The 72,089-nt window shown below is 39.9% G+C and overlaps 2 protein-coding genes across 3 annotated transcripts; one reads left to right on the top strand and one right to left on the bottom strand.

Moving 5' to 3' along the window:
- Window positions 1–5,871: 5,871 nt before the first annotated feature.
- Window positions 5,872–10,263, top strand: pcdh20 (protocadherin 20). The gene is made up of 2 exons (XM_071513056.1): window positions 5,872–6,004; window positions 6,370–10,263. The coding sequence occupies exons 1-2, from the start codon at window positions 5,957–5,959 to the stop codon at window positions 8,989–8,991; spliced, it is 2,670 nt and encodes an 889-aa protein (XP_071369157.1). The 5' UTR covers window positions 5,872–5,956; the 3' UTR covers window positions 8,992–10,263.
- Window positions 10,264–36,148: 25,885 nt separating this feature from the next.
- tdrd3 (tudor domain containing 3) lies at window positions 36,149–58,824 on the bottom strand. Of its 2 annotated transcripts, XM_071513053.1 has the most exons (14): window positions 58,644–58,824; window positions 57,490–57,574; window positions 54,703–54,768; window positions 53,319–53,479; window positions 51,290–51,431; window positions 51,049–51,120; window positions 47,021–47,170; window positions 45,828–45,980; window positions 43,221–43,398; window positions 42,034–42,159; window positions 40,235–41,256; window positions 39,860–39,985; window positions 38,496–38,635; window positions 36,149–36,392 (listed from the first exon to the last, which is right to left on the bottom strand). In XM_071513053.1, exons 1-13 carry the CDS (start codon window positions 58,679–58,681, stop codon window positions 38,519–38,521), a joined length of 2,436 nt encoding a protein of 811 aa, XP_071369154.1. In that variant the 5' UTR covers window positions 58,682–58,824; the 3' UTR covers window positions 36,149–36,392; window positions 38,496–38,518. The 2 variants fall into 2 exon arrangements, with proteins under 2 accessions (XP_071369154.1, XP_071369155.1); XM_071513054.1 differs by lacking the exon at window positions 38,496–38,635.
- Between the last annotated feature and the right edge of the window lie 13,265 nt (window positions 58,825–72,089).

The following is a 72,089-nucleotide window of genomic DNA, read 5'->3' as shown; positions in this document are numbered from 1 at the left end:
TCAATAATTATGCTCCATTAATGTAGGGTCAATAGATATTAGCCTATTAATACCACATTTTCACTAATATACAGAAAATACAGGAAAAGCCAAGTGTGAACCTGAAGGGTTGCTTGCCAGTAATGGCCAAGGTATGGTGGTATATGAAGTTGCTAAGAGATTATTTTCCATCAGCAAGTCCTACCCTTCTAGAACCTGCATTTATATACCATAATTGATGTACTCAAAAATCTCAAATTGAGGCTTTAAGAGAGTCACCCTGTTAGCAAGCAGAAACAAGAATCTGGGGTGGGCCAATCGATAGAAACTTCATTACTGGGAAGCCTAGCTGGTAATCTCCTTGGCTGCAGCTGTGAGGGGCATACATTCTACCTCAGCACCTGTTCTCAACGATGTATCCAGCATCCGCCACAAAGGCACACTCACACCACACACAGGTTTAAGGCGCTGCACTATCTGACCATCTCTCTGTCTGTCTGCCTTTTCAATACAAGCTCTCAAGGTTTTTGTATTATTTTATACTCTCTCCCTATCTATCTATCTATCTATATATCTATCTATCTATCTATCTATGAGCCTTCTCACACCCATGCCTCATGCATCTTCAGCATTTCACAAGATAGAGAGGGAGAGAGCAGAGGGGAGAAAACAGTGGAAGAGAAGGACAGCAGAGGAAGTTTGGGGAACAAGAGGAGTAGTTGAATATTTTTTTCAGTTAATACAAATAGACCTTTTGGCTTCAGAAATGGTGATGTATAACTCAACCAGACTCAACCAGAAACATGCAAGCAACATGCAAGCAACTATTTGGGGTTCAGACCCATAATTTGACAAACACTGATGCTTATGTGTTAGTGGAACAGGAACATTAATCAGCTTTTTTTTCAGTTCAACCAGTAGATGGCAGTGACAGAGCAAGAACAACCATGGTTTAGTTTGCACATTAAGTAATTATAAAGCATCACATACGTCACTCTGACACTAAAAAAAAGTTCAGCAAATCTCTACAAAGATGTAGAAAGTTGCTGTCCCAGTAATCTACAGCGCATTTGCTAAAAGATAGACCTAATCAGAAATCTGCTCTTCTTTGCCCCTACATGGTGGGAAATGCTGAAGCCAGTCTTACCATTTCCTCTTGAGACTGAGCGTTGCAGCTGCAGTGTGGCTGATGCACACTAGAGTGCACAGGGCTGGAAAATGATGTTCCAGGAGAGAACAGAATAAATAGAGCGGTTAGGTTATTGTCTTATACCCTCTTACATTGTCTATATGCCAATCTTGGTGCCAAAAGTCACTACTAGGACCTTGTCAAGAGAGAATATCTATATGCTAATAGTCCCTATTGCCCAAGACCATCTGGGTATTGCAGGGTATGGCACAGCCGTAAGGCATCTGCTGTCTGTATTCTGACTGGTAAAATACATAAGGACTGAATGGGATTTCTGCCCTGTTGAATAGAGTAATTGAATTGGGATTGCTGTGGCCCTCTATTAAACTAAAATTTTCTGAAACAAGGTGAACATATTTGTTGTGGTCAAAACAAGGTGGCATATTTGTTATATGTTGCTGATTGGTCCTGAGGGAGACTTGTGGGGATAACATGTTTGCTGTTGCTGTTGCTGTTTGTATAGAATTGATGTTGTTTTTAAGAAGTCTCTTTGTTTTGAAAGCTGCTCCTGGCACAGATTGGCAATGTGAAACCAATTGCCTAGAAGGATTAGTTTTTTATGAAAGAAAAATAAATAAATAAATAAAATATAAAAAATATATGTGTATATATCTATATATATATATAAATATATACTTTTTTTTCCATAAAAAACTGATCCTTCTAGGCAATTGGTTTATATATATATATATATATATACATATATACAGTATATATATATATATATATGTACAGTATATCTGCATGTATTGTGTCTCATATTCAAAAGCACTTAAATGGCAACTTGACCTGGATGAATAACTAAAATGAAAGACTTCTGTAAACATCTGAATCTGAATCATCCTGATACGTCATATCAAAGCTTCCTTAGACTGTTAAAGCAGATTCCCAAGTAATGCCACTGTTGTTAATGACTTGACAGTCTCTTTTCCCCCCTTTTTCAAGCCCATGTTTCCTGACACTATATTTTTGTGTGGTCATATCCATCTTATTTAACAGCCACGGAGCTCCCTCCCAGCTATCAACTTAGCTTAGCAGCACTTTGATTAAAAGGAGGACCAAGGTTAACAGGACATCTGTTGGCAAATCTGGGCAGAGATTACTCAGTCTCATCTCACACAGACTCAGTGCAGCAAATGATGTAATTAAGACCAAAGTAATACTGCATCTTGGCTTTATTCAACCTTTGTATTACTTTTTTTTTTTGGTGATAGTATGCCACACAAATACACATGCTACCACATATGAAAATTCACACAAAACAAGCAAATACGCAAAGTTGAGTTGATAGCATGCAGTGAATATTACACTCAATAATACTATATGTTGTAGGGCATGACATGTTTATCTTATTATTCTGAAGATTCTGATGTCAAAAAAGTAAATTATGTTACTGAGTTGGAATAATCCAAATTATGTTACTAATTACACTTAGCAGGCAATTAGTCCAAATATTACAGAGAATATAAAATATAGAAAAAAAAATTAAAAAACATGACATTTTTCAACTGCCATTGTTTGCCATTTTATTTTTTTCCTAAACTGCTGTGTTTTTTTTTGCGGTCAGAGAACATCAGTTTTACTAAAGTTTTCCCAGTCCACTAGCCTGTTGCTCATGATTTTCAGAGGAGGCAAGTCAAAATTGACCAAGCACCAGAATGAATGCTAAAGGAGATAGGGCTCTTGGTATCAGCTTGACAGCCACAAGGCATCACTGGCCTTGGCATTTCAAAAGTTTTCACATAAAGCCTCCAGTTTAGAAGACAAAGAAATAGTAGTAGGAAAAAGCAGTAGGTGTAGTAATGGTAGTTGTAGTACAAGTATTCAGGTTAGGCCTGAAGCCTGGAAGAATAAGTAGAAACAGCTGTATTAGTAGTAGTAGTCAAATATTCAGTCAGACTTCTACTCAATTGTTAGTACTGTTACTATACCTGACCTTCCTGGGATATTAATGGGAGGATTTATAAATAATATATATATATATATTTTTTTAAAGATTTATTTTAGGCATTTCTATGCTTTATTGACATAGATAGTGTGAGAGAGAGACAGGAAGGTATGGGAGAGAGAGAGGACATGCAGCAAATGACCGTGGGCCAGATTCGAACCCGGGTTCTACTCAGTGAGCCACCGGGGGCCCATAAATAATATCTTAAAGAAAAATTCCACCCTCAGATACTCTTACACTGCTGGATATCATCAATCTGTGATGTTCAATGCAGGGGTTTTCAGGAGTTATTTTGTGATGAAGAGTTGTTTGTTGTTCCTTTACCTTTTTCTTGTATCCAATTGCTGAAAAATCGCCAAACTTATCCTTGAAACCATATGGCTAAGGCAGTGTGTCCACTAGGGAACTCCTCTTATTTTTTTGTTGATTACAATAGAACAGATGTGCTACTGATAGAAGGGGCTGCTGACTTTGTTTTAAGTGGTCTATGTGGTAGATACTGAAATTTAAAAGAATTTCAGCTTCAGAAGAAGAATGCCATGGCACAAATGGGTTTTCACTAGTCGAATTGCAACTGCAGGAGACAATTTGTGTTTGGTCAATGTCTTTGCAGTTTACACATATCAAGTTCACACAGAGGTGGAATTGAGGAGCAAAACCAAAAGTAATCCTTTTATCAGAGGAGATGAAGGTACAGATTTTTCCTTGGGAAATTCAGTGTGGAAAAATCTGTGGCCCCTTTACACCTGGCAATAATGTGTCCCATGTCTTGATTGTGTCTAGACTCTATAAAGGTAAACAGCAGTAACTATTTTTTGTGTTGGCAAAGGTCAAACCTCATGACAAAAACAAAATCACAAATTAGACCCATAGGTGCTCCAAAAACAATATATATTATCCACTTCTGTGCGATGGAGTAAGGAAGTTCCGAAAAATATTTTCCATCTGCCTGCCATACTGCCTGGTATTGTTGGGTGATGATGTGTGGAAGGTGTATTGTTGGTTCTCCTTGTGATGTACAGTTTTGTGGAAAAGAATTTCCCCCCGGGGACAATAAACTAACTAACTAACTAACTAACTAACTAACTAACTAACTATCTACTAGTCAAATCCTTCAAGAACATATGTGGATATACTAAAAATTTATATGGATGAATTATAGATGGTATCTTAAAAAACTGCATTGTGTAGTTTAATGTGCATACTGCTAAAGATATAAACATTTATATAAAATCCAACATGTATAACATGGCCATAGAGCAGAACTATATTAAAGTTTGTGTAGAATTCTTTAAAGTTGCCCATTTGTAGGTGTCAGAGAGCAGCTCAGTTTCATGAGTAATCACATTTTGGCAACAGGGCTATTTCTGCTGAGCCATTTATAGTACATTCTCTGGGCTGACTCCCCTCGCCAGATGATCAACAGCCAAACACCTCAAAATCTCCACACCTCGGGGCAGCTCTAAAAATGGCTCTGATTTCCCTGATCTATTCCTTTCCCACACTCCAAAGACTACCAACCTATTGTGCCAACAAATATGTTAACAGAAAGCTTGACAAACTCTTTCAAACTGTATTTGTTTCATATTAATGTACCAGAATTTGACTGAAATCTCAATATTTTCACCAAACAATGAAGGACATGAAGGGGATGCGTGACACTGTCAATTGCCAGCCGTGGTACTGTCTAAGCACCAGACCCATATGATGCTGGAGCAATGACAGCAAAGCAAAGATCTAACTCAAACGAGACTTACAGACAGAGAAAATGAGTGTGTGTGACTGTCTCAATCCTCCTTTTTCCAGAGAACTTCAATCATACAATCTCTCTGAGCAGTATGCTTCCAATCCCAGCAAACAGCTGGCTCAGCATTTAGAACACATGGGGATTAGAGGGTTGATTTAGTTAAAGGCCCAATCCAGAATCGGACCGTAGCATCACTTACCGTGCCAAGATCAGCTCACAACTGGCTTTGTTCATGGTCATTTCATTGGATTGAAAATAATTTTTCGCTCTCATTTTTGCAGGGTTAATCATGCACAAATGATTTTTTAAAGCTGTATGATTGCTTATGTTTGCAATGTTTGTAAAGTGATGAGCGATGAAGGCTTGTATATTCAGTTAATATGTGTGCTTTAACTTGCAAAGAGGTAATATTCCTATCTATCTATCTATCTATCTATATCTATCTATCGATCTGTCTATCTATCTATCTATCTATCTGTCTATCTATCGATCTGTCTGTCTATCTATCTATCTATCTATCTATCTATCTATCTATCTATCTATCTGCAATTCTTTGTATACTTTCATGTCATAATGCTGTCATTACTGTTGCTGTAATTTATTCTGAACCCTGTTTTTAACTAATACAGGATTACAGTAATCTGTAGGCTGTAGATATTTTACCTCTCTATGCTTATCTCTCATCTCCTTATTTTAAGCTCACTTTGTGTTGCCAGAACTACACTGATCTTATGCCCTTGACTCTGCTGGAGGAAAACAAGCTGTGCATTGTTGCTTGTGACCGCAGCATACTATTAACAGCCAGCAGCATGGGTGTGTAGAGAAAGTGTATAGGTGTATGCCTATGGGTAAGCTGCAAACTAAAACTGATTTCCCAGTAGCCATCAGCTCTCATTGGCTAGCATGAGGGACTGATTTGCATATGGTGGGAGTGTCCTGAGCCAACACTGGGATGAATGGCTTGTTCAAGTCAGATAGCAATAAGGCAAAGCACTCAGCAGAGGTCTACGCTGCTCAACACTCAAAATGCCTGGGCTACTTACAATGTCACTCTTCTTGCTATAGGTACAAAGTGTTGGACAAGGACATAAAAATGCTCAACAACAAAACCCTCAGCCTTATAAAAAGAGGAGGAATATGGGTAAGTTTTATTGTAATTCTGGTTTAATAGATATGTAGATATGTAATAGATATTTAATATATATGTTAAAAAAAAAAGTGCAAAGAGCTTTTACATGGGTGTCTAAGGAGCATAGTAACTGCTATTATAAAACTAACTAGGAACATCAGTACTATTGTGTTAGATGTTCAATTGTCCTGTTATTATTATACAGTGTTTGAGATTTAAGTATTATATCAATTAACAATAGTCATAGGTTTGTCTTTCTTTAGATTAATGTTTATCACATCAGAAATATTTCATTTTTAAAGCTTCATTCCATTGTTGAACACTATTCTGCAACTCCTTTATTAAACTGTATTATCTTTAATTATCCTATATTACAGGGTTTGTGCATCCTCTTGCTTTACACCAGCCCTTTCTCCTGTTTTGCAAATTTCAGCCAAGCAAAAGAGCTCCTCTATAAGATAAAGGAAGGATTACCGAGGGGGACCTTCATAGGGGCCATTGGAGTAGACTTAAATTTGGATTTCACTGTTGATCCCCCCTTTTTATTCAGTCTGCCACAAAAGAAGGTCAGTGAACAGTATGTGAACCTAAATAATACCACGGGGGAGCTTTATACATCTGCTACAGAGATTGACAGGGAGACCCTCTGCCCTGATATCTCGGAGGGACAAGGATGTGTCCTCTCGCTGGATGTGTTTGTGTTGCCTCAGCAGTACTTTCAGCTTGTCAAAGTTAAGATTTCTATTGAGGATGTGAACGACAACAGGCCGAGGTTCCCTGTGGAGGAAATTTGTGTGTCTGTCCCAGAAAACGCACCAATCAATGCTCGTTATGCAGTGGAGCAGTCAGCAGTTGACCCAGACCTAGGTCCTCATGGAGTGCAGACCTACTGGCTGGTTAACGACTTTGGCAAGTTCACGCTGGATGTGGAGGAGAATGAGGGAGGTGAGCTGACTCCCTTTCTCATTGTGACAGAAGCGCTGGACAGAGAGACACAGGCTGAGTACATAACAGATATTATTGCAGAGGATGGAGGGACCCCTCCTCTTCTTGGCATGGCTACTTTAAAAATAGTTATCACAGATGTGAACGATAACTGCCCCCAGTTCACAGAGTCACAAATTAATGTCACTCTGTATGGGAATACCACCAAAGGGGCACATTTGGCACGACTGCATGCTTTTGACCCTGACCTCGGCGCTAATGCCCAGATCAGCTATGCTTACAGTGAACGTGTGCCAAGGGACACCAGGAGCTTGTTCCATTTGGACAGAATCACAGGAGTGATCAAGCTAGCAGGGAAAATAGACATTGGCACAACCAAGTTCTACAAACTCACTGCCCTGGCCAATGGCCCCGGCTGTATACCTGCCGTTGCCACTGTTACTTTCCGTATCATCAAAGTTGTTACAGGCCCCCCTGCTGTCATACCACGGTACATTGCAGCAGAAAAAGATGGAGTCGTGACAATGAAGGAGTCTGAGCCAGCGTTTTCTCCAATTGCTTTTTTTACTATCAAAAACACCGACATGAACCAAAGGGTGGACTGTCATTTGGAGGGGTTTGGCCCATTCAGGCTAGCCCCCTACAAGCTGTTCAAGAATGAGTACCTACTGGAGACCACTGAGCCCTTGGACTATGAGAAGAAACAAGAGTATGAGTTAATAGTGGTTGCCAAGAACACCCGAGGACTCGTCATCAAGACCTTCCTCAAGGTGCAGGTGTTGGATGAGAATGATAATGCACCAGTGTTTCAGCACTCTCTGGTGGAAATATCTGTGGAGGAGAACAATCCCCCAAATACCTTCCTAACCCAACTCCAAGCCACAGACCAGGACACTGAAAGCCGTGGGGAAGTCATCTACCTCCTGGGAGGTGACGCCCCTGGCATCTTTGTTGTGGACCGTGTGACAGGTGTCCTGACTGTGGCCACATCACTGGACCGTGAGGAGAAAGAGACATATCGATTCATAGTGAGGGCAGTGGACCAGGGAACGCCCAGGAAGGAGTCAATAGCTACTGTGGTGGTGACAGTGCAAGACCGCAATGACAACAGTCCGCGCTTCATCAATAAGGACTTTACTTTTTTTGTGCCAGAGAACTTCCCGGGGTACGGTGAGATTGGGGTCCTCTCTGTGACAGATGCCGATGCTGGGGAAAACGGCTGGGTGGCACTTTCTATCCTCAACGGCAGTGATATCTTCATGATAGACACAGGCCGCGGCGCGCTAAGGGCCAAGACGCCACTGGACCGCGAGCAGCAGGGGACATACCAGCTGTGGATTGAGGCAGTCGACGGTGGCAAGCCTGCACTCTCCTGCGTTACCATGGTGACCGTGCTGCTATTGGATGTTAATGACAACCCGCCGATTGTTCTGTTCCCCCAGTCCAATCAGTCCTACATGCTAGTACTACCCAGTACACTACCAGGAACATCGATAACAGAAGTGTACGCTGTGGATAAGGATACAGGCATGAATGCTGTAATCGCCTATAGCATCATTAAGAGGAAAGGTGGCGAGCCAGGTTCGTTTGCCATTGACCCAGAAACAGGGAATATCACGTTAAAGAGGGAGCTCAGCAATCGGGGCCTCTACAGCCTTCTGGTGAAGGTCAGTGATCATGGTCAGCCAGAACCCCTTCACTCAACGGTCATGGTTAACTTCTTTGTCAATGAAACAGTTAGCAACGAGAGCTACATCCAGAGTCTGCTGACCAGAGAGGCTGACATTGAGGTAGAGGAGAGGCCCTGGTACATTGGCCAGCTGACAGAGAGGCCTGAGAGGTATGAGCTGTTCCCCTGCCAGCCTGTCCTCATTGCTCTCTCAGTCATCTGTCTGGGGCTGTTCGTCATAGTTATTACACTGACATCTTACATGTGCTGTAAGAGGCTTAAAAAGCCCAGAAAGAAAAGACTGGAGGTTGAGATACCTTTAAAAATTAATAGTGACTCAATGCAGGTTGTGGACAGAAAGCTCAGGCAGATCTCAAACATCTGACACTCAATGCCCCACACATCCTCGCACCACCACTGTTTACATGAATGTTTACATTGCTCACTGTGATGAGTATAGTTCTTACATGAAGTTGCTCTTTTTGCCTTGGTAATATGATTGTTATTATTGTGGTAATGCAATATACTGTAATTAGGTTTAAATGTCAATATGTCAGCAGTAGGATTTTCTTTCATTTAAATGGGCACATAGCATCATTTATTATTCTACCTTTCTAATACCAACAGTATGACCAAAAATAAACCAAGGTAAGGTGTAAATTGAGTATTGGCATTGCAGTAATAACAGCCTTATTACATAGTGATGAGAGCAACTCAATGAGGATGGCTCAATCTGAAGTCCTGTGTAAATATTGTACGAAATGTTTTATAACTTTATATAAAATCTTAACCTTGGCATGATAAGGAAAAAAGTTTAAGGCACAACCAATGTTTCCTTGACAAGTTTACAACATTTATTTGATCTTACATGATTGGATCACAAAATGATATCTGTCTACACTACCTAGTCACAACTAGGAATAGCATAGAAAATGAATTAAATTGTTGGATGCATCTGGGATCCAAACGTTTTACATCAGGTATATGTAAAGGAACTATGTATGTGCATGTCATGGAGGTTGTTTTTTGGTTTTTGTTTTTTGGCTCAACAAAATACAATTCTACCAATTTTAATTTTCACCATTTTTCATGAAGTAACTGCCACAAATTGCAAAATCTGTTGGTTCAGCAAAGGCCCTCAAGCATTCTTAGTTCATTTAATAGTGTGACTTCAATGATGAAGTTCATATATTCGGCAGTGGAAAGCCAGTTGAGAACCACTGTTCAGTTTCAATGTCCTAATCCTGTTATATTTGGAAAGCTTACTGTGTCAATGTAGATCTAAATCCAAAGTTAAACCCTACACTCCAGTTCTATTGGCAGTTCTGTTGTATATACTAACGCACTATGCACAAATACCCATTCAAAGCATTCTCTATGATGTTTGAGAGCCATGGTAGATGCCCTGCTGTCTGTGTAGGCTTACAGTACCGTAACCATATGATGATGTATGTAAAACCTTTCGATGCCATCCCAGTATAGCCAGGAGTCACACATTTTCATCATATTGAATCTCTAGAATTTTGTGTCCAAATTTTCTTCATTGTCTTGAGACTTGAGACACAAAACTGCTTCAAGTTACATCACCCTCCTTTATACAAACATGCAATGCTCAATGTGTCTGTGAAAAAAAATGCGAATTGTTTGTGAAAGAAAATCACCAATAATTATTAAAAGTGCTTTATTTTTATAACACGTTGGATTCTCACTGTAATGATATCACCATGTACATATTTTTAAATGTGTTCATAACTTTGCATGCATATTTGATCACATAACAGAATTAGAAAGAGAATGTCATCAAAAAAACAAAAAAGGAAAAGCAAATGTGACCATCATCAATAATATATGGATAATTCTATTCCTGGTCAGATTCAGATAAATCTAAATTGTATTTTGAAATTCACCTTTTGATTCAGAGGCTAGACAGAAAGATGGGCAGACAGACAGACAGACAGACTGAGGGGCTTCTCAGATCAAATAAAACCACCTTATCAAGTTGAAAGCTTTGAAGATCAAAAGCCTGCATTGCTGTTATCATCACCTGCGTAGACCAGGGCTGGTGAGGTAACACCCCGAGTCACACCTAGAACGAAAAAAAGCTGTGCCGACTTGTAGATCAAACTGCTCCTGTCAAGACCATTTCCCTAACCGCTAAACTATATCAGATCTACTTAGTCTATGCAAAGTTTCTCACCTTTCTTGAGTGGTATTGGCTATGACTGTAGCACTGGTGTTGTTGAAAGTGATGCTATTTCACAACTTTGTGAAATATCACATGAAACTGCCTTTGATGCTCTCTCCTCTCTTTTTTTATGCTTTCTCCTTTCCCTGATGAACACTTAGTGCTGTCTGGTTGACAAAGCTGTTGTTTTTACGCTCTGTAATAGCATGTAATACGGTAGCCTCCATGTTTGTGAGTGAAAGTTGTTGAGACAGAAATGCTCCAGGACTGTATGTGTAATCATGTTAACCATGCACACTCCCTACTCAGGAACTCCCTATTGTATTGTATGTCCTTTCTTTCTTCATCAAAAACCAGTCTGGGTTCGGCCAACAAAACAGGAATCTGTGCTGAGAAAACAATTTCTTTAAGGAGCTCTTTAAGTCATCATTAGTATTTCAGGACTGCTGCATGTCACGTAAACACAGATTCCCTCAGGGGAAGAAACAGCTCAGTGTAACCCTCAGTAGTCAACTCTGCTGGTATCTGTGCATACTGCAAATAGGTTTAGATAATCCATATACAGTGTTTTACAAGTCTGGCAACAATACCTTAGATAATAACTATGAATAATGTCTGTCAAATAACTAAGAATTTATCATAATTTATGATAGAAATTTCATTTGCCGTATGCCACAGGACTATAACTGGCTAGTGTTGCTGAAATATGATGACTAGCACTAATTACTTAAAGGAACAGTCAGCCAAACAGAATGATTACACATCTTGGTCAGGTTCAAACACCAAACAGCCCACAGGACCTGTAAGCATTCTTAGACCTGTGTGTGTGTGTGTGTGTGTGTGTGTGCATGTGCACCTGTTTGTGCACCTGTGTGTGCACCTGTGTGTTTCTGTGTATTTAACAGATGCTTTCACTAAGCAGGGTGATAAACAGAATCAAGGAAGTTCAGTAAGCCAGTGCAGCCTCCTGTGTTGTGTTACAGTGGGTTTTTTATTCTTTATATCTTCTTTGACTTTGCTTTTATTTATGATCTTATTACAAATCAAGATAACGATTTGAGGTGTCATGGGATTTGGTAGAAGAGTCTATTTAATCAACAAATACTTTCCAACATTGTGCTCCTGCAGCAGCTTAATTCAGTTATACAAATGATCAATTTGGATTTAGTATTAATCAAATATCAATGCATATTTGTGAATACTGTTGTGATGCTTTCAGTGTGCTTATAATTTTCCATATATATACACTGCCCATCAGGTGTGGGGACACCTTACCTTTTTTTTAAAGTTCTCAAACTAACTCTAGTTAGTCTTTGATGGGGTTAAGGTATATATGCATATTAAAAATTAAATTAAAAATGTCTTGGACAACATAACAAATTAGAATTGTTGCAGAAAGTAGCACACAATTATTCAGATATGTTATTCAGATTTTTCTGGTAATTGCCAGGTAAACACATTATGAGTTTAAAATGAGCACTAATCATTCCAAAATGTTAATGTAGCATCTTTGACAATTCCATTCTATTAAAAAATCTCAACTTTCCTGCTCTAGTTCTATGGGAATAGCTTCAAATGATGCACCTCTGGCAAGTCCTATGTCATGATCCGACCTTACCATTTATCAAACACAATCACTTTCCTTTAAGAATCAATATTGCCCTGGGTCTGGGTGATGCATTGCATATTTGCCACTATTGTACAACAAATCAATCAGCTGCCCAGGCAATGGTTACTTGCTGCCAACTGGCATAGAACTTAAGATGACTTCTGAACACCTCTACATTAGTTTTTACACTGAGTAAACAATTACAGCATATGATTAATTACAGCAATAACTGTATAATTGTGTCAGCTTTCTCGTTCACCCACCCCAGCTGTTTCAATCAGACGCTTTCCCTCAGCTACAATGAGCTATATGCAGCAGTTATTGAGACAGTAAACACACAACAGTAACACAAGCCCTTCAGGTATATTATGGCGTAATCCCAGCTGTTATGATGATGGAGTATGCTTCTTTGTGCAATAACAAACAGTGGTTCTGGTTAATAAATGGTAAGGTTTGATCATGACATCGCATTTCTTCTGCACAGGGTGCAGATAATATTGTTTAAACAATATGATATGTAATTCTAAATGCAAAAGTGACATTTCAGACAAATGGTATACGATGGGTGCATTTGTTAGTTGTTGTTAACGTCATTCCTTTTTATTTTGTTGGTTACAAAATTCAGTGGTCACAATTACAGCTACATTTTTATACAGTTTACTTTGATATACATTGGTTGACCATGAAAACCAACACACTTTCAATTTGTTAATTAAAATATATTAAAATCTTAGAGATAGGCGATGCAACTCTCTGGATTTTACTGCTCAACACGAACTTAAATCTGTTGGTTACATCACAAGCTCTAGCAACTTGCTTTGTACAGTCAAGCATTGAGGTCAAGATCCTGTTATACCAAACTGTTAGGTGATCTACACATTCTGCTATGCAACATAGTCCTAAAGATGGCTTTTAACCCTAACTTTGGACCTTTAGCTGTTTAATTTAGATAAGTCTGTCTCTGACTCATTACATGAATCCCCATTTGAGTTTTCCATACCACAAGCAGCTGGAAAGGGGGTCACCGAGACCGAGACACACCACAGCTTTTCCACATGACTGATCACCTCCCAGTAATCCTGGGCTAGTTGTAATTATGCTAGTCTGACTGTCCTGTATCTTCAACCCAGGGCAGAATGGAGAATGTACAAGTCACTTAGCACAAATCAGGTTGTATCTATGCCCTTTGAACTCCTGGTGACCCCTGGGGTTAGTGTTCTGTACTCCATGCACAAATCATTGTCATTATCCTTAACAGGAGGTGTTCCTTCTCAGACATTGATAGGGATTACATTCATATCCCAAGAGTAGATGAGACACATCATCAAACCATTAGGAGATCATACATAGAGATGCATGCATTCACTGTTAATCAAGTAAAACTGGCTTCCAAATCAATTTTTGCAAGTAGCTTGTAGACTTTTTTCTTTTTTAGCAGAATAAACACATACAGATAGACAATGCATCCAGTTCAACCGTTGCCCCTCCCACCTCTCTCTCTCTCTCTCTCTCTCTCTCTCTCTCTCGCTCTCCAGGAAAGTCTATCTGAAATTACATTAAATTCTTAATGGTGTAGACAGCAAGTAATTACAATCAGTCACAGCCCGATCCCATTTCCAGATTGGCTTTATTGTAATGTCCCTGCCTTGAAATCAAACAAATACAGACACAATGAGGGGCCCAGGTTGGATTACACAGGTCCAGTGAACAGGAGAGGCTACATTTCCCAAGTTATGACACCAAATACCCCCCCACACACACACACTTTGTTCAACAGCTTCAATAATGCATCTCCATATTCTCCCACTGAAAATCACTGCCTTTGATCTAAAACATCTTTCACTTACTGTGATGCAACAGAATATAATCCAATCGCACCCTTTTGATCCTGCTGTGTATTATGTTACTAATTTCCTTTATTCCACCGTCCCAATTTTTGCTCTCAATTTCATCCAATTTCATCTCAGCAAAACAGAGAGAGGCTTCCATGGAATTCATTGCAGCAATGTATTTCTGAGCAACTCTAATATTTTCCCACCACAATGGCTGACAATTTAATACGGTCCTGCTCCGCCACTGACTGGAACACAATTCCCCCCTTGAGGCAGTTCATTTGGATGATGTTATTTCAATAATCTCTGTTCCCATAGCTACTAGAACCAAACACATTAATACACTAATTATTATGCTTCAGGGTTAATGCTTCCGAGAGTAGGCTAATTTCTACCACGATGGTTTACATAATCTATGGTTTTCAGATGTATATGTTTTTTGATAAAGTTCACTCTAAGTCACAAAATTACAGTACAATTACAGTACATCCTGGAAGATCTATGCATATATTTGGTGATGATGATATGGATGCAAAATATTATGTAATTGCTATATCATAGCACAAACAATGGGATTTTTGTGTTTATCACCCAGACTGTACTGATGCCCATACAAGCCCATGTGCAGAGAGCCTTGACTAAGCCTCGGCTGCATTCAAAGGCCATCACATCTTTACAGAGCCTACTGCAACAATGATAGAAAACGTGACCCACTTCTCCAAGGCATTGTTCAAATGATTGCTTGCATCTGTTCTGGGCCAGAATCACAGACACTATTGTTACTCAGTTAGTGTTCATAATGTGTAATCTGTTTTTTTTTTCTTCTGCTTCTTTTTGAACATTTGTATGTGTTCTGTGAAGTGAGAGGGCCATCATGTGTTGACACCAGCTATAGAAAAAGGTTATGTAGCATCTACCACTCTCAAGAGACTTGCTGGAGAATCAAACCCACTGCCACCATGTTAGATTTCTTTGTGATTCACCATAGAAAAGAAGGTTTTTATTAACAAGGCTGAGGAAACTCACATACTTGCCAGAAAGGATGTAATGCAACATAACACTCCTCACTCATCAAGAGGAATGTTTCTGAGCCTGTTTTTTCACTTTGGACACTTAATCCAGTGTGGAAATATATATGTGTGTGTGTGTGTGTGTGTGTGTGTGTGTGTGTGTGTGTGATTGTGCTTGTGCGTGTTTCAGAGAGAGATAGAAAAAGGAGATGATAAATAAAAGATAGATTAGGGAAGAGTGTCTAGTATTCAATGGGACCACTCAACCATTGGGGGGGGGGGGGTAAGGTAACCTATATTCTTCATAAGCCAAAAATTCCAGGCATCTATGACTAAATGTTAATGTCACTATCAATTTTGATGCTATTGTGTGTGATGAGCAAAAGTTTATGTAAAGTGAACATGAAGTTGATTGAAGAATGTTCTAACTTGATGTTATCGGTGCCTGAAACTACAAGGTGAAGTTAAGCGTTAAGCTATAAACTCTCTGCTTTACAGTGATTTAAATTAGCTAAAATGCATTAGCTTCAATGCTCACTAGATCTTTTATTTTTAACTAATTTTAAAAAAAAACATAGCAATATAGTTCTTGAACAGTAGCTGAACAATGTGGTTTGAATCTTGAGTTCTGGTCAGTGCATTAATATTAATCTGTTTTATAAAAAAAAAAAAATCAGGAATATGAAGCTGATGACAATGAAAGGATCTGACAATGATATTGTGGCCTCCTGTAAAAGCAGGGGGTGCACAATACGCCTAAATCAGCCCCGTCGGGTCACAAATCCTCCTGGGGGCATAACCCCCCCACCCCACCTGACACCCTTAACACCAATAAATCTCCCCACAGACATGCACACACATACTGAGAAAAACGCCTATGCCAGTTATAAATGTCAGAACCTTTTCAAAATAATCAGAAAATGTTTCACTCTTCCGACCTTACCTTAGAATGCTTCCCACCCAAAAACTGCAGTTTATTTCACAAACTTCTCTGTGCAGTGACAAATTCCCCCTTTAAAACTTTAACTAAAATTAACATAGTCCTCTGGCAGTTGTTTGAAATGTGCGTCCACCAGCCTTTCCTTGGAGCATTGATGTACTCCACAGTGAAAATCAACATGTACCAGTGGTTGATCTGAAACGATGTACTCTTGCTTGTGTGTGCATGCATGTGTGTGCTGAGGAGCAGGAGATGAATTTATCAAAGGGAACTAACAAGTGGAGTAGTTGTTCTAATCAAATAATGCTCTCTGGCTAGCTGACAGCAACTCTAGCTGGGAACATCAGCATCTGTGTTTTCAGAGAGGCGGAGTGCTCGGGTTTACAGACCATGCCCCCCCCCCCTCTCCTCGCTTCTCTCTACTCTCCATACTCTTTTTATCCCTCTCCTCTCTCCAGGGTGATATAGAACAGAGCTGCAAGGCCCCTCAAAGAAACCACTGTTGCATAAGTCTGACAGAGAAACTACTAAAGAGAAACGTAATGATTATTTTTCAGTCAAACTCTGATAAGTCATTTTGATCGTTTCAAAGCCATGACTGAATTAATTGCAAGCAGATAAATGTATTCTACAGATTATACTTTTTGTTTGCTCATTTTGTTTCTCTGTTCACTAAGGAAAGTTCATTGAGCCTCAGTTTAATTTGCTCCCTAAAGGTCTGAACTCTTTCTCACTGTCTTACGATTCATCATTCTCCTTTTAATCTCATCTCAGATGTTCTTTAGTTATTGAGGCTTGTTAGGGCTGGCTAATTTTTTTAATAACCAACATATTGCAAGGAATAAATGAAAGGCTGTTGCTTTTTAAACATGGAATGCTTAAATCAGAGAACCTTTGACGCTCCCCATCAGAAGTAGAGCAAAAACAACCCAAACGATTTGTATATGTGTCATCCTCATGCATTTTAATATATCTCTTTTGACTGTTTTAATGTCAAGTGGTTAGACTATTTTGCATTACATTCTTTTCCCAAATAGACCTCAGAGGAGCAAAAATACTGGTTTCTATATTTTCCTCACAACTGAAGAATGTACAGTCAATCAGTAAGTCATAGTATACGATCATATAGCCTACTGAAGTAGATTAGGTTTTCTGAAGAAAATGTGATTTTCCTAACAAAGCGAACAGTCTCAGTTGTTTGGTGCACATGTTGGAAATGTCGTCCCAGACAAGGTTGTCAACTTTAATACTGATTTTGTAAATGCATTTTCATCAACAAGCTGTTATGTAATTATTGTGTTATAGGCCACGCCCACTTTGACCAATCAGGACCAAACGTAATATTCTGACGAGTGCATGGTTCTCCTAGAACATCTGTACCAAATTACATGCAATTTCACCATCCGGATTTAGGAGATACAGGCTGATTATCAAAACCAAGAACACCAAGTTGATACTTGTGTCCTTGTGGAGAAAGATCTTCTCATGAAAGTCAGCACAGAGAAGCTTCCTTGTAATTTGAGATGGACTGTGTGCTTCACATTGCGTGCGTGATTAATTAAGACACACAGCTGTTAATTTTCCCAGCTGTTAACCGGTTCTGTACTGTAGACTACAGCGCTGCTTGCCGTTGTCGAAATGAATCTTGGGGCTTTCTATTCGTTCGCGTCGGTCAAGTCACCACCCGATGCATCCTTGATATTTTGAGGTTGGCAAGGAAACTTCCGGGTTTTCTATCCGTCCTCCGTCCTGTCGTTCTTTTGATTTGGAATTGTGCTTTGGTGGTTAGATATTACGTAAAACGCGTCACAGAGGACACAAGAACGCACAAGAACAGGTATTGATAATCAGCCACAGTTTTTTGGCCTTTGTGGCACACTCTATTGGCTGATTTGAGAATGGCATATGGCTGGGAGTGTGTTAGGCCACACCCGTCACAAAGTTCACTGGTTGATAGCGACCCTATTGTTGATCTGATTTTGCTGGAAATTGGTTAGAAAGTGTATCTCAAACCCCTTTGGCATTGTACTAAGTTTGGTGGTGATAGGTGAAAAACTAACTTTGATAGTCCAAATGGCAAATTTGGAGAGCAAACTCCAAAGAATATGTGTATACAGTAGTGTTGTAGTCGAGACCACCTAAACCGAGACCGAGTCAAGACCAAGACCAGAGCGTATCAAGTCCAAGTCAAGACCAAGACTTTGAGGGGGCGAGACCGAGTCAAGACCAAGACCGAAGGGGGGCGAGACCGAGTCAAGACCGAGACCAGACCAATGCGAGTCCATTTTCAAGACCATGTAATCAGAGTGATGGCTCAACATTTACACCATTTCTCTGCTAAAATTCAAAAAGAAAGAAAGCATTATTTAGGAATTTAAGTAAAATACAAATGGATGTACAGTATGTACTCAGTGACAGAAGGCAATCCTTTGAAACATTGCAATTCGATTTCACTGACCTTTGGAAAGGCTCAAGACAGTGGGCAGAATGAAACAGAAGTGTTAAAACACCCTGAGCAGATAGCTTCACTAAAACATTCAAAATTATTATCAGGTTATAGCTGACCCTTGCTTTTATGTCACAAGGTATAATTATTTTGATTCCTGAAATGAGAAGAAACATAAACTTACTGTCATGTATAGGCTACAAATTGTTTTTATGTTATAGTGTTTTGACTTTGACCAATGTGAGAACTTGCCCCGCTCTCCCCTACTCAATCTGCCAGAGCCCCGCTGTGCAGACGAAAGTGAAACTTAAAATTCCACAATTTACTCGCCTGTGTTAGTAACGGTATAAACAGTAACCTGATAACACGTCTTCTGCTGCACTAACACGTCTTCTGCTGCAGACTTTAACGATAACGTTATTACCTTGTGGAATTTAAGCCTAACATTAGTGAAATTATAACTTAACCGATAACTGTGTCGCAATGCTTTAATGCAGCGCATTGAATTGAACGCGCCATGTGCCTGTATGGAATCGGTGCTTGTTCTTAGAACTGTTTTGCAAAACTCTCTGTGATTTCTGTAGGCAAATTGTATTATCTCATTCTCTCCTCCTCAGCCACACATGGTGCTCTCTCCCCCTGTATCCTGCGTTCTCTTTCTTGGCACAGCTCAGAGGGGGGTGAGTGAGGGTGGCAGCGTTTAGTGGTTAATAAACTTTCAAACTTAAAATAAGCCAAGTTATCGGTTGCAATTTGAAGGGGAAAGTTTTATATCCAATCACAGTAAAAAATAAATAAATCAGACAATGCACCTGCAGGTAATGATGTTACTGCACTTGTGGTCTCGACTGGTCTTGAAATAAAATTCCGAGTCCTCTTTGTCCGAGACCGAGTCAAGACCGAGTAAAAATGCAGTCGAGTCCGAGACGAGACCGAGACCATCACAATGTGGTCTTAAGACCAGTCTCGAGACCAAGACCGATCTCGAGTACTACAACACTAGTATACAGTTTTGCATCAATCGGACTTATGGTATGGGAGTTAAGGCCTTACATGTTGGACCTTTAATTACAGCGCCCCCATCAGGGAGATTTGGGAAATGTTCATTTGACGAACTTGGACACCATTTCGAATCATTGTTCAAAACTTCAAATCTGTAGTATGTAGCATCTCGCAGTACATTGAGAAAACATCCAAGTTTGATCATTTCTCCATTCATGTCTATCTCTGTAGTGGAGTTGGACTGCTTCGCCCTGCCAGGCTCACATGTGGTAATCAAGGACTAATTATCCTCACCTGTTCCTAAGTGCAGATACTGTCAGAGACAGAGGCCTCATGTATGAACGGTGCATGCGCACAAAAACAGCTCCAAATGCTGTTTACACCTTTCTACATGCAGATTTGGGGGTTTATAAAAAACAAACATCATGTGAGAATGTGCGCACCTCCATGCATACTTTACCCCATGCATACTTTTTACAGGCGAGGGATATGACAACTGCAAATGACAAGATGATGAAATTGCCCAAATTCTTTATAATGACAATTCACAACAGTTATTATCAATTTTCAGTTTCATGTAGTTATGTTATTGACAGGTCAGAGGAACATAGTGATTAAAAAAAGCTATTTCTTGCTTTAGTCTGCACTTAAGTGTGAAAAACAAAAATATTTAGTATTGGCAATAAAATGAGTCCTAAGTTACATAATTGGATCGCTACAATTTGCAGGAGCAAATTCAAGGAGTTCATCATTAGGATTAATTTTCACTGAGCTATAAATATGTGCATAATGGTGACAATGGCGGCTTTGGCACTTTTGGAAGAAAAACCAATGGTAGACTTCAGAGAGAATGAGTGTTCCATGATGATGATGGTTTATGAGCCGATTTAGATGTTGAACAGTTGTTCTTAACTGGGCCCTGCTTAGACAGACCAACCAAAAGGAACCATTCTATTATCTTTGTCAGTGTTAACTTCAACTGGTTTTCTCTTTTCAAAGAGAGCTGGCTGACCGGACTGGCATAACTCAATCGTCATTAAGCCACATCATGCCAGCCGTTTGGGATGGTATAATTCGTTGACTACTAGATACATTTGGTTTCCAGGCCAACATCAAAGTGCAATTTGCAGCGATGTCCAGTTTTCCAAACGTAATCGTTGCGTTCAGCTACACTACATTGTCATAAAGGCACCATCAGTGGCAAAATTTGTTTTTTCACTCCATCGATGCCCAAATTATCTGTGATGCGAAAATGACTGCGACCAATATACTGTATTTGCTCACTGGCCTGGATCAACCCACGATTTTTTTTTATTCTCACACACAGCAGTGTGGGAAACAAACTGCAAGCTGGAGTACTGCGTGATGGTTGGCTTCTTGGTGAGATAATTAAGCTTGCAATGACGTGTGTTGTGACTCTAATCCATATCTTTGTGTCTCTATTGAACGATACTAGGCTACTACTTAACCATTATGTCAACCCTCAGTGGCAACTCCCTGAAGACGCGCTACTACGAGTTACGCAGGTGAGCCAGTTCAATACACACCATTGGGCTTTTTAAAAAAATGATGGCGATGCCTCGACTCTTCAGGGGAAAGGCTCTATATAGGCTCTATAACCCAACAAAGGTGTGCTCTATTATAAGGGCAGGTGCTGTGCTGCACAATATGGCACAAAGTCTCCCCCTCCCTCCTGATACGAGATCTGATGACCCTGATCCCCAGCCAAACATTCAAGCAAACGCTGCTGGGCTGCAACAGCATTTGGATGTGATGCGTCATTTGTAAAATAATTGGTAAGCTGTAATCTATGATGGTGCAAATGTTACTTTTTTTTAACATTTCTTTCAGTGAGGTTCTTATTTCAAATAAGATGTATTTCTTCTATTGTGTCTGCAGCACAGCATCCGTGAGGACCCAACCGCACTGACTGGTCATGAGTCTGGAGTCATGAGGAGCATCAGAGACACCGGGTGTGCTGCTATTGTCTTCTACACTTTGAGCCGTCTCCCCTCCTTTGGCACCCACACCAATTACTCTCCAATGTGTTCTTGAATCAAAAACATGTCAAAGTGAAATGTTGAACACATTGGTTTAGTCAATGCACTAACAAGTCCTAGTCATATCTGAATCACCTAGGCTCAGTGACATGCTGCCGCTGGTAGAAGCCTTGCCCATTATTGAGGCAAGGCGCACATCAAGGCAAGAGAACTGTTGCATTCCTTTACCCCTGCCAGTGGCCTTGATACTCTCTTCACACACCAACATACACTCCCAAAAAAGGAGAATAAAAGGCTTAGAATGGAGATGCCCTATATGGACCGACAAGGCTGCGTAGCGTCAGATTAAGTTAGTGGTGCGCTGGATGAGCGGTCCTTGTTAATATCAGCCACTGATGCATTTCAGGGAGAGTTTCGAAGTCTGCTAACCTAATTCGGTGAAGAAAATGTTCAACTGCCACTCAGGAAAAAAAAAATATATATATATGTATGTATGTATCATCATTTCTCTCATCTGCTCCCTATGATTGATACCGATCAGTGATCTGTCACATCTCAATAGACAGGGCAAGCATGTTTGGAGGTTGGCAGAGGGAGGATCATTCACACAAAAATATTCACACACCACACATATACACACTTATTTGTCACAAAGACTTTATCACCTGCAGAGTATCGTGAGCTTATTGGAATAAGAACCTCATGGCAATTTTCCAAAATGACAGTATACAAAGGAAATGAGAGTGGGTAAGAAAGACAGAGAAAGAGGGCCAGGGAGAGATACAGAGAGAATGGAAACTCAAAAGGGCAATGGAGAAAGAAGAAGAGAAAGAGAGAATAAGGAAAAAAAAAAAAAAGGGGGAACATTTTAATCCCTTCTGCGCTCCGTCTGTTTGTGGTTTCTAACCTGACAGCCCGAGGCAAAGAAACAGAGAGAGAGACTCAAAGACAGAAATACAGATTGACAGACCGAAAGACAGAAATGCAGGCAGAGAGGCAAGGTAGAATCGGTAGCAAGGTTGAATAAAGGACAGCGAGAGACGCAGACCGGGACAGGTGGGCACAGAGATAAGTGCTCATGACGTGGCTCGTTTGGTCTCAGGTTTTCCCGCTGGTCAGGGCCAATGCTCATCTGCCATATGGCACTAGTTCAGCCAACTCCATATCCACTCATGTAATTAAAAGTGGTGCACATATTTTTTCTCAATCAAAATCCATTTACCTGTTTCAAGTCAAACAGAAGTCTTGCTTAAAACTTTACTTTTTTTGGCATGGTTCCCCATTGAATTCCTGCTTCTCAGTGAAAAGTCTAGCTATTGTCTAACAGCTCACTGCTGGATTCAATGTTTTATGCACAAATATTGATAAATTGTACCAGCGATTACCAAAAGTTAGAGAAGCAGGCATGTCAGTGGAAGGTCATCGATTCAAATCCCAGGACTAGCCGAGAAAATGTGGGTGCACATAAACCACTAACTGGCTCAGTGGCCGCAAGTACAGGAATTTTGTATTGGCAGCTTCCTGTGTGAGTATGTGTAATTTTATAAATGTGAAGCAGAGAATTGCTGAAGGGCAAACATGGCCAGCAAACCCTACATAATAAAAAAAAAAAAAAATACTTTGGAATGGAGGGGAAGAGGTAAATGTCAATGGATAGAGTGGAAGGTGTCAGTAAAATTTTGATTCACCTGCTCTTGCTGTTACTTCTGTTATTGAAAGATACAACCTCTTCTCATCAACAGTATGTTGTATCTATCAATCAATCAATCAATAAATCAATCAATCAATCAATCAATCAATCATACCAGTAACTTTCAAGTGGTGTTGAGCAGTTTTTACGTTTCTTACAAAGCAAAGCATTTTTGGTGTTGGACAATTATCCCTCTTTCCCTCCAAAAGTGATTTTGACTTCAATATAAAAATAATAGTCCATCATTTCTCAAACAGTAAATAATAAGATCCATTACCAGTGTTTACCAGTGCCTGGGGGGAATTTTAATGCATCCTGACACCTTGATTACATTCAAATACACATATTTATTACTGAGTATTTCACTGTGATTACCTTCCAGTTGTGGTGTTGAGCATTGAGCATTGGTATACTGTACAATAGATATTAGGTGTTGTAGATGAATACAGGTTAAATAGCTGAATATAGAAGGCATTAACTACAGTAGCAGATGTAAATCCTCCACCTCAGAGGACCGGAGTTAATGTAGATTACACTCATTTTACCACTAAACTGGAACACAACTAAACAAACAGGTGACTATCTGAATACCAAACAGACAACAAAGCTCAACTGTGATTCAATTTAAATATACCACAGCCTGTTGTGACTCCTCCCTTAATTAAATGTCCCTGCCAACTGTCAGTGCAATGGGTCGAATCGAATCAAACCGGTGGGTCTGCATGCGAGTCTGTGAGTGACATTACACTCAGGTTCACCTTTTTTTTTTTTATTAAACCTTTATTTAACCAGGTGAGTCCCATTGAGATTACAAGATCTCAATACAAAGTTTCAAACAACATACAAGCAAACATTAAAACCTTGAATCTGTGTGGGCAATTTTGTAGGTAAAAAGTTACTACCATTACAAACACATGCAAGAAGTTTGAAGCATACTTATAGGTTTCACTGTTGTTTTCACAACATGAGGCTCTGGATTAGATGCATCAAGAGCATAGCACAGCACAAAAAAAAAAAGGCAAACTGAAGTGTGGGGTTAAATCATGATGACTACAAGGCTGCCAAAATCTACATGGCAATCAGAGTCAAGAATATCCCCCATTAAAAACAAGAATTAAAAAAAGTGTGATTAGTGGATCAGTCCGGCAGTGCAGGCACCTTCATTCGCTTGTATGTTTTTGGCCATCTCAAACACACACAAAATAAGACTATATTTGAGAAGACACACAACCCCCTTTCATGCGTCTAGACTGATGTAATATAGTCTAATGTCTCCCTGGAATCCAAACGACAGAAATAGTGACAGTCAAACTTTAATCCCTGTGTATAACCACATTTACTGTTCCACGGATTTTGCACCCATTTTTATCTGTGTGACTGTTAGCTCGAATAAATACTTTCCCTTTTCCATTACAAGTGGTTCCCCTTTCCTTTTTTTTCTACTATTTTGCCTTTTTGTGAACCTTTTGCCCTTCACCCCGCACCCTTCACAGTTGTGCTTATAAATCCACATACCCAGAGACAAGAAGAAATGAATAACTCTCCATGATACATAAGCCTCTTAGGAGAAGAGAAGCCTTATGGCACTAATCATCTCTGGTGTTCGGGGGCTGGTGGCTGGAATGCAAAGTCTCTATTGTCCACAGGTTAATCCTGGGAATCAAAGGAAACAGGTATTTCATCAGACAACTTTAGCTGCGATGAGGAGAGATGAGTCACGCTGGAGAAGATGTAAAGAGGGACAGAGGGCACTTGCTCTTCTTAAATGGGGATCCCACTAATACAGTAATAAAAAGACAATGATTCATATCGCATTTACAAAGCTCTATAAAGATCAGAATGAAAAAGACTACCTCGTCTTAGTGTTCTTGACTGTGATCAATCTCCTGTGATTCATAAAAAACAAAACTTTTCTGTGACCATGCCATTGTAAATTAGATGAGATATAGGATTACATCACATTACATTACAGAAACATTTTAGAGTTTGGAGGTATTGCTTTGGTGAAAGTTGCTATGCTACAGTAGTGTACTAAGATTATCATGTAATCTGAATAAGAGATTTTGGTATGTTTCTATGAAAAGCTCTTGTGCCACAGCATCCCTGTGAAAAGGGAATCGCTATTAATTAACCAAAAATATTAGATATTATATTAAGTAATCTTGAATATTTAATATGAGAGAGGAGAGAGTAAGACAGTCAGTGGACAGACTGCCTGGAATGACTTGCAATGTCTACAATATAACAATCATTTGCATTGTGCCCTTGTGTTCAGTATCTGTCTTACAGAGATCCAGAGAGTATGTTTGTCACTGTCTTTCACATATTACCTCAGAAGACCTGCAGTGTCCTGTTTAATACAAATCTATGTTGCTTTGTTCCATTGTTAAGATCATCAAGGACAATACACTTAAAAAAGTTACAATTGTTATTCTCATAAGAGAAACCTTTTCTATGAATAAAGCCAGCAAAAACCGGTCTTCTTGCCCTCTGGGTCAAAAGGAGGGCTGCTCACAATCCACTGACTCCACAACATAATCATCTCATTAGGAAAGTCAGAGAACCAGAGACAGAGGACATAAGACAGGGCCAACTGGTCTTGTGACTGCTTGAGTTAGCCTGAAGGAAAGAGTGGAAGAGAACAGGGGTTTGTCTGTCTTTCATTTCTAAATATAGTACACATTAACAGTTGCACAGTAAATGTGGTAATTCTTTCACTCAGGTCACAAGATCAGCCAATTGTAGCACCACTGGATCAGGCAGTTTAATGTCAAAATTGCCTATAATTAAATAACACAAAATGTAATAAAACTGACAATGTAACAGTCAATTATGTAATACAAATCCAAAAATGATATAATAGCCTTTTGACTACAGTGTAATAACTTCTTACATTATTGACTGGTTGTTACATTAGTAAAATGGTAACCAGTTTTTGCACTCATGATGTAATAACATCAATCTATAATGTAATAGCAGTCTGAAATGACTTTCTTGTCTTTTTATTTATTGCAGATCAAGGTTAACGAAGTAGCAGCGATGTAGTGCAGGTGAACCCACCTGAACCCAGGTTACCTACCTTGTTTGTTGCATAACAGAGTTGATCCACCTTTCTAGGCTCAACAAATCAAAAGACTCTTCATGACTAGTGTCTTTAAAGGAAAACAAAAAGCTGATAACTGATTTTGTTGACATTAGTGGTTGTTTGGCTTCTGATGGTTACTGACTAGAGGTCATAGTTCACGTACCTTCTGACTTACCAATCAATGAGCACGAAAATAAAAATTCAGCATGATAAATCATTTTTACCTGAAATTTTGAGCTGTGGACAGTGATGCACATATAGCTCGGTTATTTCTCCTAAGCAATGGTCCCAACTGCCTTATTGACCAAACACGACCAATCAAAGGTAGGGAAAGCAAGTCAGAATGCTCTAGGCTAAGAGGGAAAGAGAGAAAAATGTGACAACTGCCTTGGAAAGGTGTGACATTGGACTCTGGATGTGTGGTTGCTCACACTTAGTAGAGGTTCTTATTGATACAGACTTCAGTAGAATTCAGTAGTTGAAATTGGACTACTCACTTTCAGTTATACTTTACTTAACATCTGTTCAGTTCCTTGTGAAAAATGGGTCAATCATAGGAACAGTGTTGAAGTGTGAACTAACTCCAAAGCCCTATGCTGGCACTCTCAGACGATACTCAGGGCCAATTTCTATCTCTGAACAGAAAACAAACAAGCTCTGAAATGTGGGGATTTAGCACTCTTTGTGGTTTAAGGACAATTGCAAACAAATGATAACAACTTCAGCGTCTGAAATTTCAACAAACAGTGTTGCAAGTGCTCTTTAAATTGATTGAAAAGACATCATCATTATAAATAGGCTTCTTAAGGATCTGACCCCTGCAAGGCATAAGGACCAAAAAACAAGAATTATCTGAGAAGCAAAGATTTCTGTCTCTCTATAGAATAGTAAATAGTTACATTTAGGTTCATCACATTATGACCTGTTAATACTGGCTATGACACTCAAAGTGAGATTTCACTTTGGTATAACATGGTTAGTTTTCAGCAGGCTTGCCCGCATGTAAATGCACCTACAGGTATATAGTGACATCAGCGGGCCTTATTCTCTGTTTCTCCTGGTTCATTTCCGGGGCCTGTTTATAAGTTACCTGTAGCTATCAGTAGAGGAACTATTTTTTTATGGCACTACACCTGAAAAAAACTTCACCAAGGCATAATTCGACTTCAACTGTTGCTGCCCTGGACTCAATTATGTTGTCCTCAGGTATCAAAATAGAGTTATCTTTTATTCAGAATTGTCTATTCTATTGAAATGTTTGTTACTGTAGTTCGTTTATACTGCAGATATATTATTTTAGGCAAAGACCTGAAAATGAATGGCAGGGAGTTAAGACCCCAGCAACCAGCAGGAACAACGATGCTGACAACGGACAATTACATTTACATGGGGTAAGGCTGCTGAAAACTATGTTTGTTATACCATAGTGAAATAGAGAAGAGGAAACAGCAACTTTGATGGCAGGCAGTATGGGCGGCTTTGTTATGAAAACGCTTCAGCTCAGTGACATATATTGACATAGTAAAAATATGACACTGCAAGTCTTGTTTGTCACAGGGCAACCGCTCTAGCTGGACTCAATAGTTCTTCACTTGGTATTTAAGTGATTTGGTGCAACAGGACAGCACCCATAAAAGTGACTGAGAGATGCTTTACTACATGTACCTGTTTGCTCTGCTGTGTAGACCCATATCTGTTAATGATAAAGATCAATAGCTAGGTAGCTGATTTATCACTCGCCCTTAGTCCAGACTGTCTCTGGTCAAACTAACTGGCCCCATTTGTCCATTAAATTGTCATGTGTTATGAGTAACACAAGAGGTGCTTGGCAACAAATGTTGGCAGGATGTTTGAAGAATGACCCATGCAGGCCATGGTCTGCTGCACACTGAAAACAACTATTACCACTGACAAGCAGCACCCATCGTGCTCATTAAGCACTGAGCCTTTCAACTGAACTTCCAGGAATAATAGTCTGAGACTTGTCCAAACTGCTTTTTTAATCAATATCATTGTTGCATAAGTTTGTTGTTTGGCTCATCAAATGAGTATCACCTCACTGTCCACACAACACATTAATGACTGGTCTCCAGTGGGATAAGAGCGGTGTCTCCTTTCTGTAATGTGGAATAGAAAAATACAAAGCACAATTAACCCTAGAGATGGAATCAAATATAAGCCTACTGCAACTATGTGAAGTGATAATGGTATAAGTTCATGAACAAAACAGTCTACTCAACAGATCATGCCTGACAGCACAGCTCCACAGCTTTTCAAGCACATGCACTGTCCTCTCACTCTGATGTCTTTCTTTGAACATAGCAAAAGCCTCCCATAAAATGATTAAGACTTCTGAGTCAACATTCACAGTCTGATGACACAGGTGCAAATGTTTCAGATGGCTTATCCCACTCATCAGTCTCCACAGGTACACTCTGTAAGTGGAGTTAATTAAGGGGAGAGAAGGGGAAGAAGAAAGAAAATGGATAAAGGTGGCAGTAAAACCCATGCAGCAACAGAAAATGTGCGTACACTGCTGCGATGACAGCAGATGCATCATCAGTCTAGCAGCAACACCGTATGCATCATCAGTCTAGGAGCATCAAGGAATACGGACGTGCACAAAAGCAAAACCGACTTCATTATAGAACATAGAGAGAAAGGATGTTTGACAAAGTGTTTAATGTTAGCAATGTGGAAACTTAGTAGTGCTACAATGGGTGTTGTTGGTGTACTGCACCCATGAGAGCCAATTGATGGCCTCATTGAAACATAGCTTATCACAGAAAAAAGTTATAAAGTTACATGGCAAAATAAATGTATTGAGAATTTAATTTTCTTGTTGATTTATGTTCAGTTCAGCTAGCTTTTTTTGTTAAGAAAAGGAATGAAATCCTGTCTGTCTGTATTCTCTGCATAGTAACAGTGCCAGAGGTGGTATTTCCCCCACATAGCTCACAAAACACTGAGGCTGTTTTGAGGTTACACAAATCAAAACAAAACATTCAAAAACCAAGTTCAAAATTAAATCAGATGGACTACACTATATCGTCCAGTGACAGGGTGTTCGATTTCACGGCTGTGAGAGTGGGTGGCATTCTATGTCTTGTACAATGGTAGGACTATTATAATTGCACCCATATGAGCAGGAGTGCTAGGATTTGCAAGACAAATTACATTTGCATAGAAATACCAACAAAACATACACTCGAAGGCATTTGCTTTTGCATGTTAGTGGTGTAGACATGTACCAGACTCGGGCTATGTTTGTCTTTGGATTCCTTTTGCTTTCACATGCAAACATCCCTGCTAACTGCTAAAAGAGACCATGAAGCATGACTACACCAACGCTATGCAAACAGACCGTCCTGGAGACTGGAAGCCCCTTAATTTCCTGTGTCGATAATTCTATGTGATCGTAATCTTCTAAAGAGCAGTTAAAGCTCCCATTTCCTCACTCCCTGTCTTCTTTGGAAGAGGCAATCAAGCACATGAAAGTCATGGTTTGAAATTTGAAGAGACTTTTTCCACTGAAGAGGCATGTAGGACATGATGTTACTGTGCTAAAACATACACCTAAATATGCACCTACTTGCAGGACCACATACTTATTTGCTAATTTATTTTTTTCAGACTTGTCACAGATATTCTCATGTAATATACTTTAATATATGCTATTATTCAATTTCTGTTTATGAAGAAATTTCTGGATTCTCAGATTTAAATTGAAACTAAAATGGGCCCTGATCATACAAAAGTACAACCAAAAAATAAAAAAGACAGTATTCTTTTAATGAAAGTATTACAATAAGTTGCTTCCCTGGCAAAATAATAAAACAATAAAAGGGTAAGATCTTTCAACTGCAAAGCTCTTTGAACTGACCCATAATGTGGGCTGCTTAAATGACTCCTGGTGGGTGGAACTGATACAGCTCTTACAAGGGTCCCCTCTTACAGAGGCAGGGCACAGTATTTAATTCCCCCAGCTCCCCAACCTCTCTGCTCTATCAGGTACTAAATATGCTAGCAAGAAAATTTGCTCCCTAGCCAACCCAGTTTTATATAACGTCCTTTCTGGTCTCCTTTTTCCCAATCTGCAAGATGGAGTGAAAGGATGGGGGCTGTTGAGGCTGATGTAGAAATTATGTAAAAAAGGACACTTTCAACAGGATCACAGGGTTCAGATGTCACCGCCACAAAGGTACCATGGTGGAGTGATGGAGGGTGAGGGGTCAGGCAAGTGGAAAGACAATGGCCAACAGCTGTGAATGGGGATACCTGGAGAGGAAGGCAGGTGGGAAACGAGAGCAAAGGGAATGTTGGTGTGGGGAGGGAGGTTGTTCCCTCTCAAGGGGAGAAAAGCATTCCTCCTATTACTGAAGCTTATCAGGTTGCAAGGCAAAGAGTGAGAGAGAGAATGACTGTTGGAGAGGGCTGGCCTGGGAAAGGCAATGCAGCAGCAAAGAACGGCAGGTTTTGGGGTTTTTTTTTGGGGGGGGGGGGCATCTGTTTTACTGTGCTTTGTCTATTTCATCTGAGCCATTCATAAAAATGTCTTGTTTAAATTGTGATTGGTCGGTGTGGGTGGTATAAAAGCTTGGGACAGGAGGTAAGAGGTTATCTGCCAAGTCTGCCACATCGTACTGTGACAGACCTTTGTGGGATGTATCAGCTATCCAGTTGCACAAAAGAGCTCTAACTTTGATGGTCTCATTTTACATTTGCATTTTAAAAATGATATATTGAGTTTATTTTGGGAGTGGGCTGTTGGCTGGATCACTGCTACATTGCACTTCTACAGAATAGTTGATTGTTGTGACAAAACCACAAAGCTGCACAAGGATGCGTGTTTGCTAGTCTACTCTCCCTGCTTTACTTCAGTACTTGGTAGCTTATTCTAAAGAAAACTAAACTAAAACACTGGCTATGTATAGGTTTTTAATTTGAGAACAGGCTCAAAATAGAGGCACAAGCAGCAGTGAGTCAGATAATACTGTGCTGGTGGAGCATCGGGACCAGCCTCAGCATGTCAGGCTCTCACGGGGCTAAGCATGCGCCCTTCCTCTGCCCCGGTGCCCCAAATGTGGCCACCCGCTCCGCCACAGCAAACATCCCGCACTCTAGGTCCTGCTGCTACAATGGCGCAGGCTGGTGATCAGAGTTCACCCTACCCAATCTGGTGAGGTCAGAAACTTTCAATAAACTGAAGCAGGCAAGCCAATGTTAATACCATGCATCCATTTTTATCTATTTTTATATGTTGGTGAATTATTCAAAAACACGAGTGAACATCTGCGTTGCTATTTTTTTAACATTGCAAATTATGTTTGTTGACTGCCTCTTCCACGCCTGTTGTGGACTCATCAAGATGAGTGACAGGTGCTGGGGTGTGAACTTGACCCACTGAAGGGCGGGGAGGGCAGAATGCACTTCCTAATTTGTACTTTGGGAACGGTTTGTCTGACATAATGTTGGCACAGATAGTGGCACATGCCTTACCTTTCTTCAAGAGCTTACACTGCTCCGCAATGAGGATTTAAAATGATAATCCCCAAGATTCATGTTTTTCTTGATTTTGGCAACACCTTTGATGGACATTACTTTGGTGATATGCACTGCATTTCCCAGCAATCACTTCGAACAGCGTTGCCAGTACTGAGATGTCACTGACAGCAGCCCTGCTTTTAACAATGTGTTTTAGATAGTTCACAGTGAAGCAACAGCAAGCATGGAAAAGGGTGAGGGGGTGCATCAAAAAACACATTTGATCCTTCATGTTTGTGCCGCCATGTTGCTTGCTGTCCTCATAGTGCTGCTCCTGCAGTCTATCCCAAATGGACTCCACTTTCCCTCGCTCCCTCCACTCCATTCCTCCCCTCTTCTCCTCCAAGTTACTTCATGGTAGGAGAAAAGTGGTGATGAGGGGAGGAAAGGAGGAATGAAAAAGCTCTGGGACGTACTCAGGGATGACATGTCTCAAAGGTCCAAGGCTGGATTTGACCCCAGGACATCAGTTACATGCTATGCGCCAACTGAACTGCCACTGGCCACGTTAACATGCACAGAGGAACCCAGCTATTGGCCATACTGTGGTTAGTCTTATTCAGGTTAAGCTGTTTACATGTGCCTGTGATACCCTGTCATTGAGTATCCCTGTTGCCATGAATGAACCAATTAGCAGAATACTCCTGTTCACCTGTGGTGCCTCGCCCACTGATAGAATGGTTTTCTGACAGTGGGTTATTTCTAATACATAGGAAATAAATCCCAGTAGAAATCATCAATAACACCAGGCTATAGTTGATGGTAATGCACTCACCCCTACAAATTAACTGATGATGCCAGCACAGAGCACCCAACAACTATGGATTTTGCACCAGCGGTGAAAACCAAAAGTGAATGGAGTAAGATGTGCACAGTAGCCTGTCAAATATTAGAATAAGCCAGGCAGGTTTTAGCTCTGTACTCTGTTACTTAAAGTTACTTTGAAATGTGAAATGATAGCAGCTAAGAGGTTAGAGTTAAATAATTTAAGTGATTCTAGTGGCCCAGGACAGTTCAATTAGTACTGGAGCGAGAACAGCTCTCTTTCAGAGCCAGAAACCAAAGATCCAAGATTCTAATCAGTGATGGCACACCAACGTACAGCCCACAGCTGATCCATTGGCAATAAATGGGAGACAGACCATGAGCTCATGAAATTTTTGTCTGAATGCTCACATCTAAAAGATCTTTATAATAACAAAATGAATTCTAAACCATAGTATGCAAGCTTATCCCTAGATTACTGTCTGGGTACTGTCACAATTACCTTTTCAGTACTATGGATCGCATTGTCGGTTGCTCTGTTCACCATTTTTGGTCATGTGGGTGAAAGTGTGCTGCAGGGAGTTAAGACTACAGACTCTCAATCGGGAGAACCAAGTTTGATTCCCGGCAGGGACGCTTCCACAAATTCCAATGTCGTGGAGCTTTTAAACGCTTAGTCTTGTACCAATACATTCTCTCCAGAGCTGTAGATCTGTACGGCAACACAGATTAGGGGAGTGGGATGACTTTCTGTCTGTTCTTAGATACAAATAAATGTGCACCAATAAAAAACAAACTGTTCAAAGATGTAGGTGTAACATATTTTAATGCTGAAACTTATAAGTTTTCCAAATTTAAGTACACAGCCAGCTTTCATTTGAGGGCACTTATAGGCAACACAGTCTCATAAAATTTTGTGAAATGAGCACAAACTCTGAAACACAGATTACGCACACAAATTATGTGAAGATTACGCTCCTCCGCCACAAAAGGATCATGCGACAATACCACAAATTGACTTATGTGACAAAAGCACAAATGGAACATGAAAAGGAAAACAGCCGTGGCTGGAAAGACTGACTGTGGGCTGTAAACGTTTCAGTTGAGCTGGAGGTGAGTAGGCTGAAAAAAGAATTAGAATCTGGGCGGACCTTCGGTTTCCACCAAATCTCAGAAAAGGGGTTCCCCTCATGATTGTCAGGATGGACAAATATGGTGTCAATTGTCCTGATAATCCTCTGGTGTGCATCGGGCCTTAGCAGAGAAGAAACTAGGAGCTGCGAGACAATCGTACAGAAGAACTAGCGAGCGTTGCCAAACAATGTGGGTATAGTTCCTTACAAGTTAAAGACTGTACATTCATCGCACTCTCCCCATTGTTCTGGCTTTTTAATATTGATGAATTGCTTCAATAATGTTTAAAAGAGACTTAAGAATTGTGAAAATATATGGTTGGAAATATTGCCTCAATGGTCCATCGGTTGACCTACATCTTATGTTTGTTACCAGGTTTTATATATCTCAGAATAAATGTCTGTATGCATTGGGCAAATTATCTTGTGATGCTTATTAGCTGTAGATTGCTGGACATGATTTTAAATTAGAATTTGTGATGAGGTATTAAATTGATTCTATTTATTCTATATTGTAATTTTTCGCAAACTGTTAGCACCCTGATTTGGAAGGACAATGTACAAAAGGTACTAAGTTTCCACTGATCATCCAATATGGATGAAAACACCATCAAATCAAAGCTGACTGTGTTTAAACCTCATAGTCCTATCAAACCAAAACATTAAAAAGTGAGTTGCAGCTCAAATACTTTTTGATCACACTGTAAATCTTTTCATTTAAAATCCAATCTAATCATAATCCAAGATAGTTTCTAGAATACTGAATAATTAAGGCCATATCTAACCATGCATGGCCTATCTGTCAGAAAAAAAAAATGTAATTGGAGCTTTAGATTTACTCTAATCACATCATCAACAAGATTGCATAAACTGTAGCTGAAAGTTACATAAACATAAAAAACATGTTGTAATCCCTCCTGGGACACTGCCAACTCCTGTGGCCAAGTTTTGCTAATACTTTCTTTGTAAGGGATGATGCAGCACATTCATAATAAACTTGTGACATGTTTGATCATCCATTCAACATTTACAGTGGCATCATTACATTAAATGTGATGTACAGAGTGAGTATGCAGGAACATCTTGAATATTGTATTTTGCAGTAAATAGTATTGCAAATAGTATTGTGGACATATTTTTACTTGGACATTTGCTGCATTAATTTAGCATATGTAATAAAGGTATTACAAATTCATAATGAAACATGTTCAGCTGCTATGAATGTCTTACTCTGGCTGCTATCTGAGTTTCATTGTCTCCTCCACACAAAAGCTATAAGCAGGCCTATCTATTCACTAGGAATCAGATTACACTTGTCAAGTTCAATAGTGACAGCAAAGTTGGTCCTACAATCCACATTTCCAACTGCTGTTTTGCACAAATAACCTTTCATTTATTGGGTCTCAATATTACTGTAAAAAAGGACTTCTGCCTGATATTTGTAATCTGCTTAACATTTTAAAAGACCACGGGGGCAAATGGTCAATACAAAATGGATTGAATTCATCTAGTTGTCTCATTCAAAATCAATTCTTCATCAAGAGGCCCTTGTTACAGCATTGTTGACTATCAGGAAACGTTGATCTTCAGCCCACAGGAAAGCTCTCAACAGCTTCACTTTCAGTTCCTTCCTACTGGATAGGTTTCCATATTACCACCCGTCAATTATTCATCTATGGTCACTTGGAGCCTCAGATGGAAAATAAAGCAAATCCTTTCGACCAGTGATACAGAATAGCACAGTGACCTCTCTGCTGAACCCTAGAGCCTTTGTCCAGTCAACCCCCGCTGTGGGTAAAAGTGAAATTGAAGCAGAGGCAGAGATTATTTCTTGATGTGTAAAACTTGTCTCCTGCACGGCAGGAGTCCATAAATAGCTAACCCAGCGGTGTGTGTGCCATGCTTGAAAAGCTAGCAATAGTCCCTTTTGTAATGTGCAAAATGATATCTCTCCAGTGTTACCATCTCCATTACAGGCAGATGAGATTGTCTTACCCTTCGGATTTGCTTCAGAGAACACGACAAATGAGCTTGAGCTGCTTGCTACGGACTAAGCGCCCATGCCTATCCAGCAGAGCAGAAATGATAGAAGCAAGCTACAAGAATCAGTCGATAAGGTATGACAGCGTTTAAAAATAAGTTAATACTATTTATGCATCTTTTCAGTAAAACTGATATCATGCAATGCTTTCTTTAAAACATAAAAATATATATAAAATAAACAAAACCATGTAGTTCCTTTTTCTGTCATGTATTAGTTATTGATTCAAAAACATAACATTAAAACAACAACACTTCATCTACATACTAGAATTAATGTTTATTAACATGATAATGCAGCTGTTTTACAAATCTTCACAACATTTACAGCAGATGTGTCCATAACAAAGTTAATGGGTGCTCATGTCAGTTTTTTGCATCTTGTCCAAGCCCTTTGAAAAGTTCAGTATGTCTTGACGTTATGGACACTGAAAAACTCAGGAAGAACTCTGGATTGTTGAAGAAAGAGACGTTATCTCTGTCATGGAAGGATGGGGCAAATAGACTGATGGATGGAAAAAAGAGAAAATTATTAAAGAGACTTTACAAAATGAACCTTGGTTGCATTTTGACTGCATCTGAAGGAATGTTCCTTTCTTGATGTTCACAGGACTCTTTGAGTTGTGCATAAACTGAACTATCTGTACTCTCAAAACACTAAGGTCACCATGATTGTAGACCGTTTTTGAAATCTTGACACAATGCTTTGTGCCAATAGTGGCATTTAAAGCTGTAAATAATTTTCATATGAAATCAATGTCTACATGAAATCCAAGAACTAAAATTTGTTTTCTAGTACTCGTCACTTTCAAGGACATCATGCAATATAAACAGTGTGACTGTATGTGATCTCTTAGACATTAGGGTGCAGTATTTCAGTACACATTTAGTATCTATCAGATTTAGTTTTTATAAATAGTAAATAGATAAAGAAAACTTTAAGTCTGGGTTGTATTTGGTCAATATCGGCCATTTATTAAATGTACACGATAGTGTGTACTACTTTTTTTTGCAAGACATGAATATGCCCAAACGATATCTTCTAATTACGTCTCATTTTGGAATGTGCCATTAGTAAAGACTTAGACCTAGAATTATCTCAAACTTATCCGGTTTCAGTCAATTCTTAATGGTATGAAAACAAACTTCAATTGACTTGAAAATTATGTTCAATAATCCATCACAGTAGCCATGATGTCTTTTAAATTATTTTTGTCTATGTGACTTTAATAATTGTGAATGGAAAAAAAGTCTTCACATTAATACTTAAGGCTCTTCATAGATTGAAGGAGCCAAATGCTCTGAAGGTCTACCCCAAAACAAAACCAACTGTTGACATTCTGTTCTTTTACGGCGCTCTGGTGTCAATCCAAACACCTTTGAACACACCCAGAGTAAAGTAATAGCTGGTTCATGCTTAAAGCGTGGCTAGAGGTGGCATCCGTGTACCTTGGTGTTCATGCTTCTCGACAACTGTGCACCACTGAAAACTCCAGCACTTTTGCGGCGTCGTAGGAAACTCCGGCACTTAAGTGGCGGTGTAGGAAAATTAGACTCTACATGATCCCACCCAAGAAAAAACAAAACAGAACCCCACTGTGACTGACCAGTAGTTCCTGTTCCTCTTTGTTCAGCCAATCCTGGATAGAGGCACTGTGGCACCCTCTGCTTTGTTTTTAAATTGCAGGTGGTGCACGACCCAAATGTGTGCAGTCGTTTTGCCTGCAATTGTGTGATTTTGACCGCATGCACTCAGTCACGTACATTTCTGCCTGAAGCATGAACCAGCCTTATATGTTAAGCTAGATTTGTCACCGACATGTATTTGTGGCAAATATGAGGGGAGGGGGGGGGGGCAATGTTAAAAAAAAACAAAAAAAAACGAATAAATAAAAACTGTGCATTACGCTTTGGAAAATGGTGGAAGATAATGTAGTATGGCCATGCAGTGTAGTAAATGAGTAAAAATGCTCAATAACACCAGTATGGTCCTTTTAAGTATTTCTGCAAGCTTGTCATGAAATGCAGTGGGTCTCAAATGAAGGGCATCACTCACTCTCCATCAAGACGATCATTGCCTCAAAGGTAGCTTAGCAGACAGTTTCAACAGAAAATAATAGGCACTGGTCTAATGATCTTACTGACCTATGTTAAAGGGATCCTATTGATTTTTCAATTTCTCCAGTACTGCAAATGATTGGCTTGTGTTTGATATACACAAATATAACATGCCCAAACGCACACAAACAAACTTTGTGTATAGCTGCAGCAGGACATTCATTTTCTGCAAGGAAACAATTGTCTTTGGTACTTGAGGCATGAATGCAAGCAACTTCCAGGAACTTGTACAAACCCTGCTGGCCTCAAATTGTTAAAAACAGCTATTTCCTGTGTCTATGGTCTGATTGGAAAAAAAGGGGGGGGGAAAAACGATCTTTTTGCGTAACACATAGAACTCAGTCTATTCCCAAGTACAACATGGTATGCTTAGTGTACTATGCATAAGAAATTCACTTCGCACTCGCACTGATGTTTACAGATAGATGATCACGTACTAAAAAAAAGAAAAAGGAAAAAAAAATCCTTCTGCATTTTAATTCTTATTTACCTGCCGGTATAAGCGGTGACAAATCAATCTCGCGCCCTGGGTGGCTGGTAATACTGCTGTGTGGGCCGCGTGCGTCTAGGCTGCCCATCTCCCCCACGGCGGAACTCTAGTGAACTGTCATAGTAACCATCATCTTCCTCCTGCCAGTGTACATTTAATATGATTGTGATGTTACTGTGGGTAACCAGAGATGCATTTTTACTCCTCACTGTTGTTCCCTGTGCCTTTGTCCTTACTTTCTCATAAATCTGCGTCATCTGGCTAAGCAAAATGGGAAAAGCATGTTTCTAGTTTGTGTTACATTGGCCCCAACTGAACAAGAAAAAAAAGTTGTCCGATAGAAATTTAACCCAGTTTGAAGGAACAGGTCACCACCATGTCAGTCGAAACTCCTTTTAATTTACTTCACTGACAGTTCCCTGTTCGGTGACAGTGCGAACACCTTGTACCTCTGGTTGTGCACACTGATTGCGCACAACCATTCACGCTCTCAATAACAACAAAGTGTCAGTGAGGTAAATATAGGCAGTAATGCGGTACATTTAGGCGTTTTGGACTCAGTGCAATTGTTTGGCTGCAAAACACTTACTGATGCTGACTGATTATACTGTGTGAGTAGTTTAAATAAGTTTGACATCATTTTATGCCCCTTTTGGAACTAAAAAAAACAGACCCCGATTTGGAAGAAAGCTGAGATAGAACTCTAAAGGCCAATTTGCTGTGTTTGGTCGTACAAACTTCAATGGAGTTTCGACTGATGTGTCTATAGACAATTTTGGGGTGAGGTGGTCCTTTAACAATACATTGGCTGGATGAAAATGCAAGTCGTATAAATAATGTTTATGGCTAAATTTGATATTTCTGTGAGGTATGAAAAAGTTATTTTATTATTAATTTTTTTTTATATTTTTACAACGAAAGAGTACTGTTTAGAGTCACTGACCAAGTTGTAGATGGTCCAACCACCCTGTCCTGAAGTGTGAAAAACTAATATTGTATTTTTCAGAGATAAGATTGCTTCATCTGTCCAAGGCTCAAATGTTACACATTTGACTTAACTTTAGGATCATTTACTTTTCAGCTGAAACACTTTCAAAGATTGTTTCTCATTGAAATATTTTTTTTGTCTTCTTGATATAGCCTAGTTTCTACTTGTAGGTTACAGTATGTATGGCAATAAAATCTGACTATATTCATATTCCATCACCTTTTTTATTGCTACCACCTCAAATACCATGTAATCAGTTGCTTCCATTGAGTATTCACCAACAGATTCTGATCTAAATAATAGACGAGTCAAAGAGTTGTTTAATCTTGCTTGTCTGAGTCTAACAGGGCTTGATACATGCTTTCCTTCTCCTCACCCAGAAGTCAGCAGCAATAGGTTTGATGTTGTGCAGCAGGACCTCTTCGCAGTTGCCATAGTCACTAAACACGACCACAGCTGTGGAGCCTGAAGGATGCACAGCGTCTATTCGGGCACGGTAGAACTTTGTAAACGGGAAAAAACACACACACACACACACACACACACACACACACACACACACACACGCACAAACAACCACAGAGAGAAAGACAAGAAAATATAATTAATTATTTTTTATATAAACAGTTATGTATTCTTTCACTGTCTTAGACAAGACAGGTAACGCTTATGTTAACTAATTAAAACATGACCAACAAAACCTAGATGCTGAGACAAGAGCAGCCATTTTACCACTCTAGTAATGACATACCTTGCTGTCCTCCCAATAGAGCGCCAGGCACTGGTCTCCAGGTTTCCAAGCCTGCTCCATGATATGACTTTTCTCTGACCCTCTAGGACCTGGACCTGGACCTTGACCTTGACCTTGACCTTTGCCTTGACCTTGTCCTGGCCTCCTTTTAGGTCCTGGGTTTTGAGAGATGTTCTTCTTGGGGAGCGCCTCCCTGGGAGGAGGACCAGATGAGTTTGCTGGCTTAATTGGCCCAGTTCTTTTGTGTTCTGTGTCTCCATTTTGGAAGTGAGAAGGATCCCCTGTCAAGAATCGAGAGTCCCGAGACACCCCCCCTTCCTGGGTTGTCATTGAGCTTCCACCCCATGAGTTAAAGTTCAATGGCCCACTATCCCTTTGACGGTCAAGGTGATCCATGTTCGGCCGGTCATTCTTCCCCTTTCTCCTGCTGCTGTTGGGTTCTTCCATTCTGTTGTCTGTCCGCTTATAACCTCCTCTTCCATCTGGTTCATTGCCCGCAGAAATGGTTGGTTTAGAAGTGGGTGCATTGTCTTTTGTCCCTCTCCTATGAGACAGTTCAGATACAGAGTTCTCTCTTGCAACTTGTTGAAAACCCCCAGCCAAGCTACCACCATCTCCATTTCTGGACCGCTGGTGGAAACTTCCAGCAGAATCCATCTGCTGTTGTGGTTCTTTACACCGTGTGAAAGAAGAGGAGAAGGAAGAGGAGGAAATTTGCTCATCTCGCATCTCTCTCCTGTCATTCTGCCATCTGTCTGACGTGCCACGCGACCCTCTCTCCTGGCCCTTCCACTGCTGGGCTGGGGCTGATATTTGGGGAGCTGTGGAGTTCGAGAGAGGCTCCTGGCCAGGCTTGGGAAAGTCAGTGTCCCTGTGGAAGCGGGGTGGTCTGTCATTCCTTTGTTGCCTGTTGTCATTATACGAGGAACACTTGGTTTGTGATGCGTCTTTGGAGTAATAGTCTGAGTTGGAGAAATTCACTTTACCATCATGGTGTCTCTGAGGTGGCTGGCTCTTTGGCTCTACATGCAAAAAACATGCAATAAAAACAATAGCATGAATATTGACAAGACCACACTATCTTGCAGTACAACTAATCTTTGAAGATGAAAGATCACTAAACTCCTAAACATGAAGGGAAAGAGGTAAACAAATCCAAGTCCAAAATGTCATTAATGAAACCAGAAAATCGTATCATTATTGGTCAAATACAATATAATACATCAAATATACTGTAAAATCCTTTTTAATTTTAAACTAGAACCCAGTGCTCCATTTGCCTTTGCCAGACCAGTGCTGATTTCATGGATTTAGAGAACATGACTGTACTTAAAACGTCTTAATTCCCTCAGCAAAGGATAGCCATCTGTCTGGATCCTATCATGATTCTGTCCATGTTGGCATAGTCTTCTTGAAAAGGAATGCTGAACTACAAAGTATTCACCCCCTTGACTTTTTTCACATTTTCTTGTTATTCTCCTTTCATTACTATACATGAATAATGGATAATTTAAGGCTTTTTAGAAGAGAGAAGTTCACATCAGGAATCAAAGAAAAACTGGGGAAATAACATTGTGCATTATTAACTACAATCTACAATTACATTTGTCTTGTAAAATAGGCATTTTCAGGGAGGCAAAAAGCCTGCATTAAGTGTTGCCCTTATAAAATTATTTAAAATCAGGATATTGTGATGAAAATTATTTCTTCCTAAAATTGTTGAAGTAAAAGCTTGAAAATTAAGGACTTCAGAGAGGTACCCAGGCAGATTAGAATCAAATTAAGACTACATCACCCACCATCGATGGAGAAAACTCCCATCTTGGATTCCAGAAAGTCAAAGAGAGTGCTCGGTGCAGAGGGCCTTCCCCCTGCTCCCTCCTCCTCATCCTCATTCCTGGACCTTCCTCTTCCCCTCCCTCGGGCTGAAAAGAACCCCAGAATAACATTACACAAAACCAAACTACACTTTGATCACTGAATGTTTGTGTGTGCACTTCTAGATCTGGGTATCAACATCTATGTGTGGCAGGGCTGTGTGTGTGTCAGTGTGTGTGTTAATTTTTAGCCTGATCCTGGTTGAATCAGATTTTCTGAAAGGTATGCTACCTTTTTTCTGCATGAGTAGTGAGTACATGTCTAGCCTGTTTTCATTCAGGAAAGCTTTAAGCTACAAAATGCTCAAGGAATGTGCTATGTAGTATGTTACAAAGATCACATCATATAGGCTACTAAGAGTAGCCTATATGATGTAACATGACAATCAAAAGATGAAATAAATGTACTCTTTTTGTTTTGGAATGAGATACAGCTAATATGGTATTGTTACCATTTCAAACTTTGAATGCATGCACTCAGAACAGTGAAGGCAGGGAGGAAAGTAGCAGCAGTTAGTGCGCTGCAGCATACAGCATTCTTCCAAGTATGACCATGTTTTGATTGCTTAGTTCTTAATTACTAGCTAAATTACAATTAATGAATACATTTTTCAGCATTCACAAACCTTTAAAGTACATTGGTTATGCAAAAACAACCAGACTGCGTAATCAATGATGAAGGCAAAGAATGTGCCATAAGCGGCGCATGAAACCTAAAGCTCAAGTAATTCTAATGATAATTCTTTCAGCTATGCATAAAATTACAGCAGTCATTAACCATGGACAATGACATGTAGTAACATGACGCAACTGCACAAGCTCAAACCAAATGAGTTCTTGATTAACAGAGACAACATCCAGTGCTGTCTAATTCCAAAACCAATGGATATTTTACCAAGCCTTGCACATTTACTTATTCTTGATCATAACTAGGCTGTAGGTTGTAGGACTATCGCCACTCCTCCCTCCATGAAAGCACAAGCGACCATTTCTGGCTATGGGACATGGAACCCTGAAGGCCAAAGCCATCAGGGTCAGGCTGGGCTCGGGCTTATGCTCCCCAGAAGTATGCATATAGAGTAATTGTGTGTGCATGTGTGTATATGTACCTCTAGGTGGGGGCCTGCTGAAATCAGGTGCAGCGGGGCTGGGTCTGCAGCCAGAGGATCCAGTGAGCAGGCTGTTTAGTGCCACCTCCAGGTTGTTGTTATTGTCCATCAGAGCCTGCCGAGCGGCCTCTCTGTTAAAACCCATCTCCATGATGTCTCTCAGAGCACGCTCGTCCACCTGCACAGAGGATGTAATGAGAGAAAGGACAAAAGGGAAAAGACGACATGGAGGAGGTACACAATGCACAGGGAGAGGAGGGATAAAAGGAATGAGAATGGATGGTGGTTGTATGGTAATATTGGGCAGAGAAGGAAGGTTAAGTGTCACACACAAAGGTGGATAGGATGGATAGCAGGGAAAGAGGAAAAAAGGCACATGAAGAGGAATGATGAGAATACAGAAGTAGTATGCAGTGAAAAGTAGAGGAGACGATGGATTGAGAGACAAGATGAGAATACAAATAGAGGACATTAGAGGTAACAACAGAGGAGGAAGAGAGGAAATAAGAGAAGAGGGGGGTGTACTGTAATTACAAAGATGAGAGACAAATAAACCGAATATAACAATCCCTTCCAAGTCTGTTAAAAACATCTATCCTTGAAATCCATTGTTCGATTTCACCATGTATGCAAATTTAAGACAACATGAAATGGCATTTTCAAGAGTGTCTTGCTTCCATATCTTACGTATTTCCAGGTCAAACAAAATATTGGGGCAAAATATTGGGGAGGAATCTTTATAAAGTGGGCAGGGGTGGACCATAGCAAACATGGAAAGTGACTCAGAACAAATACATGCTACTCTGCATTCCATTTAGGGCAGAAGTTGAAATCAAATTGATAGAAAATTTGTACGTTAGATGGATTGTGAAATAGTTGCACGTTAGCATATGGAAAACTAGCTAACAAGGTCAAAAAGTCCTTTTTTCACTTCATTTGTCTTGTAACTACATGTACCAGGAAGCTTTAAAATTCATTAAAATTCATCAAATAAACAAATAATAATCTGGTAACCTCAAATGACTCAAATGAGAAATGGGAGGTTAGGGTAACCTAGTGGGCAAGCTGGGTTGATGTGGTGAAGGGTGTCACCCATTGGGTTTTAGTTTAGTTTAGATTTAATACAGTGTGCACTGTCAACACATTCCCAGGGCTTAAAGTAAAAAAACATTCTGAGCCTGAAATGTTCCTGACTGATTGGGGGGGGGGGGGGGGGGGGAGGAGTAGTCAGCACACTACACTTATTTCTCTATAAAACTAGTCCAATAACAAGAACAACAAAAACAATTGACATTTCTGTGCTAAATGAATGAATATTGAATATATATAAAATATGAATATTCAACACAGCATTATTAATCTATAAACCTAGTACAATAAGGATAACTGTGGAGCCCCCCAGGGGTCATGGGGCATTACATGGTTTAGGACTCCGTGCACACTGATTACCAATTCAAGGGCACGGTTTACTAATCTGTGCGCGGTTTACCAATCGGTGTCCATATGGATTTCCACATCAATTATTTTTTTCTTACCAGGTGACCCTGGGGAGCTCTGTAGAGAACAGCCAAAGCAATGCCACATTTCTATGCTGAATGATGATTGTAAATTGTGAAAGACAAATCACGTTCAGGTCTGTCATTGCCGCTGGAGTGGAGCGGCAGTTTTAACTGTTGCTCCCGGCAATGTGGTCAGATGTGTGTGTCTGGGATTGACCTCATGTGGAAAGAGAACTTTCTTTCTGCTGGGTGAGCACACGGTGCAGAACAAACACCCGGTTCCCTTAATTTGTCGCACCAAGTGTCAAACGGTTTCCTGTCTCCACCCATTTATTCAATCCATACCTATCGCCGTTTGTTTTTTACTCCTGTCTCAGTGACGCGTGTATCTTCACCAGCTTTCATAAACTTCGTTTTCATATTTCAGCTGTGCTACACTACGGAATCGGTGCTACATTGTGATAGAATAGCTTGCTGTTCATTGGATAAAAAAAAAAAAAAAACTTGCTCGCATTCCATTGGTAAATGTAAAATATTGCTTTGCTTCGCTGAATATGATTGGATAAAACGCATCAAAAACATGTTTGTTTGTTTTTTTGGCGAAAATAGTTTGTGAATCTAAAACGTCCATATGCCAGAAATCCGGCACCTGGCCGGAGGTCTTTAAGCCCTGCATTCCAGAACCAAACACTATAATTTCCTATTTCGACCTATTTCTTTGTTCAGCCCAAGGCTGGCTCAGATCAGCCTACAAATTGGCAAGCCACAACAGAAGGCTAGTTTGGTACACAAATGGACTGCCACTTGAGGAAAGCCTGGCCAGGACTCAGATTCGTTTAGATTTCTACATCATCATCATCAACACCTGACCCAGTCTAGGAGCCATGAAATGAGACTTCATGAAACCAAAACAGAAGGTAGAACAAGTTGTAGCCTTTTAGTCACATATGAGTGAATTGAGGCTTTAGTGTAATAATTGAAAGTAAAATAACAGAAAGGCCTTTACCATTTCTCAACACAATTTCCTTTTATAAAAACTCAAAACAAATTAAAGTGCCTGAGATTACAACTACTGCTTTACAGGTTTGGACCAAGTATGTCTCCTCACCAGCTCTCGATAGTTTCCGTCTTGTCTGCTTTCAGTTCTTTCAACCCTCTCTTCTCGTCTCCGCTGCTGGTATGAGTCACGGCCCCGGTAGGAAGAAGCAACACTGCTTAAGTTACTGCCTGCATTTCCTCCACCACCAAACGTACGGGGAGCCTTAAGAAGGGAAAGAACATGAAGATCAATATTGATGCGGGGGATGGACACAACAATGGAAACTCCACATGAAAAAGGATTTGAAGTAACACAATCACAATTACGTCAGCTAGCTACAAACATCAGGATGAATGATAATTAGCAGTATGTGTCAGCTTTAAAAGAGTTCTGACACCACTTTTATGAGTTTTCAAAGCAGCATGAGGCAACCAACTGATCATATTAACAGCCAAATTATTTAATGTGGCAAGAGGAACAGTCTCAGAAATCATACGCCAAACAGGGACTGCATCAGCAAAGAGGAGCAGTGGTCACAAGTCAAAGCTCACTGACAAGGAAAGACGGGTACTTCACAGGATAGTTGCTAAACACCATAAAACTACCGTCTCAAAATTACCACAGAATTGAATCGACACCTCTGTGACAGTCTTAAAAAAAAAAACCTGGACCCTTGTGTGGGTTTTTTACCATTTTTCCTGCATCCAAACAAGTTTACATTTGGAGAAAGCCTAAGGATGCCTTCAACCCACAATCCCTGTTGGCAGTGGATCTGTAATGGTATGGGTAGCCATCAGTCGTGAGGTTTGATGATATATATAGCCTGGCCCCAGCCTTCCGAGTGCCTCTGTTTACATTCGTATTTCTTCAGAATCGTTCGTTCGTTTCCGCATGTTAACCACATGTACATTGCATTTTTTTGAGGCTTGGTAGGTCTGGTTGCCTCCTTGTCAACGGGGGCAGTCTGATCACTGGAATGATCAGTTTGTGGGCAGGGTCTTAGATGATGGCATGGTATTATAGATATTATCGCAAATCACGATATTTCATGAATATCACAATTTTTTCACATTCAAAGTTTGATGTAAAAGATCAAAGTTTGATCTTATACATTCAAATGAGCTTTATTTTATTGTAAGGCTAATAGTTCTGAATTAGAAAATATGCCAATAGCCCTGTAAGAAAATAAGTTCCCTTTAAGTACCATAGCTGTGTCCATAACATGTAATGAAGACTCACACCCAAGATGAGGAATCACATACCTCTTTGGTCTTGGTCACCTCCGCAATAGCCGCTATCCGCTGCTTTTCAAACTCATCATTCTCATCAGTAGTTTTGACCACACTGGTACTCTGGAGGGTCTTTCGCTGGTCCAATTCTCTGCTGTCTACCTCCTCCTTTCTCACACACTTCTACAGGAAGCACAGAGAGAGAGAGAGAGTGAGAGAGAGAGTCACATCATGTTCTGAAACATCCTCTATCATGTACAGTGCCTTCAGAAGAGATTCAACCCCCTTGACTTTCTGCATTTTGTGGCGTTACAGCCTACATTCGAAATGGATTGGAAATAAGGACTTTTGGCTGGGCCAACAGATGACTGCAGTCATAGGTAGCAACCCGCCCAAGAGGTTGATTTGCCTCCAAGTTGAGCAACTTTAACAACACCTCTCAGCCGAGGACCGCAGTACTGTCCCCACAGAGGGAATTTATTGGGTTTTTTTTAATTGTGTTCATACTGTATATTAATGATCACATCTATTGGATTAAAGTTGAGTCGGTTCAATCTGAGCATATAATGGGTAGTCTTTTCATAAAAGTATATTTTTTTCTCAATAGGTTTGAGACATGAAACAATTCGGCCGTGATCACATAAACCTCACTTTTGTCCTGCTCAAATGCAAGGGGGAAAAAAGCGGATAATGTTAAAAATAAAAATGGACAAAATACATAGTTTGGAAGAGACGCGCTCCTGCTGCGACCAAACCATTGAAAGAACTGAAAAAAGGCGCAGGTGCATTCAAAAACGCATCCCATGTGATTACAGCCTTAAATTAAGTTAGTTAAGTTACTTCAGAACATTTAAGTCTCATGTTATGTGTGACAGGAGAGAACAACAAATTTTAAATTTGTGCATATCTGGAGAAGTGACCTTTGCTGGTGAGCACATTTGTCTTCTTTTTGCTGTATTTGCTGTGAAGTGATAAGCGGCATAGTTAAAAAGCAAGAGATGACTTATCTGAAGAGGTGGCAATGGGTAGCTGATAAAGAGATTACCCAGATGATGTACATCAGCGTTATGGAAGAAATTTATAGTAATGACATGCCAAATGTATTAGATGTGGATTAGGACCTTTTTGGCTAATAACATGATAAAAAGGTACATCCAAATTTCTTGGAATGTCCCTGACATTTCTCTACATTGGGAGTTCATTGGCTATGATGGGAGATCTTGCTGGAAGGATAACAATCAAATCTGGGCTGTATGGCAGAGTGGCCAGAAGAAAGCCTCTTCTGGAAAAAAAAAAAGTCAAATGACAGCACTCCTGGAGTTTGCAAATAAGTGTGTGAAAGACTCAGAGCATGAGGGAAAATATTCTGTGGTCTGATGAAACGAAAAGTGAACTCTTCAGCAATGCAAAGTGCCATGTCTGGTGGAAACGGGACAACTCATCACCCATCTAACACCACCCCTGCGGTAAAACATGGTGGTGGCATCATGCTGCAGGAGTGCTTTTCAGCTGCAGGAATTGGGAGACTTGTAAGGATAGAGGGAAAAATGAATGAAGCCAAATACAGGCAAATTCTTGAGAACCTGCTTCAGAATACCAAAGACCTTAGATTGGGGTGACGATGTGTCAACAGGAGAAAGACCCTAAGCATACAGCCAAATCAACACTGGAATGGCTTCAGAACAAGAATGTGAACGTCCTTAAGTGGCCCAGCCAAAGTCCACACTTGAATCGCTTTAAAAATCTGGGGAATGATTTGGAGATAACTATTCACAAACGTTCCCCATGCAACTTTACAGAGCTTGAGCAAATCTGCAATGACGAATGGGCAAAAATCCCCAAATCCAGGTGTTTCTAGCTGATACAGGTGTATCCGCGAGGTCTCAAAGCTGTAATCTCTGCCAAAGGTGCTTCCAAAAAGTGTTGATTCAGGAGGTTGAATACTTATTTAAATGAGATATTTCTGTATTTCATTTTCAATGCATTTGCAAAAATGTATAAAAACATGTTTTCATTTTGTCATTATGGAATAAATTCCTTGAAAATATTAAGTGTCTGAGCATACCATTTACTTTAGCTGTTACCTCATCTTTGCAGCCACTTTCACTGCATTCTATTTTAATACAGCTGAAACACCACATATACTGTATATCTCTCTTTGGGTAAAAAAAAAAAAAATCTGCCCCTGGATAGTTTTCAATCTGCATGGTAGGATAAGACAGAAGCATAAAAATTCAGTCATGCATTTGTAGCAGAACCAGGTCTCCACAGCTCAAAATGGACCCTTGAGTGACATTCTTTCCCAGGAACAAAAATGACCCTTCACCTTTAAAGCTAAAGTGTCACCTTGACGCTGACCAAGAGTAAGGGGGGGATCTCCTCCAAGATATCAGACAACTCTTCTGAAATTTACAAGTTTTATCTACAAGCCACATCAGACTGCAGACCAGGATCTCCCTCACACACACTCACAAATTAAAATAAGATGATTTCTTTTTATCTGGACCAGAAGACTGAGTTCTATTGAACTGATGTTGGACAATTAGTCACATTAGATAATTGAATACATTTTGTATCATGTTACCAAAAGGATCAGAATTGCTTTCTCCCTTCTCTTTATAGTTCTGTAGGAAACCCCCACCTTTCTAGATAGAGCCATAAAAGTCGTAAATCCATAAATTCTTTTCATTCTTGGTTTAGTCCTCTTCTCTACTTTGTATTTCCTAATGTCTCCAATGTGTTTTTAGAATAGTGTGAATTATATACTAAATTGGTTAATCATATATGCTTAAGTGTTTTAATTATCCTCCCAATAGTTGGACCCACTTATTCTCCTCGGACCACACTGCTACCTAAGGTCTGATTATATTTACCCATTCTTGGCCCCCACATCAATAATTATGTTCTATTTCATTGTTTCCCTATATCAACCACCAAAGTTACTATGTATTTGTGATTTAAATATTAGGATTATAAAAGTATGTATCTAGGCTATTCTGCTAAAACAACAGTTCAGAGCACAGCAAAGTTTGAACAGTGAAAGTTGTATTATCTAATCATGTTTCATGTAATGGTTTCATGCAATCTATAAGTGTTTGTTTACAGGTTTCATAATGTTCACCGATTGACAACAGTTATTGGTTGAGTATGTAAAATCCAAACGTGTTATTCTAAAACTTTATCATTACATAGGCTTGTTACTAAAGTAGTTGAGAGAGGTATCCTCATGTGTCTTTCTGTCATATCAGGGGCGTTGCCTGTCTCCAGAACAAAGAAATGTAGGCGAAATCTCCAAAACCGCGCAAAGTATCTTTTTACACTGCAAACCCCGCCTTGGAATTCGGAAAAACTATAAAACTCTGAGTTCTTTGTCACCTTGTGTGCTTCATGCCCCAAGCTTCATGCCGGAAGCTACGATGCCGATACAAACTTAGAGAACTAAGTGCTTCATGCCCTGAGCTCTATGCCGGAGGCCACGAACGCCGACACCAACTCCAAGACCAACAAGCCAAGACTTAGCACGAGCGGAGATTCAGATCTCGCTGCCTTGTAGCTACCCTTTTTCACTAATGTGATCCTGCCTTTTTACAAGCCGTTCATACTACGAAGTTGAGCCTCGCTGTTTAACAGATATCATCACCAGAACCGCGAAGACTGTTACAAGGTTATTTTAAGAACGAGTTGTTAATCCGTTAATTAGTAAAAGTTAGAGAAGCCAGAAGCTCCAGTCAACTCTCTCAGTTGACCACCGACCAGCCTGCCGGAGCCTCCTGCTCCATCCTGCCTGGAGTCCGGTCGACAGCGGAAAGCCAGTCGCAAGGACACCCACCTGAAAGAGCGTCTTTTTCAAGAGACTCTGCACGCTACACATTTTACAGTAAATCAGAAAACATGCATCAATATATGTTCAAGTACAAAGTTCTGATGATTCATTTCTAATTTTATAATGACTGATGAGGCAATGATGGAGATAATCCCCAAAGTGACAGTCAGAGGCAAGTGGCTTGACTTTAAATACCAGGAAATGTGACTCATGAGTTTATAACAAACATCCATCTCACCTGTCCAAATGGCACAAAGGGAGGAGGTCCACCTTCTGCGCCAATATTATTCCTGCTGTGTTTGGCCAGGCTCTGGAGGTTAAACAGTAAAGGAAGATGGGCATCAAGAACTAGCATACACAAAATATATTGGCACTAATGGTTTAATGCACATCCAAAATGATTAGGAACATCTGTATTTTATATACATCACTGACTTGACCAAATGTAGTTCAACCAACACCACAAAATTCATCCTTACCCTTTGTAGTTCCCATTTCTCCACCATGTGATCAACCTCTCCTCCAAGGACAGAGATTTTTGAGTCATCCAGGAGCAGCAAACCATTTTTTACCAGGACCGTACCAAGGAGCTTTACCTTTGTTCCAGGGGGAGTGTTAAGACTGAAAAACAGAAAAGTTGCAAATCCAGGTAAGAAAGAAAGTTTTACATATATTTATATATATAGAACATAACTGTTAAATGTTAAACACATCATAATTGCATGTACCACGCTTGCCTTAACAGACCATAAAATGCCAAAAGGCCCGCTTATTTCCTAGCCCCCACCCCCTATCCCCTTACCCATAACATTTTCTAAATGACATGGAGCACTGCCAGGGGACGGGTGGCGAGGCTAGGAGGGACTATTAATAATCCCAGCCGCTCACCCATCCTCATGGTAAATTAAAAGCCCCTCTATCTCATCAGGCCTGATAAGGCCTCTGCCTCTCTCATTAGGAAAGCACAGGGACTTAGAGGGATTTCCAGCTACTGATGCCGGATGCCAAAGCAGCAATTAGGGATTTCACTGCAAACCACTGGGATGGATAGGGTGCTCTCAGGATAGCGGCCAGTGTGGAAATGAGGCACTCTCTACTCTCGATGCAATCACATACACACAATCCCACAAACACACCATTCAGTCTCTGATCAATCTTGCTACTTAATGCTTAATTGTCCCCCCTCTCTATCACTCTCTCGCACACTGAACAGTGCCCACAAGCTCCATCCTGCCTGTAATCCATCTCATCCTTCTTTGCCACGCGTTCATGGACTCACACACACTCATGCAGACACTTTCATAATAAACACTAACCACTGTTGTTGGTAGTGTGTGTGAGAGTGTGTGTGTGCAGCTCATAAAGAGGGGATTTGTTCTGTTCTCTCTTCTCTTCCCATCAGCAAGTCAGAGCCCACATTCTGGCCACTCCACCTGTACAGACTGGCTAGTCACCATGGCAGCAGTCACCAAGGCCACAGTTGCTGGGATGGAGATGTAATTAAGGCTGGGAATTGTTAGTAGATCAGCTGCCACCAAGTGGAAATTGCAGATAAAGGGAAAATCGAGGCATGCGGTCGGTTGAGAGTGTTGACAAGGAGGAGAAGGGCGTGGTGTGCAGTTGGGCAAATGAGGAGGGTGTGTGTTTGAGTGTGGGGGGCATCAGAGACATAATTCAGCACATCAATGCATAAAGGTAGGCTGGCTGTGATACATGGAGGACAGTGGAGAAAAAATAAGGAAACTGAGGCCAGTCAAGTAGGGAGATTGTAGAAAGACACAAACATTTTAATTTACCCCTGGACACATAATAGGGGTGGAAATAAGCAGTTAATTTTAATCTAAGGGGAATAGGCTAAATAACACATGCTTCCATGTAGCTACTAGCAATACAGCATTGTAGAGTTTGGCTTACCAGTTGCATATAGTACTTATACTGATCTGTCACAAAACTGTTTGTTCCAATATTGTACTATCTAGGCCTATATGTTATAAGCTTGAAAATAACACAATGGCAGCAAAAATAACATGTTAATAATCTAGAAAACTCTGATTGAGAAAAATCTAATTTGGGGCATTGGACAATCACAAATGGCAGAGTTGCAATTCTTACATGAATCGATTTTTGCCCCTCTCCACCTACAAACTAGTCCATCAACTGATGAATGGAATTCATGATAGATGTGGATACCAAAGTGAACCATAATACTTTTCAGATGGCATGTGTTTCACCTGGGGCCATCAGGATCAGTGATCATTACCTCTTAACGTACGTTATTATAATTGATTGCACTGAAATCTCAAATTTCAGGTTCTCATTATCATTCGACTTGAGAATGTGAATTATTTATTTCTAATACCCAGATATGAGTGTACGATTAATACTGTTATTTCTTGCCCATATTTAACACTGATACTAAGTTCTCAGACAATCAAACTAGGCTACATCCCAGTATTCAGACTAAACCCACTGTATTCCTAAACCCAACTAAACCCATGATATAGGTACCTGATCTTGGACAGGTGTTTAAACTCCAGTCCTACACAAGTGGTATGTCCATCTGTCATCTGTATGCGCAGCATCCTGGGAGCTGCCTGGGACTCCTCATGGTCTTTAGGGGCTGAGATGTTTCTCACCTTCTGTACCTGGAGAACACATGGACCCTCAAGCTGGCCACATGCAAGAGACAACAGAAGAAATAGGGTTTAGAAAAATGGTCAGTCAAGTCTAACAGCATAAAATCGAAAGGATGCTTATCAGAGGCATACTGGGGAGCAGCTCATGAAAAAAATAATAATTCCCCAATATGAAAAAGACGCATTTTAAATAATTTCATTAAACAGGAATCATCCCATCTGGCATACCTGAGACAGCATAGCCTTGTTTATGCCTCAGATCTGCTTCCTGGCTTACCTTTAGATTTCCTGTGCTTATGATGATTATCAGATCTCTGCCCTCAAAAAAAGACTACTACTCCCCTCAAACAAAGTATACTACCCATTTGTAAATGCAGTATAGGTGCATTCAGTTTAGTACAAAGTGCATGGTGAAAACTCAGGTGCTCAGATGCCACTCTCTCTGTTAGATATATGGGGGGATATAGGGCAGTGCAGGACATACGCATGACAGGGGTGCACAATATCTTCTTCTGAGACAGAGGGGAGCAGGGGGTTAAGCTCACATTCAATTGAATTTTTTATCTTCCAAAATTATTTGGGATGTTTTTCTCTATGGTTGCTCAACTCCAGTTCCACAGGTGAGTGAATGGTTTCTTGACCCTTCCTTACTCAGTGTATCAGGGCCATCTAGTGACATTCGTGAGAACTGCAATCCAGTATTTCTGATCTTCAATATCTACCAAAAGACACACTCTTGAGCTACAATTGAATCACAAAGGATAATTGTTGGAGAGGTAGGCCTACTTAAGGGCCACAGGGAGATAGACACTGCTAATGATGTCTAACCCTTTGCTTATTATTTTTTCTCATTAATTCAGGAGGTGTGTGGGATTGCATATTGACTGGACTTGATAGAAATGAAAGACATGGGACCTTAAAATAGGCTATGTCCAACTATTTCTATTTAGTGTCTTTCTTTTATACACAGTTTTCTGGAATTTTCTTTTCACTCTGATAGAATACAGTGAAAGCCCCACTCCAAAATAAATGCATTTTGAAATATTTTAACCCTTGCAATATATCATAAAACAAAATGTCCAAACAAAAGTCAAAGGTTTTTTTGAGCAACAGTGAACTGGTTTTTAGCTGAAAAAAAATCCCCAATAAATTGTGATTTAAGTAATAACTGAGCTCAAAGAGGGGAGTGCATAGTGTATACCACTTGTATAGATTTAGTGTGGAAATAGCCTTTTCAAACATACTGCATCACTCACCTTCTCAACCCTTCCACTATTGATCTCTGATGGTAGAAATTTTCTCCCAATAGGTCTAAGATCACTCTGTGAAGAGGAAAAAGAACATGATGGTCACTCATGAAAATAAATAATGCACATAGACTTTGCCTTCATTAACTTTTGAAAAATAGGTTTACCTATGTACTGTGTCTCATGATGACAATAACCTGCTTCATGCTATTCATGTTCATGTTAGGGAGGGGTGTCAATCAAGACCAAGTCCAGATAAGGTGCGTTCACACTATTCTGCTTTTTTCACATTGCCAGCAACTTTGTTTTCCACACAGCGCAAGACATGGGCATTAGGATCCAAATTCAAGTCACTCAGTCATCAGACACTTAACCCATATAGACCAGCGCAGATCCGACTGATTTATAGTACTTGAGAAAATAATTGTGCATAGTAACAGTTCAATTATTAACATTTAACACAGAAGTTATGAATTTTCACTGAAACTCCCACAATATCATTTGACTGGTGAGCTTCCCTTACTGCACACTTCCTGCATTTGAGTGCAGCCTTGCCTTCTCCCAGATTTCAGATGGCAGTGCAGACGCTGATGAGCGTAGTCAATATTTGACCAACTAGTTTAACAGCGTGATCCGCCGATCACCAATAGAAATTACACATTTTATGGGATACAGTTACCTCCTCACTGCTAGTCAGTGCCTGACAGTTGTCGAGTTGTCCCTCCATAGTTTGCTGTGAGGTAACACCAAATGGCGCTCTATCACCTCAACTGAGTATTCCTCTCCCAAGCAAATGCTTGCGCACACAGGTTAGTAGATCAGAATCTGTACTTTTTACACACATAAAAAAGGACAATTGCTTTTTGGGTTCAACTGTTGGAGGTTGTGTTTCCCCAGTGGGTGTGTATTGAAAAGCAGCGCTCCCGCCGAAGAGGAGGAAAGAAAAGCTCTACAGTGAAGTAAGTGACTACATTTTGAACACAATCGTCATGATGCCAAAAACTAGGAAAATAAGGCCCAGGATGAAAATAGCCAGAATGAGGGCGCCCCGGTGGTTCACCAAGTAGAGCGCGTACCATGTAAGGCTCAGTCCTTCCCGCAGCGACCCAGGTTCGAATCCGGCCCGCAGTCATTTGCTGCATGTCCTCCCCTCTCTCTCTCTCCCCCATACCTTCCTGTCTATCTCTCACACTGTCTCTATCTAATAAAGCATAAAAATGCCAAAAGAAAATAGCCAGAATTACCCTATCCTTTAAATAGTGTTTACATAAGATGGAGCCGCTTTCAGCTTTGTTCAGTTAGAGTGCTGAAATTGGCCCCAGACATCAGGCATAGCCCACCCCATATTCTCTTGCCCCTTATCCTATGTACAGTTTGCTTAACACTCACCACTTAAGCTGGGAAAACACACACTGTAAGACCTTAGAGCTGATGTAACTGTCCCAGACAAGTTTTTGAAATCTAAGACAAAACGGCCATTACTGAGCCAACTCGGTGTGCACAACCGTTACCGTTAAGTGAGCTGTGCAGAGATTTTAGGATTTTGACAGTCATGTAGTTTGCGCTCAGCCAACCTGAGCTGAGGCTTTGCCTGTCTGACTGAAAGGAAATGTATATTAAACACTTAGCTTGATACAACTGTCCTTTCCATGCAAGTTTAAAGGTATCTGGCCTCATGTTTTTTTCTGATACCATGTTATGTTGCATTCATGTGATGGTGGGAAAGTCCAACATCCGGGGCTTCTAAGTCGCACGTTGCATTCATGTGCCAGTTTGTCAGAAAATCAAACCCGGAAGACATACAATAAATAAACACGGACGTTCTGCAGCTTAACAAGCTAATTTTACGAACTTCATTCAAACAAATGTTAGGGTTAATCTGGCTAACTACAATTTTGCAATAACGGTGCAAGGTTATGTGTTTTCTTACTGTTGACTGACACCAAACTTTATTTTTTCGCCTTGCTGAGAAGGTCACCATTGAGTCATAACTCAGGTAGCTAAATTTTATCCAAATTTCCGACTTAATCATCTGACTTTGGAGGGTATTCATATGAAATTTTCAAGTAGGATTTTTTTTTCATGTATACGATAGCACATAAATGCACAATAAGGAGGTAGGTGATAACCTAGACTTAGCTGGCTGATCAAGGAGGAATCAGGAAATAGTTTGATGGGAAGCTGCAATCTTATTTGTGCAGCTGGGGCTACTGAAGATGGATCGAGCTAATGCTGGGTCTGCTTCTAGTGGGTCATGCAATGATACAATGACACTGACAGACAATTGGCTGCATACATGCTACAGAAGTTTACTTATACCAATAGACATATCAAACCTTTCTGGTAGGTTATTTTGCATAGAAGCCCACAGTGGAGAGAAACAGACTACCAATTTCTTAAATTCTTATCTCCATAGCTCTGTGCATCAGTGGGTAGGCTGGCTGTGTGTGTCAGCACACGGGTAGGTTTAGGCCTATGTGTGTTTCAATTTCATTTTAGCTCACTGAAAAGCATTGAATATTTGAAAATTAAATGAACTATCACAATGTTTCAAAGGTGTTTTTTTGTTTGTTTTTATTTTGTAGATATTATTTAGGTAACATTCATACCTGTTTACAGAGCACTATCTGTTCATGGCTGAATATAGTATTCAAATTCAGTTACATAGATAGCTGTGAGCTACAGTTACACTGGAAAAACTGCTGGAAAATATATCTTACTATGGAAAATACAGGCGAACTTGGACAAGACCTCAGACTTCAAGATACTTGACAAAATGTTAAAGAATAGACTTACGTCAAGTGCAACACGAATAATGTCATTGTGTGATGCTTGCTCAGAGGCTCCTTTCAGTTCTGCTATCCCCTCATCACTGAGGTACCTGTATGATGACAGAGAAGGATGAGGATGAAAGATGTTGAAGGTGGAAGAGGGGCCAAAAAGAAAAGCAGCTGGCTTAGTAAAGGTCACACCTAGTTACATCAACATTCAAAAGCTTTCAAGACATACATCTAGCTAGCAGTGTACAAAGCATCTATCCACTGGTCTTAAAACACAAGATAGGCTAGTAATATTACTGGAACTTACTTTATGAAGCTTAACAAAGTTCAACTGAGGTGAAGCAAGGTTAGTTGAGTTAAACCTAACTAAGAGTAAAGGTAATACTGAAACTAGGCAGGAAAAAACACTGAGCGAACTGAAACAAAAAAAAATGAACTTGATGAAATTACAACGCGTGCCTCCAAAACTAACAAAAACAAAATAATAAATGAATTGCTTTAATTTGTCATCTTTTGTCCACTGCCATTCTGCGAGTTAAGTTACGTCAAGAGGTAGAACACTCCTTAATACTTTTCAATATTGTAAGCATTAGCCTAATTAATTAGGTGACGGGTGGATTTGGGAAGGTCCGACATCCGGGACTTCCAAGTATCGATATTTGCAAACAGGCAAAATTACCTCAAAAACTATGATTGGCTGACAATATGAATTGGTCCAGGTTGTAAATTATGTGTTCAACATGAATAGATGCAAGTAATAGTTACGTTAGCTGGCTGGTTTGATAAGCTTGTATAGCTAACGTTAGCTGTCTCGCTAGTTGCTACCTAACATTAATTACCGGTAAGTTGACTTAGAGCAAACTAGCATCACAAGTGATGTAGCTAATACTCCAATGGTAGCTAGTCGTTCGCAATCCATGCCTCCATCTCTAATTTGCGAGCTAAGTGGGCGCGTGTGCTTTAGAAAAGTGCGTGATCTGGCTATTCTCAAAATTATGTTAGCTAATGTGTAACTTGTCCGGCTACTGTTAGCATAATTTGTGCTAACTAGCTTTATAATGTAAACAAATACCAACGTTAACGTAAAAACGGTATGGTTACCATTGTTAGCTAACAACAAACTGACACCACTATAGTTAGCTAACTGGCGTTAGCTACAAAGCTACTTACCAGCCCTCCTTGGCCAGAGAATCTGTCAAATCGGTCATTTTCTTCCAAACTAAAAGATGACCCTAATAATGTCTGCACTCTTCAGTAATGACTATCTAAATCTGTCATGCATAATCTCGATCCAACACTGATAAAGCTTGCTAACGTTAGGTGTCACTCACTACCAAACGACCCCACGTTCCATACGTCACCGATCAGGGTCGAGACGCGTCCAAAGAGTATGGAAAAGCAAAAGGCTCAAAATACTTCCGGCAGGCTAGAAACCCGTTGGCAAATTGCTGCCTCTCACAGTTCGCAATTGCGAACGACATTACATTTACAGTTCAGGCACTACACCGTGAAGTGCAGGCCTGTGGAGGATAATAATTAAGCATTGCTTTGATCATCTTGTTTTGAGTTTCTGTAGGGCAGTCAGGCAGTTCACTGACTAATCTTGCTCTTTCTTGTCTGTATTTTACTAACGTAATAACCTAATTTAACTGTTTCTTGTATGCTAAACTAATGACGTCCCCTCTCTCCTATTCCTTCTGCCACCACATAGACAGGTTTTTATGGAGCTACAGTACTCTAAAGAAGTGCAACCACAGTCAGAGAAAGTGTAACAGCAAGACAGTAATCATAACCGCACTGTGTATTGACAAATGCTTCCATGGCTTGTATCCGCAGACTAAGCACGTGCACAGGTAGCTTATAATGTGGGCTTGTTGTTCTGTCTGAATCATCATTTATTCTATTACCAGGCAGTGTGTTATATAGATGCTCGTGTGGATATGTAGGTTAATGGACATGTTTGTGTTTTGAGTGTATGTGTCAGTATATACACAGGCATCTGCATATGTGTTTGTATGTGACTCTATATGTTGGTTGGTGTGTATATGTTTACCATATGTGTTGTTTAATTTACCTGGAACACTTTGCAGTTTTACACAATAAAAAAAAGATATTGAATGATGAACTCTAAGTAATATTTTTTTTTCCCCAAAATTGATATATTGCATTTTGGGAAGTGAACAGCCCATATTCTAGAAGGTTTGCAGGAACAATTCAGACAGCAGTCAGCACACAGTAAGCCCACACAAGTACATGAAGCAGATCACTTTTTCTGCTGTCAGTAAGAAGACATCTCAGGTGGCAACAATTTTTACCGTGGGTAGAACAGACCTGCACATTGAGACTTTTTTTTTTAACTATGTTGTGATATCCACAGTAAGACGTGAAAACTTCAACTCAAATCACAAGCCTCCAGTGAAAGTGCAGTATGACACATGATTGATTGCATTATGTGACTGTGTGTCTGTAGCAAAATATATCTGTATTGTGGGTTTATGTCCATAGAACATCATTACTTCACTGAACCATGCACTGAACCAAGGTGATTCAAATATCATTATCAATGTTTTCTAATGATGATGATGATGATAATAGAATGCTGCTGCTGACTGTGTGTTCTGGATGTTTTTAAAACATGGTCATATATTTTTTTAAGCACTGTATATACCCATTTATAAGTCTTGTAAAGGGTAAATGATAAACCTTCTGTAGCTTAGTCGTGGATGAAACAAATTGGAATCGATTCTGGTGCAGTGATGCCATTTCATTACGAACCACAAGATGGCAGTAAATGCACAGTGAAATTCAAAAAAGCCTGCTGTCCATATGATGATGCAAACTTTACTGCATCCTCCAGGTTTCATGAGATTTAAGGCTGCTTTGATTCACGAGCCCCTGCCATAGAGGTTAAAATCTAAATGGGATTCTATATGTGTCTTCTGAAGCTTTGCAGTGGATAGAATTAGCTTTATTGAGTCAGAGCCAAGTCAAGTTTTGACCCTCACAATTCATATAGAAAGAGAAAAAAAAATCTGCAGTCAAGACATCCTTTTTATTCTGACTTGATAAACTGAACGCTTTATATAAGGCTAGACAGTATGTGACAGCTTAAAGCAATATTCCACTTCGTTTTAACATGGGGGTTATTCGGCACTTGACCGCCATGAAAACCAGAATTTAAACTAATCACCGAGATCGGATGCAGCGGGACGAGTTTGTAGCGTTCAGATTTTTACTTCCCATTCATTTGAATGAGGTCACGAAAATAGCCTGAAAACTGACATTCAACATGTTTGTGAACAGATTCAACAACATATCCTACTGTGATTTTCAGTTGACTGTTGGTCCAACATTTTAGAACATAATTTATGGCTTTTTTTATTGATAGAAGAGGACATAGCAGAGGAATACCATTTAGGAGAGATAGTTCCTGTTTGGGAGACCAGATCTACTTTTATTTTTAAATACTAATTTTTGTGTAAACCAAGAATAGAAATGCAAAATGACAATGGAGCCAGGATGCTTTATTGTCTTAAAAGAGGGATCTGTTGTTGAATAGGTTCACCAATGTGTTAAATGCACGTTTTCAAGCTATTTTCATGGCCTCATTCAAATGAATTGGAAGTAAAAATCAGAACGCTACAAACTCGTCCCGCTGCATCCGATCTTGGTGATTAGTTTATATTATGGTTTTCATGACGGTCAAGTGCCAAATAACCCTCACGTTAAAACTAAGTGGAAAATTACTTTAAAGCTGCATTCACTAAGATTGGAATGCAGACCCTGTAGAATAAATCATGATACATATTACATCAAAAATGGACGTAGTTTTCCAGTCTGGCAGACTCTCTGAACTGTGGTTGGCTTTGTATTTACTCCTACTTGGAATGTAAATAAGGCAACAACGAAAGGAGTCGGGGCTCCAGCGGGCTCCACTTCCTTTCGTTACTGGAACTTCCAGCAAATCATCTGTCATTAAACTCAACATGGTGGGTCATGGTCATGACGAGTTGAGTTGGGAGAATATTGTTTTGTTCTCTTGGGTGAGCATCAGGCATTTAATTGCATGTGTCAGTTCCCTAATTCCCACGTACAATCAGTTTTCTTTAACAAATACCTTTACACACTTGAATGAACAAAAATGGAAATAAAAATTAGGCTTGAACTTTGTGAACAAAATGGAAGCAGGTTAGTTTTGAAATAATTAGTGATGACTCAGGTAGGCTTATAAAAATCTTGAGCCTTTTCTTTAAACAGTTGTTTAGAGAAGAATGCAAAACTACCATTTCCAGTTGTCATGTGGAGATAATAAGAAACTACCTGTAAAATAAATACATTTCTGAAAAATATAACAACTTAAAATCAGCCAATCTAGCCAATTTTTATTTTTCTTTAAACTGAGCAAATGTATTCATCAGTGCAGGAAAAATGAAATTGCTATAATATGGCTACTCTGAAACAGCGTTATATTTTTATAAATCCATAACACATCATGCAGGTTTACATTAATTCAATTTCAATTCAAGGTGCTTTATTGGCATGAAATACAAAAGTACATATTGCCAAAGCAAAGTCAATAAATTCAATTAACAGTAATCAAACTTAAATGTACAATTGATATGTTAACAAATATACAACAATTAACAATCGATCAATTTCTCTAAATATGTGACAGTGTCAGTGTGTTTCCTGTCTGAGACAGTGACAGGCTGAGACATATTTGGCTGCAGCAGTGGCAAACTCCTTTTCCTCTCCTAGAAGGTATTGGAGTTTTTCATTTGATGGGAGGTTTTCAAAATCTGTGTATATTGATTTGAATTTGGGGAGGTGGAGATCTCTGATTCCTGCATAGTTTGCACAGTGTAAGAGGAAGTGCAGCTCCGTCTCCACCTCTGCCTGTGAGCAGAATGAACACAGCCGCTCCTCTCTGGGTTGCCAGGTCTGCCGGTGTCGGCCTGTTTCTACAGCCAGGCTGTGTTCACTGAGTCTGTATCTTGTCAAGGATTTTCTCAGTTTTTTCTCAGTCACGATGGTCAGGTAATCTGCCATCGTGTACTGTCTGTTTAGGGCCAAATAAGTTTCCAGTTTGCTTTTGGATTGTGTCAGTTCTCTCTAATATGTTTCATATTTTTCTTTTTGTTTTGTTATAATTTGGTTGGGCCAGATGGACTGAGGTCTGTCCTGAGGTCTGTCCTGCGGCGGAGCAGTGAGCTCCAGGACCAGCTGGCAGAGGGGACCCTTCTTACTGCTCAGCTCCTGGCATTTCAGGGCCTTGTAGTGGTAGGAGTGGGGGTTGCTGTTTTTTAAGTGGTTGTAAAATTTGATGGCTCGTTTTTGAATATTAATTATTAATGGGTATTGGCCTAATTCTACCCTGCATGCAGAGTTCGGGGCATTTCTTTGTACCCCCAGTATGGACTTGCAGAACTCTACATGCAGGGTCTCAATTGAATGCTTCTCCCAGATTTGAAAAAACATTATCTGACTACTGTTACATCATAAAGGAAGATACTATGCCTCATGCCATGACACATGGCAAAATAAATTACTAACCTGCTAAATTCTTCAGATCTCTAGCGTAAACAAAGACATCATGCTGCTTGTCTAAATGGCCTGCCACTATGTTGCCACATGCATTCATAGAATTACACAAACCATAACTATATTCACTCTGATTATATTTGTAAAACTACTACTGGAAGTAGTGCCAAAGTGGCCTCTTCTCTTTTCCACAAAGTTGAAAGGCGTTGGCCTGCCTTCAGCCATGACCTCACGAAAGGCTTTGGGTTGAAATGTTGAAATGTTCCAGTGGAGGTCCACTGCTGTCCAAAAACAGAAGTACACTCAAACTTTGTTCCCTTAAACGGTTGTGTCTTGCTGTCAATGTCATTAAGCACAGAGAACCCCCTCGTTCACATTCCACAAAGTTGGGTTGGAAGGTTTTGTCAGCAATAGCAAGTCTTCTCAGTGTGGATCCTTTTTTCCCCCTTTTCCCTGTAATTTGCAGTCCCTGTACTCCTCTATGGCCTCCCTCAATGGCTCCCCGAGCAGCTTGGCAAGTTTATGGACCTCTCACTCGCCAAACAGAATCACTCATGATCAGCCGACCCGTTGTTTTTGTCTAATGGTTTTAGTAACTGTATAAGGTCCACATTGGGTAGGCGTCTGACTAGATCATCAACAACAGTCTGGTGGAACTGCAGTTTGTTTATTTTCTCTTTTCCATCCACAAGTTGCACTCTATGAAATGTGCCTGTTACAATGTGGTCCATGGCTGCCTGGAATGATTTGCTCCCTGTTTCTTTCATTGCTTGTAACACATCGATAGTCTGTGTGATGTCACAGCGTAACTGGGTCAAAGTTGTATCCCTTTTGTATAATTTTAGAGAAAATCTTTGGAGCTCACATACAAGGTCTTTCATACACACAAGATCAGCAACAAAATCTTTGCTTACAAGCTGATTATGAAGGTCATTGAACTGACACTTGTCTGCATCTGTGCACATTGGCTCCTTGCTTGCTTCTTTGAGCTGTTTTGTGAGAGCAGGCAGATCTTGCCACACCGGCACTGCTTGGATAGTTTTTTTTCACTCTTGGCAACCCAAAGTAGAGTGAAAACTTTGCCTATTTGCAGCAGTCTCATATCCAGTGCCAGTGCAGCTTCTTTCAGAAGTTTGTACATTTGGTGGATTGGTGGTAAATTGCGTATAACTTCGCGATAAACATTTCAAAATAATTTGTCCTTGTTACTGTTTTAAGTAAGTCATGGATGGCAAGTTCGAGACTAAAGGGAAATCTGTTTTCGGAAGTGTAACAAGCCCAGACACCTTTCCAGTCAGAACAGAAGCCCCATCTATTGTGATACTTCTTAAATGTTTGTGCAACTACTCATCATCCAACCTAGTACTGCGCAGGCTTCCTCTCATACAGGTATAGACTGATGCATGTCATGTTTCAGCTCAACTAAGTCCAAAAATATATTTTCCATGTCACCATTGCCACTGATGTTGCACTTGATGTAGATGATGTAACTGATCCCATACATTGTGCTTTCATCTATTGACATGCTTATGACGGAGTTTGCCATTTTGAGATTAGATATCGTTGTCATGTAATGTCATTTGCTATTTGCTGTCAAACGTATGTACATTTCCCCCATTTTGCTCTTGCAGTGCTACAAGGGGACTAATTTTCATGAAAGCCATGTGTTCTTTTGCAATACAGTAGGCAGTTCTGAAAGATGATTCGGTTTCCTCAGACTGATGTGCACTGACCTCAATAATAATATTAGGTAGTGCATCTCTGTTATTCTCTCTGGCAATTGCCTGTGCCTGTGTGCAATACTGTATCTGTATCTGCATGTTTTGTTTCGCATAGCTTTTGCATTGTCACCTCTCACAAGTCCTTTACCCCATTCACTAGATAGATGGACCCCTCTCTCTGCTCCAAGGAGAAGTTTTGCTTCTTCACATATAAAACATCCAACATGCATCCATCCTTAAAGGAATAATTCACCCAAAAAAGAAAATTCTGTCATCATCTACTCACCCTCATGCCACATGAAACACTGATGAAGTTTGTCCATATAACACACAGGGAGGTTGCCAGCACAACTCCATAGCAGCCTTCTCCAAAACAACTGAAGTCAGTGGGGACCAGTTCTTTAGAGTTCCAAAAAGTATATTTACACCATAATTTAGTGCAAATCTTAACTACAGCTGACTGATTTGCAACACATAATGGTGTGTAGGTCTTTCTATTCACAGTGTGATTGTTTGGCTGTTTTTGTTTTGGAACTCTAAAGAACAGGTCCCCATTGACTTCAATTGTTTTGGCTGCTACAAAGTTGTGCTGGCAACCTCCCTGTGTGTTATATGGACCAACAAATTTCACCTGTGTTTCATTTGGCATGAGGGTGAGTAGATGATGACAGAATTTTCATTTTTGGGTGAACTATTCCTTTAAGGAATATCCAGGGATGCCACTCTGGCCACTCATTGCACTGCCTGGCTGGTGGTCCATATATTTGGAATGTCAGTATCATCTATTTCCCTGTTAAGAACAGATGGAACAGACTCTTGTTGGCCATCGATGACATCATGGCTTGAGACAGAGTACGAGGTAGTCACACCATACAACTTTAGCTACAGTACTTTAGCTAGGAAGCCCACTTTTTTGTTGATCTCCCCTCAATGTGTATCTGTGCTGCCTGGAATGTATATGTTGTATTTTTGACAAGGTGTAAGTAATTAATTACATTTACTCCAGTTACTGCAATTGAGTAGCTTTTATGTATACTTGTGTACTTTTTTGAGTCATTCATTTTAATTTTATTCAAGTATGTTTTTGCTGAAGTATTGTACTTAGCTACATTTTAAATCACATCCATTGCAGAGTATGGAAGGCTCTCCAACATCAGAAGCTGGATTAATTGACCAATTGTGGGTTTTCTGGCTTTATTTTGTTTTTGCACTTTATTTTGTAATTTCTAATTTTTCCAATTAAAATAATCTAGTTTGTCCTCTTATTGTTTTAGAAAAATTGCATGGAAAAGGTCACATGTAAGACAATTTACCACCTCCAATCTGATACCTGTTTAAAGGGAAACTAATTATGATAATTACCAGGATCTTCAGGCTCTCACTCTTGAATTTGTATATGCTTGGTTCTTCTATTGTAATTTATTTTCTGTTTGGGCAGATGGGAGTTGCTGTTTTCTGCAGCTTTAGCAACTCTCCCTCTTCAGCAACTCAACCTCGCCACATGGAGAGATGCTGAACACATCCAGAGACAAACACTTTGTGGTGGCTCCTGCTGCTAGATGGATAGCAATTAAAATTTCAGAATAAAATAACTGGCTAATATCAGAGATTACCTGTCCATCACAGGACTGGACATTGCCACTTGCTCACAAACCTGACAGTGTTTTCTCAGAGCTCCGGGCCAGCACACATTGATTTTTAGTGGCCTGCTTGGCCAGTGATCAGAAAATACAGTATATTTTGTCGGTTAAGAAATTATAAGACAGAATGACTATGAAACACCTTCCTCTTTGCAATCAAGTCTGAAGAATGCCAATAACTCAGTTTACACTAACATAGTGTTTAAGGTGGCTCCATACAGACAGGACTATTATGTAAAAACAGAAAACATAGTTAGTTAGCTAGCTAGATTTAAGTAAAGTTGCTTAACCCGCAGTCCACAGGCTAGATATGAAGGAAAAAAATTCTGTACCAAAGGGAAAGACACGGGAAGAAGAGCTGAGGGAGAGGGACTGCGAATAAGAAAAGAAGAGACAGAGAAAGTTTCAGCCTCAGTGGCCACAGTGATGACCATGGTTAGGGCATGGTGTGTCAAAAGACCCGTTATTTAATAAAATATGCAGACAATTTCCTGCATATGCAGATAATGAGTAGACTTACTGTGGGGTAAACTGAAAGTTTACCCCACAGTAAAACTCACATAAAGATTTTTGCCTCAGCTGTAACAAATCTTTTATGATAATTTACATTTTGAAGTGATTCCCTTTTTGAACCTGACTCATCAATCATGCATATAAGCCTGATTTATATGTCACTTTTCAGTGAAATGTAGCCTAATAAAGTCATAAATAAAAAATAAAAAAACATAGCAGTATTCCACTTAGTTTTAACTTGAGGGTTATTCGGCACTTGACCACCATGAAAACCAGAATATAAACTAGTTTGTAGCGTTCAGATTTTTACTTATGAGACCACGAAAATAGCTTGAAAACTTACATTTAACACGTTTGTGAACAGATTCAACAACAGATCCTGCTTTTAAGACAACAAAGCAATCTTGGGTCTATCGCCATTTTACATTTCTATTCTTGCTTTACACTAAAATTAGTATTTAAAAATAAACGTAGCCTAGATCCGGTCTCCCAAACAGGAACCTCTCCTATCTCTCCTAAATGGTTTTGTCAAAATTATCTTCTAAAACTTTGGCCCCACAGTCAGCTGAAAATCACAGTAGTGGGATATATTGTTAAATGTGTTCACAACGTAAACTGGATTTTCTGGCTATTTTCGTGGCCTCATTCAAATAAATAGGCAGTAAAAATCTGAACGCAATGATTATTTTATATTCTGGTTTTCATGGCGGTCAAGTGGCATATTGCTTTAAGCGGCTGAAGGTGGATAGATGCAATGAGGTGATGATGAGGACCTCCAGACAGGATCAGTCATGTACCACCACTGTTCAAATGCTAAATAGGCTTTCCTGCAATTTGCACCACTCTGCTGCACATTCATCTACAAGGTGTGACGTCACCAGGTATTGGTTGGTAATTGGCCGTAGGACTGACAAAAAAATAAATAAATAAAAATATGTTCTGTCGGACTGCAAATGGGAACTGCACAGGCTACAAATTGCACTTGAATTGCACAGGTATTCACAGGCCCGAAAATTGAGCTTTCCGCCCAGTGACAGGTTTTGGCCCACTCCAAAACGTAACAGCAGTGCCATTAGGCTACTTATGTAATTTTTTGGGATGCCTATTCTTCAATCTATGGATACAAATGTTCCTCAGCAAAGATCATATAATTATGTTTTAGAAGATGTATTTCACTTCACCACATGGCTGTGCCATAACTCCACCTCTGTAACTCAAATTCTGTAGCCACTGGACTTTTTTTTTTTTTTTACAGCTTGTCCTGAATGTACCACATAAGGCAACCAACACTTATATTATTTTTTTTTTGCATTTTCTACCGTTTTGTTGGCTACCTTTAAAGTTTGTAGATCATCTAACACAAATAGGAAGATCCTAGAATGAGTTTAAGACTTTAAAAATCTAAGATGCTTCCTGAAACTGGAAAAACTTCCTGAAACATCCTTTTCCCCCCTCTACAGCTGTTGCTTTCCCGCGTACTTCAAACAGTGTAGGGTGCGTTTGTTTTATATGAACTTAAATCAATTGCAGGAAGGCGTACGTACGTTTAGTTTCATTGAACTGTCCCATATTTGGCTTAACCACCTACACCGTGAAGTCCAATATCACTAGATAGGCTATGCTGTAAATGCTGTCATTTCTGTAATTTCTATTCAGCATGACATGACTGACTGCAGTGCAGGCACATTGCGACCACCGCTGTAACTCAGGGAGACCCAGGCTAAATAAACGATCGCTTCAGCGTGGACTGAGTGACAGTACTCACCGGCCAATCAAAAGCCTTCTTGAGTGTAAACAGAGCGTGCTGTACCAATGACCATACCAGCCTTGTCATTATTGGATGCTATTGGTTGGATTAAACAAGAAGCGCTGACAAACTCATGGCGCGGGTCTGTCAAAAAAATATCAGGCCATAATGATCCAACCCAACATGATCCAACTAACGCGTTAGCAACTGGTTGTGATGATCTGATAGCGCTCGTTTATTAGCCGGGTGGAAATTGTTACGCTGCTGGAGAAAAACTATTTTTTGTCACATTCCGTCCGTTTGCGGAAACCCAATTTGCGTGACAATCCATAAATTGGATTAAGTAAAGCCACCTGTGAATGGTAGCTAGTTTAGCAAAGTTGCTAGCTAAGGGGACTGTTGGGAGTGTGGACCAGAAATAGTGTCTATGCTGTGAATTGCAGCGATGTATTAACTATCTACCCAACCAAGTCTAGGGACCAGTGGTGATCTTGTAGCCTAGATAACACTGTATGTGTTGTCGTTCACTATTTTAGTTTAATAGCTACGTATTTTGCTAAGCTAACTTGGCTGATAGCTGTCAGCTAAGGTCGTCAACGGCACAAGTCGTGCAACGCAGTCCAGGTTGGGACAGTCCTCACCAGCATGGATAGTTATCATCAGCGATTTGAGTCCACTGCTGGACGAGAGGGTAAACTTCAGAAGAAGAAGGGTTCCTCTTCTCAACACACTTCATGCTACGATGAAGGAGACCGTAAACCCAAGTTTGTAAGTACGACTAACTTTAGTATATGAGTTAACGTTACATGGATATGACCGTTGGTCGCTAGAGGGGCAGGGAAAATGAGTTTCTTTCTTTCTTTCTTTCTTTCTTTCTTTCTTACAAACATAAAAACCACAACATAACACACACACAAGAATCCTAACTTTGATTTTATGACAATGCATAACTGTATAGCTGTGACTCCACCTTGAACCGTATATGAATATTGAATTATACTACTATTATATTACTATTTGAATTATACTAATATTGAATAATACTGTTTTACAATAGTTTATTCAACTTCATACCTTATGAAACAGGTAAAACACAGATAGCCCTCTGAAAATCTCAGCAGAGACAGATATGTAGCCTACGTGTTAAGTTCATGTAGTGTACTTGGCAGATCAGTCTTGGCAGACTGCTACTGAGAAAACGCCCTAAAACATTATTTTCCATAAAGAGCAAAACCACTGCATTTTAGTCCTCTCTATGTGGTCAGTGACCTTGACTGTTTGTTGACCTGTTTGCTGAGAGGAAATCAAAAGGTTAAAATTAGCACAGGGTTTAGTCTTCTTTACACTAATCCCTGTGCTTCCTACTACTACATCAACTGCTATTGTGTCTGCCCTATATTGGTCTGCTGTCTTCTCCTCTGTGAGGCATGGGAAGATGTTGTTTGAAATTTGGACACCCCCCTTGTGGTAGTTTATTCCTTGAGTGTCACAAAACAAATGTACAGTGTTTCTCATAGAGACAAAGCTAGACATTCAGATTTGATATCACAATATCTCTTAGTAACTGCAGTGGGTCAGTTACAACTAGATTGAGCTAGCAAAGCAGTTTTTTGCGTAACAGATTCATTTTCACAAGACGTTGGTGAATGATGAGTGGTTATACTGATTATTAAACTACTGTAGATGACAGAGGGCCATGACACTAATGGAGAATGCAATATTTGTGTACCAAGGTAAAAAAAAATCTAAAGTAATTACCATTTCATTTATCGTTATTTAAGTATATTGTGATATGGATTTCAGGTCACATTGCCCAGCCCTAATGTCTACAGCAACTTTTTGTTTGCCACATGTTACATCACACCTACTGCTACATATTAGTCTTTTCAATAATTCCACTCCCTACACATGCGAGCCACTCAAACCACGTTTTCTGCTAACAAAAAAGTTGCACTGATCGAATACCAACGCAGACATAAATCGAAAACCCTTGACAGTGTTTTAGGGGCACTTTATTGACATTTGAGCTGCATGTGGGAGCTGAGGTGACACAACCTCAGTACCAAAATGCTGACATTGAAATAGGCTGAGAAGGTCAACAGCAGGTGTCCACTTTTGAATGTGATTTATGTAGGCCAAACTTTGTGCAAATTAAGTGCCTCAGTTAAGATACTGCTCATTATATCCTAAATATGGAGACATTGTTTGGTCTCTGTGTTGGAGCTGAAAGTTGTATTTTTATCGTTATTGTGATATGGTGATATGAATTTCTGCAATAAACACATCGCAAAGGGCTGCAGTAACTGGAAGAGAGTGTAATACTGTCGCTGTAACTTAATAAAGTGACAACAACTAAATCAGTGTTAATATTATTTGCTGTTACAGCAACAGTATTACACTCTATTCAATATGACTGAATGACAGTCGGCTGGCAGTGTATTGACCAGAGCAACTGGTAAAGCAAAGCATTATGGGAAGGGCTAAAATCCTTCTTAACAGCTTTTTGGATTTTATCTAAGACAAGGAGAAGATGGTGGGTGGGACGACAAAGCATCTTTTGTGCTTTAGGTTTTGGCCTTTAGGCCTATTATTTTCACAAATAAGGTTTGCAGTTTGCACTAATGCTGGAAATTTATTTCATTACACAGCAAACAATATTCATTGTTGGGGTCCATACTTCCAGCACATGCAATCAGAGACACATTGAAATAGTATGCCTTAATCTTTGTATTTATCACATTTCATATCGCCATCGCAATATCCAACAAGTTTATCGCACATTGCATATTTTCTCCATGTCGTGCAGCCCCAGTCTTTGTATTTTCCTATAGTGCATGGCATGCTCATCAAAATGTCTTTGTAACTGTTTAAGATGGAGCAATGAACCAAAAAACAACATCCTCAGTGGGGCTCTGGGATGAAAAGGAATCTCTGACCTTGACCTTGGCTTAGAAGTTGGTGGGCATATGGGGTGTTGCATTTTGACTGCTTAATGGAGTTGAAGATGCGAATTGTGAAGACTCCGTGTGCTCAGAGAGCACAGTAACTTGTAACTACACAGCTGTCATCTCTATACTAACATGACGCTGAAGGTTTACATTCTGCAAAAAACATGAATGTGTTCTATAATTCTATGTCAATGTGCTTGACACGCCTACCAAATCAGCGCTGACACCCACTACGCAAGTTTGTTGTACTATCACCATAGTAAATGCATCTACGGGTCATTGTAGTGTTTGGTGCCGCTCGAAACACGGAAGCGACAGCAACCTTGAGTATCGCGTGCTAATCTCTGAGACTCCCGGGGTTCTCTGTTGTGTAATATGGTGGCTATCTGTAAAATTAAAATCCCTATGAGTCTGTCAGCTGGAGAATCTGCCTCAAAAACTCTATTACTGCCTTTATAAAGTGCAAATTGTTATAACCACCACAAATGGACAGAGCTGTAAAGAAA

This window comes from Centroberyx affinis, unplaced genomic scaffold, assembly GCF_046629955.1.
Source record: "Centroberyx affinis isolate AG114_WGS23_722 - 3 ecotype Tasmania unplaced genomic scaffold, CSIRO-AGI_Caff_v1 ptg006735l_1, whole genome shotgun sequence".
NCBI lineage: Eukaryota > Metazoa > Chordata > Actinopteri > Beryciformes > Berycidae > Centroberyx > Centroberyx affinis.
Note: the sequence above shows the minus strand (reverse complement) of the source record. Positions and strands in the feature narration are given on the sequence as shown.

What these genes read in the sequence shown, in the direction of transcription:
- pcdh20 (XM_071513056.1), top strand. Translation starts at nt 5,957, where the DNA reads ATGCTCAACAACAAAACCCTCAGCCTTATAAAAAGAGGAGGAATATGG. An exon ending in TAAAAAGAGGAGGAATATGG is followed by an intron (nt 6,005 to 6,369) that starts GTAAGTTTTATT and finishes CCTATATTACAG; the next exon opens with GGTTTGTGCATCCTCTTGCT.
- tdrd3 (XM_071513053.1), bottom strand. Translation starts at nt 58,681, where the DNA reads ATGACCGATTTGACAGATTCTCTGGCCAAGGAGGGCTG. An exon ending in AGGTGACCAAGACCAAAGAG is followed by an intron (nt 45,981 to 47,020) that starts GTATGTGATTCC and finishes TCCCTTCTTAAG; the next exon opens with GCTCCCCGTACGTTTGGTGG. An exon ending in ACGGAAACTATCGAGAGCTG is followed by an intron (nt 43,399 to 45,827) that starts GTGAGGAGACAT and finishes TCCTCTGTGCAG; the next exon opens with GTGGACGAGCGTGCTCTGAG.